Here is a 59,218-nt window from a genome sequence, read left to right as displayed (position 1 = left end):
CAAGTAGTTATTTTGCTACTTTCACATTAAGAAATCCTCACAGTGTTGCATAATATCCATGTAGGTTTGTAGAATTGTTTATCTCGATAAGTATGTTATATGCATGTTGTTGTTTACCTATGTTTATATCATTCTACATGTTTGACCTAGTTTTGGGTACCTTTATCTTCGAGGTGTATATAAAGGCATCATTGTTCACAATTCATATTAACAATACAATATTTTGTACACATGCACGGCAGTAATGCACACCAGTATTAAAGTAGAAGATAAATCTATTAGTTTGTGCAAATGTATGGAACGCAGATCTAGTCATATTAGAGTTCTGTTTAAATGAATGTTTTGATTAAGTAAACTTCATGTTAAATTAGAACAGGTTTAGGAAATTGTTCCACATACATGTCTTTTGAATTACATATGTTGTGATGTTAAATACATACAAATATGTCATGGGTAACCAGTAAGTTCGGGTCAGCTAGACATGTGATGTTCACTTTACTATACAAGTTATACAGGTAGTTCACTGCTCAAGATAATTCTTAACGAAACTTGTGGTTAGTGAGACACATATTATTGTACAATTTATTATAAAATTGTGTTCAGAGAAGATATTTGTACATTGTAAATATTACTTAATGTGTTCTTGTTTTATGTTACAGATTGTTCCTACCACCTTTTTATTGGTAAATAAATACCATAAACCAACTGGAATTTTCGTCTTGTCCTACTTGGTCACATAAATAAAAATAATAATAATAAATAATTAGTTCTTGATAAATCAAATGTAAAATGCATATTCACAAAGGTGAAGAGATAGAGAAATCAAATTAATTTTAGAGTAGATGCAAACAGTTAATATACAATGCCTTTGTGATGAATTTTAAGACTTCAGTTGAAAAGCCAAAATAATTGAAATATTAAACGTGCACAAATATATCAATGAAATTAAGAAGTTGAATTTCATGAGAGCTAAATCGAAAGAACTGAATTAAAAAAAATGTATATATACATATTATATATATAAGTGTAAAAGTTAATTTCTTTGTGCTTTCTATATCGATATTTCTTCACTAAGGGCAGTTATGTTAGTTTAAGAGTTGTTGTAAAATGTGCTTTATAAATAATAATTAATTTCATTACAACATGTATTGGTAACAATCCTCTGTTAAAACTGATCTTTAAATAACTGTATCTCACTTCTATTCTCAATGACCGTGTAGTGTAGGGCAGCGCCGCGAGAATTCCATCGGCATCGAAAGCAAGTTTTTGACTTGCCTAAATAGCCGAGCGGTCTAGCGCGCTGTTCCTGCACTGCTAGGAGACAGAGAAATGTTTGTTTTTACAGTACAGTCAAAGAATTTGTAATAGTGCCAATAGATTTTTAAGAAAATGATGCTCAAACCTTAATATAAAAGACATAATTTATTTAATTGTTGAAAAAATTCATAGTTTATTTTTGAAATTAAAATTTGTTGTATACGTGTTAATGATGTAATAGATCAGTTATAGACTAATTATTCATATGTTGTGCCAATAGGTTGAAAAAAATATATGATGATCATTTTGCCAATTGTTTGCAAAGATAGTTCATAGTTTATTTTTTCTGATTAATAATTGACTTATTTTGTTATTTTTACCTGTAATAGTTCATTTATTAATGAGATAAATATATTAAAATTGCCTTTGATTTTTCTTATTTGAGGTAGATTTGATTGAAGCCTGAGGTGGATTTTGATGAAATCATCCATAGATCAGTCAGTTAGGGAACTCAACAAAACTTTTTTTTTATCAACACCATAAAATGAGAACAGACTCAAGTTAAAATTTCAGAGTACATGTATTAATTGTAAATAATTATTTAGGAAAGAAAAAAGTGTTTTCACATTGGTACAATACAGTACAAACAACAATCAAAATCTTAAATTTTAACTTCAGTCTGTTCTCAGTTTAATGTCAAGAAATCCATTTGCTTCTTCAGCACTTTATCCCTTGCAATCAGGAAATATATGTAATGGAAGAAACAAGAACTCAATTTGGTTGAAGTTGTATTCAAAATGCAAACAAAACAAGACGAACAATGTAATTATCTTTTCAATGTTAATGCTTAAATTCAAGTAGCCAGAACAAAGAGAAGAGTATAAAACAAGAATATTCATATTGACAGTGCACAGGGAATGGACATTTAAACACGCATTCAAGGAATAGTTGAATATACCGGTACTGTACATATTCATCCTGACAATATCATCATCAAGTATAAAGTATACACATATATTTACATTTGCAAATGTTTTCCGTTATATAACACTACTGAAAGCAAGCGTTGTAATAACTATAAATACAGGTACCGGGTCAAGAGGTCATAGATGTTCGGATAGATTAACGTACGACATAAATTCTCAGTGACATCATAAAGGGTCGACGCGCATTCAGTGGATTACATACATGCCGTTGGGTTTGAAAAATAATGCATTTCACACGTTAAAAGTCACAATCAGGCAAATTTAAAGTATGAATAAGTCACAAATGTAAATATAAGTAACAAGGTATCATTTTTTGAGTTTTATTGGGATGTAAAACAGGTTCGCACTTGATCAAATCTTCATGATCACATGACCAACCCGTTTTACAATCTAATAAATCTAAAAAAAAAAAATGATGCCTTATTTCTTAAATAAATTAAAGAATGAGAAATTGCATTCAGATACCGAGATAATCAAGTCAACAAAGACACTTCACAATCTGAAATAAAATAAACCAGTCACTTCTTACTGCATCGTCTCTTTGGCTTAAATTCTGGCATTTGGCTGCTATCGGGACAGTACCATTTCCCCATAGGTAGGTTTGAATTTGTCAGCTGCAGACATGATAGATGGAACCATTTAAATAGACAATTGCGGTTGTCACAGGCCACCATTGTGTCAGTTTCTCCTTTCCTACAGAAACAGAAAAGTGTGTCAGATTCCTGCAGTTCAACCAAGGATGCTGGAGTAAACTTCCTTGAAAAAAAAAAAACTCCCAACAAGTTCAGGCATAACTGCCAATGAGTGAAAGTCAGTTGCCTTGGTCTTCATTTCCTCCCACAGTTCATTATCTGGTTCGACTCCTCCCATGTGAATATCTTTTTCTGTCCATACGACAAAGACTGCGTACTCATTTTCACATACAAAAATCTTTGTTTGTATCTGATAGTAGTTTTGATGGTTTCTTTTAAGTCGACGTCCATCTGGTGTATCCTCCAAGCAATATTTTCCTCCAGTGTAGAGACTCAGGGATGTTTGTGCCCTGAGGGTATGTCGTGATCCTGCAAGTTCAAGGACACTGAAAAAACAAGTCTGTTTATGCTTCAAAACTTTCTCTTGGAAGTTCATTCTTTCTTTGTTACTCTATAATTGATAAGAATTTGAGGTTGGAACTTCAACAACAGATTATTTGTGAGCTGAAGGTCTGTAATAGTTTTGACGAAAGGTCATTGTATCAAGTTCAAGGTCACAGGCAGAGTGTTAAATTCATATCAGGTCTATAATTTTCAAATAGAAACATTAGATGTCCACATTTGCTTAAGAACAGAAAATGTATATTTAGTGAAAATCAAGGTTATTTTGGCAAGTCTATGATCACATTTAGAAATTTGTATAGAGAAAATTAAAAAAAAAAAAAAACAACATTGCAGAGGTGGTAGTAGGAGTCTGTACTTCCTGTTATCTCTTTAAGATTCACACAGTCCATAGAAGATAAAACATATAATATATATATTATATGAATGCTTCCTGATATATAGAGGATATCTATATTGTGTTATTTGATATTGGCTTTATCCAACGAGTTAAAATGGTGTATATATTTGCGAGGCTTTCCAAACGAATATACACCATTTCAATGAGTTCTATTTATCTCATATGACTTTCATTTAAACAAAATTTTAAGACTTCAACCCTGGCATAGCATACTAACTAGACATTGATTCCTTAAATAACTACTGTGTTTTACAAGCTCATACACATTATTTACATGTCTACCGTTTGTAATGTTCTGAATTTGTTTTTACAGATATCACAGAATATGTTGAGCTAAGAGAACCAGACGAATCACCACCTGGCAGGTTTACATATTTTCTTCACTTGGAATAGTTCATCAGTTAAAAAGCCATAAAGTAAATGCATATAGTACATTTAATTGTTTTTGAGAATAATTAAAATTAATCAAGGTAAAGCAAGATTAAATTTGAAAACACATAATTATTATTTCAAAAAGTAGACACATTTTTGTCATGATGGAATAAAATAAGATAAATAAAGTACAAACATTCTCTATAGATGTAATGTATGATAATTTGTTTTCTTTACCAAGATTACAGACACAAGAAGAAAAGATAAGAGAAACAAGAAATCAGAGTGGTAAGCAATATTCTCTTATTTTATTAGTTTTTACCTCACATGAGGCGTCCGTTTTTCTAGCCGTCTGTATGTAAACTTCTCATGTTTTGACTTGTTCTCCAGAACCACAGGGCCAATTTCAACCAAACTTGGCAGAAAGTGTCTTTTGGTAAAAGGGATTCAAGTTTGTTCAAATGAAGGGCCACACCCTTATAATTATTCAAGGGGAGATAATTGTGAAATAGTGAAAATTTGGTGACATGCTTCTAAAGAACTCACATTGCCATGAAAGATAAAACTTATGGGGAAACATCCTCAGGTTGTGTAGAATCAAATCATGACCCCCTTGGGTGGGGGGGGGACAATTGACGATCAAAGGTTAACATAGATAAATATAGGAAAATTCTTAACAAATCTTCTTCTCAAAAATAGCATAGCCATGTTTAATATACAATTGATTACCACTTTTGAGGTCAACATGGTGAAATAAGGACCAGATACCTGGCCCACGAGGTCATCGAGTGGGCCAGGTCGAGGGTCAGGTCGAGAGTCCTTATTTCACCATGTTGAACTCAAAATGGGGTAATCAATTTTTTTATTATACCGATATATATTGTAAAGAATGAATCTCGAACCGTTATCAATTCTTTCTTTGATCGGGATCGGGATTCGGTATACTCCGTTGTTTACATTGCGACTGCAAGTCGTGTAAGTTTTTGCATCATGATTTACTGATTAAAACAATATTTAGTTGAAAGCGACATACATTGTTATAATTAACGATCACTTTTTCTCTACACAGTCAAAATGTAACACAGATTTTAACTCTTAAAAAGCCGCTTCTTCATTCCATTGAACTAAATTGTAACGATATTTTGAAATGAGTAAACCGTTAAAGTTAACGATAAAATTTTACCGTATTCTGTATGGTTATGTAAAACAGACCATGCACAATATTAAAAACATGTTGTTTTTCCTCGAGTAATTATTATTTTACGCATAAACTTCATTCAGAAAGGAATTTTAATTAAAAGGTCATTACTAAGCCGTCATTAATTATAATGACCGGGTCATTATATCCCACGTGCAAAGTTTCCTAGGTCATAATTGCTGTAAACAGTATCTTTTGGAGTCATTATTGAGTTTTAAAGTTTTCTTATCAGCCAATCAAATTCTAGTATTATCAATAGAGGTATAATAATCATATTTATATGGAAGCATCCTCAGGTAGTGTAGATTCAAATTTGTTCAGATAATGACCCCAAGGGGTTCTGAGGGGCCACATGGTCGATCAAATATTTACATAGAAATATACAATAAAATTTGTTTAAAATCTTCCCAAGAATAGTATAGCCATGATTGATCATTATTTATATGAGAGCATCCTCAGGTAGTGAAGATTGAAGTTTTTTTTTCAAAACATTACCCCTGGGGGTATGGCGGACCCACAATGGCAAATCAATGTTTTATATAGAAATATATAGGAAAATTCATTAAAAATCTTCTTCACAAGAATATCAAAGCCATTAATGATTATATTTATATTGATTCATCCTCAGATAGTGTCAATTCAAATTTCCTAGTCACAGTGCTAAGGTGAGCGATATGGCCCATGGGCCTCTTGTTGCTACTTGAAAACACACAGTAGTCTATTTTATAGAGTGTTATAGTATAACAGCTCTATCAAACACTTTATTGTAATAACCTATGATTTAGGATTTGTAAGAATGTAGTTTTTAACATGATTATTCTTTTGTAAATTACAAAGTTTGCACACTGGATTGTAAACACAATGTTATTGAATGTCAGGTTTTAAATGATTTCATGTTAACATCTATAAAAATCTGAACAAGAAATATTCGCGATGTTGATTCTCCCGCAAAACTAGCGAAAATTTCCCGCACACGAAAAAGTTTGTTTGCAATTACAGTATGTAGCACACTACTTTATATAGTGTCTGCATTATAACGTGTGAGTAGAGTACGTTTCTCTGGTTGTAAGAAATCATTGTAATAGTTATTGTTAACCTAATTAATTTAACGTTAAGATGATTCAGAGACCGTTAATTTCTGACAGTAGGCCAGTGGTGAACTGTACAGACAAGTTGTTAGAGTTCTTGTTGAACACATTGTAGCTGATTCTAAAAAAAAATCATTTTAATACAAATTTGAAATGCAGTTGTACAGCTTAACTCGGTTTTAATGAAGTCACTGGGACCTATGAAATTTCTTTGCTATATCTATAATTCATTATATCCGTATAAGAAATTCATGAAATCTTTATAGTTGATCTAAGATGACTTCACTATATGTATCTGTAAATTCGCAATATCCGTGTTCGTTCTAAACGAGTTTTGCTGTACGTAGGTATTTCGAAACACCGATATCTCAAACACCATGGATACTGTAGATTGACAAATAGTCACGACAGGTTTGAATTATACATGTTTGGTGTTTGCAATTTATTATTTTTTTCACGAAATTAAACTGATTGTGAATGCTATTATTGGATTTAGAAACATCTAAATTTTATATAAAATTCAAATTAATTTTTCTTGCAGCCTGAAATTAAAACCATCGCTAATGGTAGTTTTTTTGAGAAATTCTGAAATTTTAGCATTTTGGAATTAAAAAGACTTGTAGTATATCAAAGTGATATATTTAAATCCCAACTACTTATTTATTAATTATATACCCTTGATCTCTAGCATCCTTTGAAACCGTATAAGCAGAATTTTCATCAAATTTATATTTTGGCATTATTAAATCCTTTTATAATCATTCCATACAAATAATATTCATGGTGTAATCTGTTGAGATATGAGTGGCAGACAGAAAATTCAATAAAGTGTTACCTTCAATGCTATAAATTTCTAGAAAATCTTATCATTAGAATGAGACACAGTTATTTAGACTGATATTCCAAAAAAAAAAAATTATGGGTAAGAAATAAATTCGTTATCCAGGTTCAATCAAGGGTGTACAGTGATTTACCCAGGGTTGTAACATTCCATAAACCTTTCGGCCTCAGGGTGTATGGAATAAAACTTGGGTGAAAAATACCCCTATACACCCTTGGTTGGACCTTGATAACTAATAATGATCACAAAAATAACCTACAAACAACATAAATCTGAGAACAGGCTGTGACACTGAGACCCTCGGATTCAGGTACCTAGGTAGGAGTAAGCATCCCCTGTTGACCGGTAAAACTCACCGTCATTATCCCTACGTCATTATACAGTAGATGAGACATATCATTACACCTAATGATTAGGTTATATGATAACCATAAAATTTACAAAACTCTGACTAAAGCTGAACACGACTCGTAAATAGAGAAAAGCCATTATTGTAAGTTTCTTTGGCATCTTACTTTCCTGCATTATGAGTTTTTTTTTTTCACTATGGAAAACTGTATAGCATGCGCCCATCTACACCTATGGCTACTTGCTACTTAAAAGTAACTTAGTCAGCCACTTTATATAAAGATCCTCAGATATAGCAAAAGTCCAATCGAATATGGCGGACACATTCCTTAACCATTGTGTTCAGCTTTAAAGATGTTAGTTATTCCCCTGCAATAGAGTTGGAGGATATAATTATGCAATTGTTTGGTGGTTTTTAGCTCTATTGGTTAGAGACCAGAAGAGATTATGCGATAGTAATGCGTCCGGCGTCCATCTAGCTGTCTGTTTGTCTAGCTGTCTGCAAAAACTTTAACCTTGCCCATAACTTTTGATTTAGTGGAAATGACTTTCCTATTTCACATGTGTATTCCTTGTGACAAGACCTTTCTTTGGGTATCACCAATTTTGACCTTGGACTTTGACCAACTTTTTACACAAATATTGCAAACATTTACTTTGGCCATATCTTAAGAACAGTATATACCAGGACATTTTTACTTGACATGTATATTTTTTGTAAAAAGACCTTGGATACCAGCAACTTTCATCTTTTGACCTTGGAGATTTCCGTACATATGAAAAAAACTTTGACCTTGGTCATAACTTTAGAACAGTAAGGACTAGTTCTTTCATACTTCACAAATGTAATCCTTATTATTAAAAATAAATTTACTGCTGCACACTACCGATGCGTTTGTGATCTGTTTTATATCTCGATCAAAATGTAATCCTTGTGAGAAAACTTTTCATTGGATACCAAGAACCTTGACCATTTGCCCTGGAGTTTGACCTACTTGTAAAAAGCCAACCTTGACCATAACTTTTAACGGTACTTTTTCCTGTATAATATTACAACTTATATATTTTAATAGCATTTCACACAAAAATTAATTAAAAGTCTTATTTCATTTAAAAGATATTAAAACTTTAAATTTTTTGGCGGGTCTGATTGACACATTAGCACGGGCCAATTTCAACCAAACTTGCCACAAAGCATCCTTGGGTGAAGGGAATTCAAGTTTGTTCAAATGAAGGGCCACGCTCTCATTCTAGGGGAGATAACTGGGAATTAATGAAAATTTGGTGGGATGTTTTAAAAATCTTCTCAAGAACCACTGTACCAGGAAAGATGAAAGTTAAAGGGAAGCATCCTCAGGTAGTGTAGATTCAAATTTGTTCAAATCATGACCCCCAGAGGTAGGGAGGGACCAAATGGCCGATCAAAGTTTTACATAGAAATATATAGGAATATATAGGAAAATCCCATGACGAAATTGTTTACCTATAGTCTGTTTTTACCCTATGTGATGTTCAATACGTCACATTATACTTGGTTCAGAATCACATAGGGTAAAAACAGACTATAGGAACTCTTTTATTCGAGGAGGTAAACAATTTCGTCACGGGAGCCATATTTTGAACTGAGATTTCAGTGAATATTTTTATGTTGGGATTTACATGCCTAAACGGTAAGCAATGTAGAAATAATAGTGACAGAGAGTCAAATAAACAACTAACTGACTTAATTGAAGCGAACGGCAGTGTGGTCAAGGTGAATAATTCTTGCTATAGTCGACCGAATTTGGGACTTAATTTCCAGACATGAATTATTAATAGTCGTCCAGGGATTCTGCGACGGCGTCAGTCCAAATATCTAGCCTAGCAGAATCTCAACAGGGATTATATCGACTCCTCTACCAAAATTGTGAAATTCAAGGCCCCAGGGTCAGGGGTTCTAGTGCTAGGATGGGGCTACATGTATATAGATTATATAGTGAAAATGCAAATTATTTCTTTGAATTTCTTCTTTTCTGCTCCTGTGCATTAAATAAACTAATCTAGTGCATAGTTACGTTGAAAATGACAAACTCTTCCAAAATTGTGAATTTCATGGTCCCAGGGTCAGGGGTGCTGAGTCGGGGTTTTATATTAGTTGGTGGTAGCTTGTATTGCAATATTAATAGGAATATTTAAAGTATACATATATATATATATATATATATATATATATATATATATATATATATATATATATATATAAAAAGCACTTTGAAACCAAAACACTGTATATCCTAAATGTCGGATCTATCAAGTAGATACAAGGATATTTATATAAATGATAAAAATGACCAACGACACGAACAATAAAAATTTGTCAAATTTTATTTCTTTGTCCCTATTCAGGAAAGAAAAAAGTTAAAAAGTCATAAGAACAAAGGAAAAATAGAAACAAATAACAACTAGCACTACTACTAAGCTACTAAACAAGATATTTACATACTTAATAAATTACATTTGAATTTTTTTAATGATACAAATATATTTCCAAGAAATTAATTTTTTTTAAATCATTCCGGTTCATAATTTTATAGATCGGGCCTCGTTAATGCTTTACAAATTGAACGAATTAATTATGTAATTAATTACGACAATCAGTAAATAAAATTTTTCAAAATTTTGAAAATGGCCCCATTTACTCAATAAAGTAATCCTGAAAAATGGGATGGGGTATTTAAACATAAAGTGAATTATGATCCATTATAAATTTTGAAATAATCCGGGTAAAAAATAATTAACAAAGGCGAAAGCAATACATAGCCATGTGGGTTGTACGAGAGTTGGTGAATTTCAAATTGACTCTAGAGTTTCACATTAAATTGAGAGAATAATCTTGTTTAATGATACGTCAGGAACATTAAGGCCCATTTACGTTCATTCTGGTGAAAATTTAGTTTTTATACCATTAGGGCGGATGACTAATATGTGCATGAAATTTTCTTTGTTTTTCTTGAGCATCTGAAATATTGGGTTGATATACAAAAGATACCACACTGTCAACCTTTATTTGTGACCCTCAAGGTTGAAATGTTCCCCAACGGGTTCATTATTTTTTGCTATCATAATTTATATACGGTGGTTAATGAAACTCCTGCGGAATAAGCAATTTCAAATATACTGTTTGGAAAACTTTGCAACTGATGAGATAAATGCAGTTGTGAAATAATAATTTCAGGACAAATTCGGTAGTATTTTGTATCTGCGGCCTGTAACGGGGCTGTTAAAACTGTCTGTGTCAGTACTGTGCTTAAAAGAAGACATCTTCAAGCATTTTAAAGCCCCCGTTGGTAATATTGTCCAGTCTGGTTCTACTACCATGTCCTTCAGGTTAAAAGCAATAATTTATATATTAAAGGTCTGCCATTCGTTGTTTGAATGGAGTAATTTAGGTTCTTTTCATTTGATACCGCTAAGGTTCTTAAACAAGGATGTATTTGGTTACCAGACAACGCCTACAGCTTAAGGAACTTTCTCCTTGTAGCTAATAGAGTTTTGCTGTCATTCCTGCCATCTCATCATAGCTGTTTGTACGGTGCGGGCATTGTAGCCTCTCTTGCATGTACACTTAAGAGACCACTTTGCTCCTCGATATAAGGCAGGGGACGAACCCTGCCTAATTCTGCACACTAAAGAGTTCTTATGCACTCCCTTAAAAGTGTGTGGGGGATGAAGCTAGATATCATAAGATATAGGTGGGAGTCTGTGGGTTTGGTGTGGAGATTTTATTCGATATTCACCATCAATCATAGATTAGTATCTAGGAATACGTTTTTGAATTAGATATATATTTTAAATTTTTGATCGACAAAAAATGTGTTGGAAACGTTAATGAAAGCCTACAAGGCTCTCGCGACATTCCACCCACTTCATCTCTATATCGTCAATCTAAACGCAACCAGCTATGGGGCCTAAAAGGTTTGAAGTAACAAGTTGCGTTGAAAACAAAAATTAAGACATTGGCATAAGACGGTGCCATTTTCGTACCCATAAGTGCCATTAACCTGCAGGTAATGTTCTCCATTAAACATGAAGTTGTTGAAATTGAGAATATAAACAAAGAGCTTAAAGGGACATCTGTAGAAGGAATTTGTATGGATGTAACATCCCAGCTCTATCCAAATTTTAATATTGGTGTAAAGGATTTGATGTTAGTCACAATGGTATACTTGGTCTTATGTAGTCCGTTGTCCTTGTAGGATGGCAAATTCTCTACGTGTGGACGGAGATGTAAATCAAAAATTAGAAATTTTCTATCCAATTGCGCTGACATGGGGCGACCTGGCATGCCTTCTTTGTGTATTTTAGGAAGCAGATAGAATTGTCCTGGTCTAATTTTTATATAAATTTAAACATATCAAGAATTTGGTAATGGCAATGGAGAATTCTTTTTTTCTTATAGAAACGTTCGTCTGAGAGTTGTCTTTGTATCCTCCGCCATGTAAGTCTCTTTATCCATTACTACAACTGTAGATTTTTGCTTTCTATTACAATGTCATATTTTTTAATGATTGTAAGGCATTCTCTTCCTTATCAAAATGTACGGGAGTCTTATATACATTGAAAGGAAATTCTCTATGTCTGACTCAACGGCGTCAATATAATATATAGCAAGTTCCCAGTCAACTAGGGTTTATAGAGTAGATCTTGTAAATCTGGCTTGGAAGAGTCGTATTTATATCTTTTATATAAACTAGTATGCTTATTTTTTCTTTTTTTTCGTTACCTCATTGGCGTGGGGCAATACTTTGTATTTTATAAAGTGATTCATATGGAAGAGGAGCATAAATTGAGCAAAAATCAGACGTCATTTGTATGAGTCCGTTCCTAGCTTGTCTTAATGCGTTAAAGCGTATTAACTCTGACCTTACCAGTTGTTCCATAGGCTTGGATTCACTATCCTGAGAAATATATTTTTTTGAATATGTTGATTTTGTTAGGAAAATTATAGGTGTCTATAATATTATGGGCTTCATGTAATGACCTGGGACATTATATCTTATGAGGGATGATTTAATTCCGTTAATCTCACTCTCCAATTGTCCTAACTTGTGGATATCCCAAGAAAAAAGTGACATCAATATTTAGAACATCTTTTTTAATAACATTCAATTCCTGAAAGCGTTTGGAGATTGGCCCTATGTTAGGTGTAACATTTATCTGAAAGCCTTTCGGTAGCATGTTACATTCTAATTGTAGGTCTGTAAAATTGTGAAATTTTTCAGTTTTTATCGATTTTATGGTAGTTCTTTCTTTAGAAGTTTAAATGTTGGGTTATCTTTAATAGCCATATTTGAAAGGAAATTACAATTGCCAAAATGATAAGACTACTTTTAAGTTTTTAGTCGTATGAAGTCACAAGATAGCAACGAACGATTGTTCTGTATTTTAAAGGAATTTGTAGATAACTCGTGCACGAATTCAAAAATTTTCAAAACAAACGGTACGTGAGTAAAATCGAAAGGGAAAAGTGGGGTAGAACTTATTTGCAAAGGTTGGAATCAAAATAAATAGTAAAAAACGTCAAATAATGAAAGACATTACCAAAAATTTTTGATAAGAACAAGAATATAAATAAAGAAATATGGATATACTTCTTGGATCTGTGAAGATACATTGGCGAAAAAGGATATAAAAAGCACTAAAAAACCAACAACACTGTATATCCTAAATGTCGGATCTATCAAGTAATATACAAGATCACGGATGGAAATTTATATAAAGCACTAAAAATGACCAACGACACGAACAATAAAAATTGTCAAATTTTCGGGCGCCCTGTCCCTTCCTCAGGACAAAGAAAAAAGTTAAAAAGTCATAAGAACAAAGGAAAAATAGAAACAAAAACAACTAGCACTACTACTAAGCTACTAAACACTAGATATTTACATACTTAATAAATTACATGTTGAATTCGAAATTTTTAAGAACAACAATAAAGAAAGAAATCCGGACCGCTATGAAATGCGTCCGGTCTATCAGGTATACTCGGGTGAAGTGCGATTTACATAATTGAACGAATTAATTATGCTAATAAATTACGACAATCAGTAAATCGTACATTGTTTCATTCTCTCAAAATGGCGTAACTTTACTTAATAAAGAATAATCAAAGAAAAATAAGATGGCAGGGATATTTAAACATATGAATTATGATCCATTATAAATTTTGAAATAATACCGGGAAAAAATAATTAACAAAGGCGAAAGCAATACATAGCCATGTGGGTTGTACGAGAGTTGGTGACGCAAATTGACTGTAAGTTTATAAATTGAGAGAATAATTCTTGTTTAGTATCGTCAGGAATTGGGTCTAGTTTACGTTCATTCTGGTGAAGTCATTTAGTTTGTTAATACCATTAGGGCGGAATGACTTCAATCTGTGCATCCAGAAATTTTCTTTGCTTTTTCTCTGAATCTGTCCATCTTGGGTTATGGTCAATCACCACTACTGTACATATCCTCCCATTTGTGACCCTCAAGGTTGAAATGTTCCCCAACGGGTTCATTGAGTAAGGGTGGTCCTAATGGTCGAACGGTGGTTATTGACTCTCCTGCGGAAATCTCCTGTTTCACCAATATACTGTTTGGAGCAAACTTTGCAACTGATGAGATAAATGCAGTTGTCAATATGACAGGACAAATTCCCTAGTATTTTGTATCTGCGGCTCTGTAACGGGGCTGTTAAAACTGTCTGTGTCAGTACTGTGCTTACAAAGAAGACATCTTCTGTCAAAGTTTTAAAGCCCCCGTTTAATGGGTTGTCCAGTCTGGTTCTTACTAAATGTCCTTCAGGTTCCTTGGGCGTCTGTATGCAGCCAAAAATTTTCCTTCTGCCATTCGTTTGTTTGAATGGAGAATTGGTAGGTTCTTTTGAAGGATACCGCTAAGGTTCTTAAGGACGGGATGGTATGTGGTTACCAAGGGACCCTACCGCTATTGTCTTTCTCCTTGTAGCGTAATAGGTTTTGCCTGTCATGTCCTGCCATCTCATCAATAGCTGTTTGTACGGTGCGGGCATTGTAGCCTCTTTTGCATAAGTGGGACTTAAGAAGACCACTTTGCTCCTGATATAAGGCAGGGGACGAACAATGCAGTCGAATTCTGGTGGCTAGAAGGCACTCCCTTAAAAGTGTGTGGGGGATGACAGCTTCAAGGGCATAAGATATAGGTGGGAGTCTGTGGGTTTGGTGTGGAAAAAAATTCGATTTCACCATCAATCAGGGTAGATGTAGTATCTAGGAATACGTTTTTCGAATTAGATACGTCTACTGTAAATTTGATCGACTGATGAAAGGTGTTGGCAAACGTAATGAATGCCTCGAGGCTCTCGCGACATTCCACCCACTTCATCTCTATATCGTCAATGAAACGCAACCAGCTATGGGGCCTAAAAGGTGCTTGAAGTAACAAGTATGCGTTCCAGTTGCCCATGAAGACATTGGCATAAGACGGTGCCATTTTCGTACCCATAGCAGTGCCATTAACCTGCAGGTAATGTTCTCCATTAAACATGAAGTTGTTGAACTTGAGAACATGTTCAAGGAGCTTAGCAAGGGACTCTGTAGAAGGAATTTGTATGGATGTACTATCCCAGACTTCTCTACAGGCTTCGATACCCTCATCGTGCGGAATATTGGTGTACAAGGATGTGACGTCCATAGTCACGAGGAGGGTATGATCTGGGAGGCCAGTAGAGGGCGTCTTGTTAATGTAGTCCGTGGTGTCCTTGAGATAGGATGGCAAATTCTCTACGTGTGGACGGAGATGTAAATCAATAAATTCAGAAATTTTCTCCGTGGGGTGTCCAATTGCGCTGACTATAAAAACCTGGCATGCCTTCTTTGTGTATTTTAGGAAGCAGATAGAATTGTCCTGGTCTACAATCAATAGGATTTAAGGTCTCATAGACGTTGATACCAATCTCATTTTTCTCAAACATATCGTCAAGAGATTTGGTAATGGCGGTGGAGAATTCTTTAGTGGGGTCAGAGTCCAGTTTCTTATAGAAACGTTCGTCTGAGAGTTGTCTTTGGGCCTCCGCCATGTAAGTCTCTTTATCCATTACTACAACTGTAGAACCTTTGTCTGCTTTCTTGATTACAATGTCATCCCGATTTTTTAATGATTGTAAGGCAGATCTCTCTTCCTTACTCAAATTGTCGGGAGTCTTGTCTGGCATTGAAAGGAGCTTCTCTATGTCTGACTCAACGGCGTCAATATACGACTCAAGCGCGCCGCACTTGCCCGGTGCAGGTTCCCAGTCACTCTTGGGTTTATAGAGTTTGTGTTCCTCTAGATCTTGTAAATCTGGCTTGGAAGAGTCGTATGAATTTACTTCGGAGTCTTTTCTAGAGAAGTGCTCCTTCAAACGAAGTCTCCGGAAGAATGCTCGGGTGTCCTCTCTGACTTGTTTTTCGTCGACCTCATGTGGCGTGGGGCAGAAATTTAGTCCCTTGGAAAGAAGTGAGGTCTCCGATTCGGAGAGAGGAGCACTAGATGTATTGAGCACTGGGCAGACGTCAGGAGTTTGTATGAGTCCGTTCCTCGCGATTGTCTTAATGCGTTTGAAGCGTCTCGAGCGGGGTTTGCGTGTCTTGTTAACTCTGACCTCTGACCAGTTGTTCCTAGACTGTGGAACACTGTCGCGGAGAAATTTCTTTTTTTGAGTCTTGTTGACTTTATTTGTTAGGGCCATATTATAGGTGTCTATAATATTATGGGCTTCATCAAGATCGGCCTGGGACATGATATCGTTGAGGGATGATTCTAAACTTGATCTCACTCTCCAATTGTCCTAACTTGTGGATATCCCAAGAAAGACAGAGTGACATCAATTGTTTAGAACATCTCCTTGTAATAACATCCCAGCGTTCCTGAAAGCGTTTGGAGATTGGCCCTATGTTAGGTGTAACATTTATCTGAAAGCCTTTCGGTATAATGTTACATTCTAAGTAGGTCTGTAAATTGGAGATCCGGTGTTCAGTTTTTATCGATTTTTGGTGTTCTTTCTTTAGAAGTTTAAATGTTGGGTTAAATAGCCATATTTGAAAGGAAATTACAATTGCCAAAATGATAAGACTACTTTTAAGTTTTTAGTCGTATGAAGTCGAAAGATTCAACGAACGATTGTTCTGTATTTTAAAGGAATTTGTAGATAACTCGTGCACGAATTCAAAAATTTTCAAAACAAACGGTACGTGAGTAAAATCGAAAGGGAAAAGTGGGAAGAACTTATTTGCAAAGGTTGGAATCAAAATAAATAGTAAAAAACGTCAAATAATGAAAGACATTACCAAAAATAAATGATAAGAACAGAGAATATAAATAAAGAAATGATGGATATACGGGTGGATCTGTGAAGATACAGTTGGCGAAAAAGGATATAAAAAGCACTAAAAAACCAACAACACTGTATATCCTAAATGTCGGATCTATCAAGTAGATACAAGATCACGGATGGAAATTTATATAAAGCACTAAAAATGACCAACTACACGAACAATAAAAATTGTCAAATTTTTCTTTGAATTCCCTTCCTCAGGACAAAGAAAAAAGTTAAAAAGTCATAAGAACAAAGGAAAAATAGAAACAAAAACAACTAGCTTATGACTTTTTAACTTTTTTCTTTGTCCTGAGGAAGGGACAGGGCTCTTCCAAAATTTGACAATTTTTATTGTTCGTGTCGTTGGTCATTTTTAGTGCTTTATATATATATATATATATATATATATATATATATATATATATATATATATATATATATATATATATATATATATATATATATATATATATATATATATATATATATATATATATATATAATAAATTTCAGTTAAAAATAAAAATAAATTCAGTTTTCGTACTTTGAACCATTTAAATGATGAGAGTGGACTTTGAACCATTAAATGATGAGGGTGGAAACACGTACCAAATGTTTTTTATTTGTCAATATTTATTTCTTTGTTTATTGGAAAGTTTTGGTATGTAATTGTGTATAAAAACACGAAAAATGGTCTATATATTGACAGCCCCCCCCCCCTTTGACTACAATAAAGGCAAGGTAACAAAATTTCATTCTAATTTTTCTTAGCATAATACATACAAATATATTTCCTAGAATTTAATTTTTTTTATCATGCCGTGTTCATAATTTTCTAACCAGATCGGGCCTCGTTAATGTTTTGAAATATGCACTAAGGTATTAATCAACAACATGATGAAATAAAATTTCCAAAATTTTGAAATATGTGGCCCCAGGATCAGTGGTTCCTGTGGGGTGGGGTGCACAACTGATAAAGGGGAAATTATGCATATTCTCTTTTTACTCTGATTTACCTCTGGGTATTAAGTATAAGAAAAGTAAGCATGCTAAATGTATAGTTATGATAAGCAATGGTGTCTCTTTCAAGATTGTGAATTTCATGGTCTCTCAGGGAATCAAATTCAATATGTTGGAAAGTTATTAAATGATACTCAGATGAACAATAAGGCCTGTGGGCCTCTTGTTACGAAAATATAATATTTATAAAGTTACATCAATAATATTAAATGAAATCTATCTGACCGGTTTTTCATAAGAAATATTTTGACATACAAAAGATAGACATAAAACCATTTATTTTAACAAAAACGTCATTGTCAACAACGGCAATCCTCGGCTGATTCGCTACGCTCCGAGTGTGCGAGGTACGAGCCATCCCAATGCATTGTCAACGAACTTTTTTGGACAAGCCCTCATAATATTCCTGCTATCATAATTTATATACGAGGGGTTATCAAAAATACGTGAATAAGCAATAAAAAAGCCTTTACATGTGCTCAAAAGCTGAACTAAGTCTAGTTTATAAAGATCGGGATCGTAATGTGAAATAATAATTTCAGAACGACAACTCGGTCAAGTAGAACCGACGGCGACGCGGCGACTGACTTTGAAGATTTAGAATTGAGTATTAACAAGCATCAAAGTCACTGTTGAAAGTATGTATAAGACTACAAATCATTGTTGAAAGCAATAATTTAGGGGTACGGGTAATGAGTTGTTAGTAAACAAAGGAAATTATTTTTTTTCATTTGTTTACGAAAACATAAACAAGGAACAAGGAAGTGATTTTGTAAACTGGACAACGCCACAGTTAAGGAACCCTATCTACACTGTACACTAAAGAGTTCTGATTCTATTGAACAACGCCACAGTTTAAGGAACCCTCTCTACACTGTACACTAAAGAGTTCTAATTCTATTGAACAACGCCACAGTTAAGGAACCCTCTCTACACCGCACACTAAAGAGTTCTGATACATTGGTATGGCCTAAAAAAAAAAAAGTTTGTTTCCTGTAACCCGACCGACCCATTCAAATTACCCCCGGGTGGATTTTTTTTTCTGACAAATGGCAAAACTTCGTTTGATCAATCAGCTGATTCCATTTATTAAAAAAAGAAAAAAATGTTTTAGAAGCCAGTAATTAGCTTGTAGCTTAAATTGAGACATTTTAGATATCTCAACCTAGATTATATTTACCCTAGTTATTAAGAGTAATCATTATTTTCTGACGTTCGTTTTCTGCCGCTTGGCAGCCATTTTGGATGCCATGTTGGGTGTCCACTGTAAATATGACACCTAGTATATTCAGTCTGGGGATGTTTGACCATTCATAAGCAAAAGAAAAAAAAATTCCGACCTACCGACCCTTAATTTTTTGGGAATGTTACAGGAAACAAACATATTTTTTTTTTAAGCCTATTGTAAACTGGACAACGCCACAGTTAAGGAACCCTCTCTACACCACACACTAAAGAGTTCTGATACAGTGGTATAGTAAACTGGACAACGCCACAGTTAAAGGAACCTTCTCTACACTGCACACTAAACAGAACTAAAGACTTTAGTAGCAATGCCCAAGCAAGGGGGAGATAACTTTCCAGATTCACTCAGCCTCGTTTTGATTCCGTATCGGAAAAGAGCTTGAAAAGTACGGCTTGATAAACTACTTTCCCTCTTGTTTTCAAATGTTTTGATGACCTTTCTGTAAAGTTAGTATTGGCAACCCTGAATGTTTGAAGTATGGCATAATTAGTCGTTTTAAAAATAGATTGAAAAATTAAAAATTCTCTAATTTTCATATACGGACGAGTAATTTGTCAAAACATGCACAAGTAGCTCCCTCTGTTATACCACTACAAATACATATCACATGCAGGCAAGTATTCAACCGTTCTTGTTATACCACTACAAATACATATCACATGCAGGCAAGTATTCAACCGTTCTTGTTATACCACTACAAATACATATCACATACAGGCAAGTATTCAACCGTTCTTGTTACATGTGTTATACCACTACAAATACATATCACATGCAGGCAAGTATTCAACCGTTCTTGTTATACCACTACAAATACATATCACATACAGGCAAGTATTCAACCGTTCTTGTTATACCACTACAAATACATATCACATGCAGGCAAGTATTCAACCGTTCTTGTTACATGTGTTATACCACTACAAATACATATCACATGCAGGCAAGTATTCAACCGTTCTTGTTATACCACTACAAATACATATCACATACAGGCAAGTATTCAACTGTTCTTGTTATACCACTACAAATACATATCACATGCAGGCAAGTATTCAACCGTTCTTGTTATACCACTACAAATACATATCAAATGCAGGCAAGTATTCAACTGTTCTTGTTATACCACTACAAATACATATCACATGCAGGCAAGTATTCAACCGTTCTTGTTATACCACTACAAATACATATCACATGCAGGCAAGTATTCAACCGTTCTTGTTATACCACTACAAATACATATCACATACAGGCAAGTATTCAACCGTTCTTGTTATACCACTACAAATACATATCACATGTTCTTGTTCGCCACACAAATTTTTCTAAGGCCGACTGGAGAAAATTCGGATCGTTCATATCCAGTATGGCAGCCAACACGTGTGTAGAAAAAATGTAAACAATGTGAATTGAACGTCTGGCGTTCTGTTTTCTTCATTGTCAAGGTGATACAATGTTATATTCTTGTTTTTGAACTATGCTGAAGCATTTTAATCATGAAAGAATCTGGGGGGGGGGGGGGTTAAGGCGAGTCATATGCCCACACAGATTTTGTCGCTCTGTAAGCATTTTGGAAAGTTCATAGTTGTACGATTTACCTAAACATTTAAACTTTGTACAGCACTGTCCAAATGACAATATTTATATGTTTACAGTATTTTTAACGTGATGATTTTCATATTGCGTGTTAATTGTTCTGTCAAAAAATTATGTCTTCAGGTTTGGGAGATGGTACGCTTTACCTTTCCTTTTAACTGTTTTTGCATACAGAACAGTCATATTGCACTGGCTACCCATGATTGAATTTGTTTACATTTTAATCGTGTAATGTACAGTAGTCTTGAACTAAATGCATTTAAAATGTTATATACACATGTAGCTTGAAAACTAGTATATTATAGGAAAAACATTAATTGACCATAAATGAATTCATCATCTTATCTATTCATTTTGTTTTTGTGAAAAAATATGTTTATCTAATTTTTAACCTGAACTTTAAAAAATCGTGATTCGAACACTCGCGACAGGTAACTGGATGCTTCATCTCAGCCGCTATGACTACTGAGCTACGAAGTCGCACAGAAATTTCCCTTTAAATAGCAAATAGTTCTATATGTATAGCAAACGCACAACTGGACTTAGAGTTTTTGAGAATATGTTGCGAAATTTAAGTAGGTAAACTAACTTTTTTATATAGAGTGGGTCTTTGTACCATTTTTTTGAAAATGTTGAGAGATACATCCTTCCATACCCTTTGAATATTTGTTTACAAAAAAATGGTACGAAGACCCACTCTATATAAAAAGCACAGTTTTAACATCCATTTCTATCATTTTTACGGTTACTAAAGCGTATTACCATTTTGGCAGGTTAATTACAATCAATTTGTAAGTAATTTGATTCAAGTTTTATCTTTACTGTATGCATATGGTTATAAATAACTCCCAAATTTAATAAAAAGTGGAATTTGCAAGATTTTATTTAATTGATATTTTACTTGCCCTTGCGTAGGCATATGACTCGCCTAATCCACCCAGATTCTTTCATTCAAAGGCTATTTCATGTGCAAAAACGAAAGTAGGGTTCATCTCAAAGTGAACAAGAATAAATTTAAAGATTGACTTACTTTGGTGAAGAAAACAGTGAAAGTCAAATAAAAACTTCATTATTAATCATACTTTGATTTTTATTGATAACTTTATTACTTTAACCAACAACACGAATAATGAGACATAAGCTATTCTGTATAAATAAGGAAAACAAAGGAAGACAACTCTTGCATTTTACATTCTGTGTCATATTTTCTTCTGTGCCTCAAAAGTGGCACGAGAATAGTATGAAATTTCAGGTAAAATTAACCAACTGGTACCTAGGTTATTTTCTAAAATTGTTTTGATCAAGCATTCCTGTAGTATCTGCTTTTAATTTGCTGATGTACACTTTCCAATCATTTTCCTCGGAAAGATGGATAACTCTGTAAGAATTCTGCATTTTTTAAACAATCATAAAAAGCTATATTTTCACCTGATTTAAGAAATGATTGCTGATATGGAATTAGTGGGTCATACTTTACACAATGTACATAAAAAACTGACAATTTTTTGACTCCTTAAAAATTATTGGGCATTGCTACTAAAGAATTCTGAAAACAGTGGTATTGTAAACTGGGCAGTGATAGCAATGCCCAATAATTTTTAAGGAGTCCAAAAAATGTCAGTTTTTTTATATCCATTGTGTAAAGTATGACCCACTGATTCATTTCTCAAATCGGGTGAAAATTAAGCTTTTTATGAATGTTTAAAAAATGCAGAATTCTTACAGAGTTATCCATCTTTCTGTCAGAGGAAAATGATAAGAAAGTGTACATCGGCTAATAAAAAGCAGATAATACAGGAATGCTAGATTTAAGAATATAACCTTGGTACCAGTTAGTTAATTTTATCTGAAATATCTTAATATTCTTGTGCCACTGCTGAGACACAGAAGAAAATTTGACATGGTTTGTAAAATGCAAGAGTTGTCTTCCTTATTTATATAGAGTCTGTCATTATGCATCTGTTCTGTTGTTTTTATAGTGTGAAACCTAATTATATTATAACAATTGGCAGAGGCAGCTGAATCCCTTCAGTTAACTTTCTGAGGACCTGGCAGGTTCAATATATACAAATATATGATTAAGCAATATATACAAATAAATGTTAGACTACTTGTTATTAATCAATTATGTACATCAAAGTGATGCTGGCTCTGAAGCAATCAGCTTTTACATGTACAGCTCGGCTCTTCTACTTGCTAGCTCTTACAACATGGCTCTTCGAGTTACTGGCTCTAACAGCTCAGCTCTTATAACATCGTTTTTAACCGGCTCTTATAGCTCAGCTCTTACTGGCTCCCCCAGTAGCTTTCTTGGTAATAAATAATATCTAAAGCCAGGAAAGACTTATTCAGTCACGTCTAAAGCTTTAATATTTTTATTCTTTTAAAAAAAATATTACCTTCTTATTATCAATTGATAGCCACTTGTGTTCTCACTTCTGCTTCAACTTTGCAACTAATTTAAATCCACCACTTCACCTGTATTTATAATCCCTGTGCCAAATGACGCCACCTAGCTGAACATTACTATAAAACAAGACTTTTCCTGGATTGTCTCAATTTTTAAAGTAATAAACTTGTCATTAAAAGTCAAAGTATGATTATAAATGAAGTTTTTATCTGATTTTCAAAGAAACTATCCAAGATATTTTTTATCAAACTTCATATGCTGATAGATATTGATGAGAGCTATGCAACTGCATCAACATTTTTTGACCTTGACCTTTCCTTTGACCTTGACCTCACTTTTCTGAAATTAGTGTTTAGCTCAGTTTTAAACATACCACAAGATGGTGTTATCAAACTTCACATGTTGATACATACTGATGAGAGCTATTCAACTGCATCAACATTTTTGACCTTGACCTTTCCTTTGGCCTTGACCTTACTTATCTTAAATTAGTGTTTTGCTCAGTTTTAAAGATACCATTCGAGATATTTTTATCAAACTTCAGATGCTGTTACATATTGATGAGAGCAATTCAACTTCATTAACATTTTTGACCTTGACCTTTCCTTTGACCTTTGACCTCACTTTTCCTAAATCACTGTCAAATTTCACATGTTAATACATAATGATGTTAGCAATTCAACTGCATCAGCAATTTTGACTTTGACCTTTTATTTGACCTTGACCTCACTTTTATCAAATTGTGTTTAAGTCAGTTTAAATTGAAGAGATCAATCTAGATATTTTTATTAAACTTCATATCTTGATACATATTAATGAGAGATATGCATCTGCATCAACAATTTGACCTTGATGTTTCCTTTGACCTTTGACCTCACTTTTCCTAAATCACTGTCAAACTTCATATGCTGATACATACTGATGTAAGCAATTGAACTGCATCAACAATTTTGACCTTGACCTTTTATTTGACCTTGACCTCTCTTTATCAAATTGCGTTTTTAAAAAACAGTTTTAAAGAAACCATTTATAATATTTTTTCAACTTCATATGCTGACACTTACTGATGAGAGCTGTTCAACTGAATCTACAGTTTTTAGCTCGCCTGAGCTGAAAGCTCAAGTGAGCTTTTCTGATCACCCGTTGTCCGTCGTCCGTCTGTCTGTCTGTCCATCCGTCTGTAAACTTTTCACATTTTCAACTTCTTCTCAAGAACCACTGGACCAATTTTAACCAAACTTGGTACAAAGCATCCTTGGGTGAAGAGGAATTTAAATTGTTAAAACCAAGGCCCGAGACCCCTTTCAAGGGGAGATAATCAAGAAAATACAAAAATAGTGTGGGGTCATTAAAAAATCTTCTTCTCAAGAACCACTGGGCCAGAAAAGCTGAAACTTATATGAAAGCATCCTGGGGTAGTGTAAATTCTTAATTGTTCAAGTCATGACCCCCGGTGGTAGGGCGGGGCCACAATAGGGAATCCAAATTTTACATACAAATACAGGTGACTCTCGATGGCTCGAACTCCGATCTCTTGAAGTTCTCGATCTCTCGAAGTGAACCTCCGGTCCCGTTTTTTTCCTCTATATAACTAAGGAAATTTACTCCTGATCTCTAGAACTTCTATCTCTCGAAGTTCTCTATCTCTCGAACCAAAACCTGGGTCCTGTTACACATATTTCATTGAATTGTTAAGTTTTGTTTGCGCATGTATACACGCCGATCAAGCGTTAAATTGAGCCTGGACTTACCTGGAAAACAGTAAACGCCTGGGGCTCGCATGGAGGTGTTAATTGGGTGTTTACATAGATGACACTACACCCGTGGGTCGTCCGTGTGTTGATATAATTAATTGGTTATTATTGGTAAATTATCAAAGAATTCACAACAGTTACTTATTTTGACTTGAAACAGAGACGATAATTTTTAGAAAATAAATGTATAGACGTACGTTTCAATAATAACCAATAGACTATGAACTTTGATTAGAGTCTACATAATACCAGTATGGCAATTACTGCAAAGAAATATCTTTCTCAAAGACTGAATACCGATTAAGAAAAATCTGGTGAACACTGGAGAAGGACCCAATCAAGCCGCGGAATAGCCAAACTGGGTATCATGTTATCGTGAAATAAGAACAAATAAATATTGCAACTTCAGGAATTTGTTGTATTTATTCGAAATACGATCATTGTTGTTGGTATCAAGTATATTACCTGTAAAATACGATTGAAAACGTGCAATAACTTTATTTACATATACTTCCGGTATCTATAATAGTAGAACATCGATGATCGGAACTGAAAATTCCGGATTTTATTTACTTTCTATCTCTCGAACCCCTCGATCTCTCGAATTTAGTGTATATTTAAAGAAGTTTGTTCAAATCATGATCTAAAATGGCTGACCAAAGTTTTACATAGAAATTGCGGTCCCTTGAACTTCGAGAGATCGAGAGTCACCTGTATATGGGAAAAAACTAAAAATCTTCTTCTCAAGAACCACTGCGCCATAAAAGCTGAAACTTATGTGGAACATCCTTGGGTAGTGTAGATTCTAAATTGTTCAAATCATGACCCCCGAGGGTAGGGCGGGGTCACAATAGGGAATCCAAGTTTTACATAGAAATATATAGGGGAAAACTTTAAAAATCTTCTTCTCAAGAAGCACTGGGCCAGAAAAGCTGAAACTTACGTGGAAGCATCCTGGGGTAGTGTAGATTATAAATTGTCCAAATCATGACCCCTTTGGGTAGGGCGGGGCCACAATATGGAATCTAAGTTTTACATAGAAATATATAGGGAAAAAACTTTTAAAATCTTCTTCTCAAGAAGCACTGGGCCAGAAAAGTTGAAACTTATGTGGAAGGATCTTGGGGTAGTGTAGATTATAAATTGTCCAAATCATGACCCCTGGTGGTAGGGTGTGGTCACATTTTGTATTACAAAGGGGGGATATCTGTTAAAGAACAGCATGGCCAAAGTTTCTCAGGTGAGCGATGTGGCCCATGGACCTCTTGTTTGACCTTGGCATTTCCTTTGACTTTGACCTCACTTTAATGAAATTAGTGTCAAACTTCATATGCTTATACATACTAAATAAATGTAAGCACTTCAACTGCATCACTATTCAAGATATTTTGATCAAATTTCATACATGTATACAAATTTTCATGTTGCTTTACTAATATACCCTCGGCGGGGCATTCATGTCCTCTGGACATACTTCTAGTTACCTTTATATCTAACAGGTTTGTGACAATCAGAAAGTAAATTAAGAAATGTGTTACAGTTTTTAGAGTATCAGACAACTTTTATCAATGCATCATGAAACATTTCCATCAATAATCTAAATTAAGCCATACTTCATGTATAACATTAGTCTTTAAAGACATTGAAGCTATACAGAAATATTTACTCATGGTACTGAGTTTGTTTTGACAGGTCTCCCAGGATGTGCTGTTTGACTATGTAAAGCTAAAGAAGAGGAAGAAATCACGGTTTTAACAGGTTTCAAAAATCTTTAGATTTTTAGCTCATCTAAGCCGAAGGCTCAAGTGATTTTCTGATCACATTTTGTACGGTGTCCATCTGTCTGTCTGTAAACTTTTCACATTTTTGACTTCTCAAGAACCACAAAGCATCCTTGGGTGACGGGGATTTAAGTTTCTTCAAATGAAGGGCCATGCCCTCATTCAAGGGGAGATAATTTGGAATTAAGGAAAATTTGGTGGGATGTTTTAAAAATCTTCTTCTTAAGAACCACTGTGCCAGGAAAGATGAAACTTATGGGAAAACATCCTCAGGTAGTGAAGATTCAAGTTTGTTCAAATCAAGACCCCGGGTGGTAGGGCGGGGCCAAAATGGCCGACCAAAGTTTTACATAGAAATATATAAGAAAATTCTTTAAAAATCTTCTTCTCAAGAATAACAAAGCCATAATTCATCAGATTTATATGGAAGCATCCTCAGGTAGTGTAGATTCCAAATTCTTCAAATCATGACCCCCGGGGGTAGGGAAGGGCCACAATGGTCGACCAAAGTGTTACATAGAAATATATAGGAAAATTCTCATCTTTTTAAGAATAGCAAAGCCATGACTGGTCATGGGACTACTTTTGGATTTAAACTTTTCAATAATAAACCAATTTGTATTTTTTCCTAGCCATAGTGCTCAGGTGAGCGATGTGGCCCATGGGTCTCTTGTTTAATATAAGGGGTTGGTATTTTAAAGACTTGACAAAATCCAGGTCTACATATCCATGAGTGATCTAAAATATATCATTAAATAACAGTAGTTTTCAAGACATTGAAGCTATACAGAAATATATACTCATTGTACTTTGTTGATTTTGACAGGTCTCCCAGGATGTGCTGTTGAAGTATGTAAAGCTTAAGAAGAGGAAGAAATCACCATTTTGACAGGTTTGACTAATGCCTAAATTTAGTTTGTTTAGCTCACCTGAGCCGAAGGCTCAAGTGAGCTTTTCTGATCACATTTTGTCTGGCATCCGTCTGTCTGTAAACTTTTCACATTTTCGACTTCTTTTCAAGAACCACTGGGCCATTTTCAACCAAACTTGGCACACAGTAACTTTAGATAAAGGGGATTCAAATTTGTTCAAATGAAAGGCCAGGCTCTCTTCCAAGGAGAGATAATTATGAATAAGCGAAAAATTAATTGCATCTTTTAAAAATCATCTTCATCCATGGGCCTCTTGTTTAATATAAGGGGTTGGTATTTTAAAAAATTGACAAAATCCAGGTATACATTTCCATGAGTAATCTAAAATATATCATTCAATAACATTAGTTTTCAAGACATTGAAGCTATACAGAAATATATAATCATTGTACTGAGTTTATTTTGACAGGTCTCCCAGGATGTGCTGTTGAAGTATGTAAAGCTAAAGAAGAGGAAGAAATCACCATTTTGACAGGTTTAATTAATGCCTAAATTAAGTTTTTTGGCTCACCTGAGTCGAAAGCTCAAGTGAGCTTTTCTGATCACATTTTGTCTGGCATCCGTCTGTCTGTTAACTTTTCACATTTTTGACTTCTTCTGAAGAACCACTGGGCCAATTTCAACCTTGGGTGAAGGAGATTCAAATTTGTTCAAATAAAAAGCCAAGCCCTCTTCCAAGGGGAGATAATTATGAATTAGTGACAAATTAATTGCATCTTTTAAAAATCTTCTTCGCCAAAACCCTTGGGCCAGGAAAGATGAAACTCATGTTGAAGCATCCTCATGTAGAGTAGATTCAAATTTTTTCAAATCATGACCCCCAGGGGTAGGGCGAGGCCACAATTGACGATTAAAGGTTTACATAGGAATAAATACATTGGAAAATCAAATTTTTTAAAACTCTTCTTTTTAAGAACAATAAAGCCATGATTGGTCATATCTTTATGTAAGCATCCTTACTTAGTGTTGATTCAAGTTTGTTTAAGTCATTTATGTGAAGTAGGGGGTAGGTAGGGTGGGCCACAATTGGAAATTTATAAGTATCAAGGAATTTTTTTTCCCAAGAACAGAAATGCAATGTTTAATCATATAGATATGGAGGCATCCTCAGATAGTAGAAAGTCATACTTGTTCAAATGAGGGCTACCACGGTTAGGACTGGGTCACAATGGGGGGGGGGGGTCAAATGAATAAATAGGGAAAAATCATCTGCTCAAAAACAGAAAAATTGCATTTGTTGTATGGAAGCATCATCGGGTAGTTGGTAGTTTAAAATTTCAGACCCCCCCCCATCTAAATTTAAACTACTCAATACTGAACTGATTTCTCCAGTCCTTCGGATGATACCATATAAACCAAGGTCCCGTGTCACAGCAGGTGTGGCACGATAAAGATCTGTCCCTGCTCAAAGGCCGTAAGTGCCGAGCATAGGCTAAAATTTGCAGCCCTTCACCGGCAATGGTGACATCTCCATATCAGTGAAATATTCTGGAGAGGAACATTAAACAGTATACAATCAATCAATCAATCTTAGCCAGTGTGCTCAGATTAGCGATGTGGCCCATGGGCCTCTTGTTATAACTGTGTTAAAATACACAGTAATCATACCTATCTATCATGATCTATATATCTTAAAGTTACCATAGAACTTTCCTATTTAACATTTATTGTAATATTTATGAATTAGTAATGGTAGGAATGCAGTTTTTATCATGATTTTTCTTCTGTGAATTACAAAGTTTACACACAGAATTGTAAATACAATGTTATAGAATGTCAGGTTTTAAATGACTAAGACTAGTGTTAACATCTATAAGAATCTGAACAGTATGTCACAATTTATATGTGTTTTAATTATAACTATTGCTTTGTTAGACAGGTTTAATTGAGAACACTTGGAGGCTGCAGTGAATGAAGACAAAGCATTGAGAAGCAAGTGTCAAGGTATTTATGTTTATCTGGTAATTCTAATTTAAAATTGTTTAACACTATATAAATGGTGCCTGATTTGGAGGGTAACATTTGAAATTGACACCCCAAGGAAAACCATTGTCAACCGACGCGTCAGCGGAGGTTGAAATGATTTTCCGCTCAAAGGGTAAGTGCAATTTCAAAATGTGAACCCTCCAAATCAGGCACCATTTATTTTATTATACTGAATGTCTTATTGATTTAGGACGTCAGCGAAAAAAAACCGTCGATCGTCTTTACGCTCATGCATAGAAAGCTTTCACACTCACCGGTTCACTAATCTCCTTATTGTTTGTTTGATACTCGAATTAGAGTCATTTATCATATAAAGTTTCGTTATTTCTGGCTCGCAAGCATGTTTCCTACACTCGCAAACATGTATCGTCTGTCGTTTGTTGTTTTCAAGTAAGCTATATCGGATGCAAGCTTTTATTGACGTCAAGTTTTTTTTCTTCTTTCAAACGCGCAACTGAACGTTTTGTATACAATTCTACGTTGAATGTGCCATACGCGTTTTTATAATTTTCACGCATGTGGCATTACCGTTACTGTGAACTGTTACCCACTTTATTGAATACGTGTGTATGCTTTTAATTTTATCATGATTTTTCTATTGCTCAGGGTAATGAAAATGATTTCATGTTAACTCGTCTAAACCAACACTCAGATTAATTATAACTATTGTAGAGAACACTATGCTATGAATGAAGACAAAGCATTGTAGAAGCCAGTGTCAAGGTATTTATGTTTATCTGGTAATTCTATTTAATTGTTTAACACGGTATAAGTTCTTAAAACCAAAACATTTTACAATGAGTACATTTGTTATTTATAAACAGAGATGTGTTCCTGATGTAGATAACTATAACACAGTGTTGTAATTTACAGAGAGATCTCCCTGACTGAAATCAACACAGAATTATAAAGTCACAGGAAAAAGAAGTCTGGTGTCAGTCATGTATACAGCAGTATTACAGAAATCTGTCAGAGTGAGAGGTGTTAGTCAGTGTAAACACATTACCCTCGTGACATCAGACCGGGTCTGGATCAGTGATTATAATGGCAATTTAATCTTAACAAACACGAGAGGTGACATTCTAGATAGTGTGACGGATTTACTTAGACATGGTTCTGGAGTACATACTGTGACTCAAAATGGTGATGTGATTTATATAGACAGACATAGTAACATCATAAAACGATCTAAAGATAAAGTAAAGACCAGAGTGATACCATACACATCACCATGGGTACCATACTGTGTCTACAGCTCCCCCTCCACTGGAGACCTGCTGGTCGGGATGTATAGATATACTGATACAGATACAGGCCAGGTTAACCGTTACAATAACACAGGAGAACACATACAGACCATACAGCACGACTACACAGGTCAGGGACTGTATAGTAATCCTCTATACATCACAGAGAACCGCAATGGAGATGTTATTGTGTCTGACTTTCGTTATATTGGTGTTGGTGCTGTAGTGGTGACAGACAGAAGAGGGAGACATCGCTTCTCCTACACACGTACTCCATCAGGATCAAGACTACGACCATGGGGAATCTGTACTGACGCGCTGTCACACATCCTGCTGTGTGATGGTAACACCAACACAGTACATATCATTGATAAAGATGGTAACTACCTGACACAGTTAGATACAGTACAACACAGGATAGACTGGCCATCCTGCCTGAGTTATGATGACATCACCCGGTCTGTCTGGGTAGGATCATACCGCCACAACACCGTGAAGATCTACAGACTTATCTATGGAGGGGATAATCTGACTGGTAAGTAACACAGAAGTATTATTATATGTTTGTTTACAATGTTTAGTGTGTATAATATAGTATAGTCATTGTTTTATGTGTAATCATAGTGATAACTTTTAAGTGTAAATACATTACATGGTAAATTGAATTCTAACTTGTGTTATGTAACAAGAAATGTTTTTTAAAAAAGGATATTAATTGATAAGTTGTCAAATTAATAATGATTTGATTTTCATATTAGATTTAATGAGACATATTAGAGTTTTTTGAATGTATACTTAGTTGTTAACTTTGTTGTCTTTGAGAAACAATTCCTGAATTTGTACAGATTGTCTAATGATTTGTTAACTTGGTTAAATAACTCTCATTGATTCTGTCTTCTATTTGGGTTGACATGATATTTTTATATTCCTCTGCTAAATGGTTTGTAGGTTAAATTTATAGATCACTACAAATGTCAGGAAATGGAAAAATAATTGTACAATTGGGGTTCATGAGTGTTGGAGGGGGGGGGGGGTAATGTCATAGACCTTATCATTAGATAATATATACTTTGAATACATCATACAATGTGTTAAAACAAAGTTCAATCACAGTGACTACAAACATTTTGTACAGTATTGACAGTGAGATATAGACACCATTGATATTAACACAGCTCTGTCTAGGAATGTTGTGTATTTCTGTAGCAGGTGTTCAGTAAATCTACACTGTGTACTGGGGTGACATTTTACATGTATATTACATGGAGATTTTATGGTTAAAATGAAACCAATGCCAGAATTATAGAGTCATATCAGTGTAACCCGCCCCCCCCTCCCACCCCCAACTTCACCACACACACACACCCTCTCACCCTCTCCCTTCCTCACACACACAATTTTTGGGGGTAGGTTTGGGTGGGAAGGAGGTGTCACACGGTGTCTCACTTTATCATGCTATTTAATCTTTTTCTTTTAGTACTGTTTTAGTGAAAAAACCCTTTTTGTTCTGTATTTACACAATGCATTATGTTAAAAAGTGAATAATTCTCAGGAACAAAAATGAAAGAAAACAAGCAATTGTGATTTGATGTGGCCCCTGGGCCTCTTGTTAAAACTTCTTAAGGTTGATAAGATGACGCAGTTAGTTTTTAGCTCTACTGGTCAGAGACCAGAAGAGCTTATGCGATAGTAATGCGTCCGGCGTCCGTTCGTCTGTCTAGCTGTCCGTCTGTCTGTAAACAATTTTTCAAAATGCTACTCCTCCTACAGTTTTGGTCTGATTTCAATATAACTTGGCAGTTTTTGACAAGTAAATTCCATAATGCTACTCCTCCTACAGTTTTGGTCTGATTTGAATATAACTTGGCACACAAGTAGACTACACTAAGATACATAATTCTGTTTATTGGTTTTTGATTTCGGTATACATAATTCTGTTTTGGTCTGATTTCAATATAACTTGGCACACAAGTAGACTATACACAATTCTGTATATCATTTTTTGGTTTTTGATTTAGAATTTCTGAAATAAAAGGTGTTGCCATGGTATATGGTTTTTGATTTCGACCATAAAAATAGAAATTTCTGTGAAATTCCTTTAAAATGCTACTTCTCCTACAGTTTTAGTTTGATTTCAATATAACTTGGCACACAAGTAGACTACACTAAGATACACAATTCTGTATATCGTTTTTTTATTTCGATAAAAGGTGTTGCCGTGGTAACTAAAAATAGACATTTCTGTGAAATTCTTACGAAATGCTATCCTCTTACAGTTTTGGTCTGATTTCAATATAACTTGGCACACAAGTAGACTACACTAAGATACATAATTCTATATATCGGTTTTTGATTTCGATAAAAGGTGTTGCCATGGTAACTAAAAATAGACATTTCCCTGAAATTCTTACAAAATGCTACTCCTCTTACAGTTTTGGTCTGATTTCAATATAACTTGGCACACAAGTAGACTACACTAAGATACATAATTCTACATATCGGTTTTTGATTTAGGTGAACGTTGTTGCCATGGTTACTAAAAATAGAGATTTCTGTAAAATTGTTTCAAAATGCTACTCCTCCTAAAGTTTTGGTCTGATTTCAATATAACTTGGCACACAAGTAGACTGCACTACGATACATAATTCTATACATAGGGTTTGATTTCAATGAAGGATGTTGCCATGGTTACTAAAAATAGAAATTTCGGTGATTTTTTTTCAAAATGCTACTCCTCCTACAGTTTTAGTCTGATTTGAATATAACTTGGCACACAAGTAGATAACACTAAGATACATAATGCGGTGTATTGGTTTTTGATTTCAATGAACGGTGTTGCCGTGGTAACTAAAAATAGAAATTTCTGTAAAATTGTTTCAAAATGCTACTCCTCCTACAGTTTTGGTCTGATTTCAATATAACTTGGCACACAAGTAGACTACACTAAGATCCATAATTCTATGTATCTGTTTTTGATATCGATGAATGGTGTTGCCGTGGTTACTAAGAATAGAAATGTCTGTAAAATTGTTTCAAAATGCTTCTCCTCCTACAGTTTTAGTCTGATTTCGATATAACTTGGCACACAAGTAGACTACACTAAGAACATAAAGAGATTTTATCAAGGATCATTATTCTATTTATTGCTGTTGTTAAGTTTCAATTCCCAACTGCTTAAGTACTTTTCTCTTCCTTTGCTATAAGTACAAACCAGTAGAGCTTCAGTCTCGATAGAGACTTCTGGTTTATTAGCAGAATAGCTCACCTGAGCCGAAGGCTCAAGTGAGCTTTTCTGATCACATTTTATCCGGCGTCCATCTGTCTAGCTGTCCGTCCGACTGTAAACTTTTCACATTTTCAACTTCTTCGTAAGAACCACTGGGTCAATATTAACAAAGCTTGATACAAAGCATCCTTGAGTGATGGGGAATTCAAATTGTCAAAATGAAGGGCCAAGTCCCCTTACAAGGGGAGATAATCAAGAAAAGATGAAAATAGGGTGGGGTTATTAAAAATCTTCCTCTTAAGAACCACTTGGCCAGAAAAGTTGAAACTTATGTGGAAGCATCCTGGGGTAGTGTAGATTCTAAATTATTAAAACCATGACCCCCAGGGGTAGGATGGGGCCACAATAGGGAATCTAAGTTTTATATAGAAATATATAGGAAACATCTTTAAAAATCTTCTTCTCAAGAACCACTGGGCAGAAAACCTGACACTTATGTAGAAGCACCCTGGGGTAGTGTAGATTCTAAATTGTTAAAACCATGACCCGGGGAGGGGGACCACAATAGGGAATCCAAGTTTTACATTGAAATATGTAGGGAAAATCTTTAGAAATCTTCTTCTCAAGAACCAATGGCAAAGAAAAAATGAAACTTGTGTGGAAGTATCCTTGGGAAATGAAAATTCAAAACTATTAAAATTATGACCCCTGGGGATACTAAGGGCGGGGTCACAGTAGGGGATCCTAGTTTTACATAGAAATGCATACGAAAAATTCTCTAAAAATCATTTTCTCAAGAATCAACAGGCCATAAAAGCTGAAACTTGTGTTGAAGCATCATGGGGGTAGTGTTAATTCTAAATTGGCAAAATCATGACCCCCGGGGGTAGGGCGGGTGGTGCCACATTGACACAATAGGGAATCCACGTTTAACATAGAAATATATAGAAAAAAAAATTAGAAATTTTCTTTCCAAGAACCACTGAGCCAGTAAAGCTGAAATTTATACGGAAGCATTCTGGGTAGTGTTGATTCTACATTTTTAAAATCCTGACCCCGGGGAGGGGGAGGATATGGCCTCAATATGTATTACAAGGGGGGGGGGATTCTGGTTGAAAAAAGGCATCTCCAAAGTTACTCAGGTGACTCATGTCACCCATGGACCTCTTGTTTCATGTGTAAAAGACATAACTATTTTTCTGCTACAAAAGTAGTATTTTATTATCTATGTTTGTAAACTTTAAACAGAGGAATTAATTTTTTTTTGACAAAAAATGTTTAATTTTGTCACAACTGACCTCAAGTTGTGATGGGTTCTTTAAATTTGTATTAACAACCCAAAACAAATAATATTTTGGATGACCTTCTGTTCACCAAGAAATAACAAGATTCATAATAATTAACAATAAATTTATCTACATATGTACAATAAACATGAAAACGGCGAAAAGTTCAATCATGGTCATCACTGGACAGATTCACACTTCACACCACGTCGCAATGTATGGTCCACCATATTGTCCCTTCGGGTCCATCATATCCTAAAAGTAGCCTCACCACATACACCAATCCTCCCGTCCAGAACAAAAGCTTAATATACAATTTTGGTCACCTACAATTTTCATAGGGTTTTCTAATAAAATATTCAAAACACACATCTGTTCAATATACTAGATTTTACAAACAAATTACAGAAGAATATATTTTTGCCGTTTAACAAGTAAATGAATTAGAGCATATTAAATATATACATACTCGCTATATTGCTAACAGTTTTCCAAAGAAAATTGCTCTTTAAAGCGATCAACAAAAATATTACAAAGTGTAAAAACTTACTGAGCTGTGGCATTTTATACATAAAAATCATACTGTCGGCCCCCAGGTCTTGCTCTCAACACTGCTACAAAACATCCCTGAATCCCAAGATCACACAGCGGGGAACATAACACACCCAAGTTCACACAGCATGGGTAATATAAAAGGCACACCCACGATCACTCAGCATGGGTAAAGTATAACTCCCGGCGTCCAGACCTCATCTGACAAACACTAGCCAACACCCAGCAGTATAAATAACTGACCATACTACTCAAACGGGCTTGACGAGTATACGTTGATAAAAATAGAACAAGTACAACTCAGTGACCAATAGTGCGTAAACGAAATAAACGATAACTCCTAATGCCCAAATAAAGATAACTCTTACCAATACCTGTACAATAAGCTAATATTAATTATTAAACATTGACACAATGTCACTTGTGACAAATTTCAATCCTTGTTCATAGCCCATGACGTAAATCATACGACCAAAGCCATAATACCAGATAATACTCTGAGACTGATTTAGAAAGATAAGATATGAAAATAACAGATCTAGAGTATTGATACATATTTTTTTATCCTTGAACACCTGTAAAGTGCATTAAAACAAAATTCAAATTCTGCTTCATGTATTTGTTCTGATGTCCATTCTGAGAACATGACTGTTTTTGTTATAGATCCAAGCAGTGATGATATAAATAAAGTGAATGAGTTGAAGAAGTTTCTGAGAAAGGAGAAGACAACTGTTTCCCATGCTAGAGGAATACTTGTTGGATGTGCTGAGGCTGGAAAAACGACACTACTGAAGAGATTAAGAGGGCAACATCACAATATCAGCGAAATTACAGAGTCCACGAGGGGACTTGAACTCCATCAACATCTCTTTATTGTTAGAGATGGAATTCTGGAAGGTAAAAATAAATTCTGATACATATTCATAGCATAAATGACAGACAGGTCACTTTTTCATCAGAAGAAGCAAACTTTAGTTTTTAAAGCCCACCTAAGCTGAAAGCTAAAGTGAGCTTTTCTGATCATCCATTGTCCGTCATCCGTCCATATGTAATCTTTTTTATTTGGAGGTGTGAGCATCCCCTGCTGACCGATCACATCTGCTGTGTGCTCCTTGTCATGATCAGGAAATGTCAGAAAAATTCATCGTCAATTCAGTGTATAAATAATGGAGTAACAATTAGTATGAAAAACATCAGTCAGCATTTGTCTCCATGAAAAATTGTATTTGCTGACAAGGTCAAGGTAATGACCATAGAACTTATGAAATGATGACTTTAAACAGAGAGATTGAATTGTAAAAATTAAGGGCCATGTCCTCATACAAGGGGAGATAATCAATGAAAGACAAAAATAGGCTTCAGTCATTATAAAATCTTCCCAAGAACCATTGCGTCAGAAAAGCTGAAACTTACGTGGAAGCATCCTGGGGTAGTGTAAATTCTACATTTTTTAAATCATGACCTCCAGGGTGTAGGGTGGGGCCACAATAAGGAATCCAACTTTTGCATTGAAATATCTTTACATGTATATAGGAAATTCTTTTAAAATCTTCTTCAGAGCCACCTGAAAAGAAAGGCTGGAACTTATTTGGAAGTATCCTGATTCCTCTGGTAGTGCACATTCTAAATTGTTCAAATCATGACCCCGAGGGGTAGGTGGGGCAACAATAAGGAATCCAAGTTTTATATTGAAACAAATACTAGAAAAAATCTCCTTCTCAAGAACCACTTAGCCAAGAATGATGAAACTCATTAGGAATCATTCTTAAGTGGTGTACATTCAAGTTTGTTCAAATCATGACTCCTGAGGGTAGGCTGGGGCCAATATGGCTGATCAAAGTTTTACATAGGAGTATATAGAAAAAAAATTTAAGATATTTAAAAAAAAAACATCTTCTCAAGATTTGCAAAGCTATGATTGGTGTTGATAATATTGATGCATCTTCAGATGGTGTAAATTCAAGATTGTTCAAATCATAAGGCCAAAGGCTAGGGTGGGGCAAAGATGACGGATTAAAGTTTTACATAAAATAGAGGTAAAAAATCTTTACAAGAACAAAAATCTATGTTTAGTCATACTGACATGTAAGCATCTTCATGTAGTGATTATTTAAATTTGTTCAAATCATTGTAACCCTTGTTTTCCCCAAATATTAACAACAAAGATTTAAAGCTTAGGTTCTTTGAAGGATTTTATTAGCTCTTCTGAGCCAAAGGCTCAAAGAGCTAATGCTATGGCCATTTGTGCGGTGTGCGTAAACTTTTTAGAATATGGGCCATAACTCAAGAACCCCTTGGCCAATCAGTACCAAATTTGCTACAGGGTATCCTTGGCCCAAAGGCTACCATTTATACTAAAATAAGGGTTAGGACCCTTAAACAAGGGGAGATAATTAGGAAAACAAAACCAAAAGTACTGGTTGCTAAAAAATCTTCTTCTCCATAACCACTAGGCAGATTTTCACCAAACTTACAAACAAGGATCAGGATATGTCGAAAATTAAAATTTTCACGGGTAATTACCCTGGGGCAAAGGGCGTGGTCTCAAGGTCACTTCAAAGTTGACAAAAATTTACAATTAATAAAAACGTTGATATTTTGCTTACTATAAAGACTAGGATCATCAAATCTTGTAAGTTGATGCATCTCAGGACTTCACATCATGTTAATACAAAAGTAGGTCATGGTGACCTACTTTTTAAATTTTACGGGCTTTTGTTTTCAAATTGATTTTGAGGCATATTTTGGACACTTTAAAGCCTATGATCATCAAACTTTGTCAGTTGATGCATCTTGGGTCCTCAAACAATGTCAACTTAAAAGTAGGTCACCGTGACCTACTTTTTGAACTTCATGACTTATCCTTTTAAAAACATTAAATCCCATTATTTCAGACACTGGGAGGTTTAGAATCATCAAATCTAGTACTTTGATGCATCTTGGGACCTTAAAACATATTTATGAAAAAGCAGCTCACTGTGACCTACTTTTTGAATTTTGCCGACATTTGTTTTCAAATTGTTTAAAATCTTGTAAGTTGATGCATCTCAGGACTTCACATCATGTTAATACAAAAGTAGGTCACGGTGACCTACTTTTTAAATTTTAAGGGCTTTTGTTTTCAAATTAATTTTGAGGCATATTTTGGACACTTTAAGGCCTATGATCATCAAACTTTGTCAGTTGATGCATCTTGGGTCCTCAAACAATGTCAACTTAAAAGTAGGTCACCGTGACCTACTTTTTGAACTTCATGACTTATCCTTTTAAAAACATTAAATCCCATTATTTCAGACACTGGGAGGTTTAGAATCATCAAATCTAGTACTTTGATGCATCTTGGGACCTTAAAACATATTTATGAAAAAGCAGGTCACTGTGACCTACTTTTTGAATTTTGCCGACATTTGTTTTCAAATTGTTTAAATCGCATATTTTGATTACCTTCAGACCTACGATCATCAAACTTGGTCAGTAGATGCATCTTAGGTGTTTAAAAAATGTCAACCAAAATTTAGGTCACGATGACCTACTTTCGACATTTCATGGCTATATTTAAGTATCTTAGGTATTTATTGGCTTAGAATTATCAAACTTTGTGAATGGATACATCTTTGGTTTTCGGAGAGTGACGACGTAAAAGTAGGTCATGTTGACCTACTTTTGACATTTTATGGCTTTATTCAAGTATCTCAAGTACTTATTGGCTTAGAATCATCAAACTTTGTGAGTTGATGCATCTTGGGTTTTTGGAGAGTGACGACCAAAAAGTAGGTCATGGTGACCTACTTTTGACATTTTGTGGCTATAATTATGTATCTCTGGTACTTATTGACCTAAAATCATCAAACTTTGTCAGTTGATGCTTCTTGGGTTTTTGGAGATTGTCGACCAAAAAGTAGGTCACTTTTGACATTTTATGGCTATATTTAAGTATCTCAGGCACTTATTGGCTAAGAATCATCAAACTTTGTTAGTTGAGGCATCTTCGGTTTTCGGAGAATGTCAACCAAAAAGTAGGTCACGGTGACCTACTTTTGAATGTCTCAGGTACTTATTAGCTTAGAATCATAAAATTTTGTCAGTTTAGGCATCTTGGGTTCTTGGATAACGTCGACCAAAAAGTAGGTCACCGTGACCTACTTTTGACATTTGATGGCTATTTTAATTATTTTAGGTATTTATTCTGGTACTAATTGGCTTACAATCGTCAAACTTTTTCAGATGATGCATCTTGGGTTTTCAGAGAATGTTGACCAAAAGTAGGTCATGATGACCTACTTTTGAATATCTCAGGTACTTATTTAACTAGAATCATCAGTCTTTGTCAATTAATGTATCTTGAGTCCTCAGAAAATTTCAGTCAAAAGGTAGGTCACTGTGACCTACTTATGGTATTTTATAATTGGCTAAATATTATCAAACTTTGTAAGTTGATGCATTTTGGGTCTTATGATACTAATAGAGTTGGAGGCTTCTAATAGAAGTGATAGATTGTACAATTTATCAGAAGAGCGATTCAAGGCCCTTGGGCTTCTTGTTTAGATAAGCATTATATAACCCTGTAAGAAAAATGTTTAAAATCAGCACATGTTATATTGTAGGGTTAACCGTTATTGAACTTATATTGGTGAATATTGGCACGAGTTGGTTGTACAAATGCACGAGCTTGCGAGTGCTTTTCTACAGCCATTGAGTGCAAATATTCACCAATATAAATTCAATAACTCCTTTATTATTAACTTAAACATTTCCTGAAATTTTATCATTATTATTCAACTTAAAAAACTCAACTTAATGATTTTTTAGCTCACCTGAGTCGAAGGCTGAAGTGAGCTTTTCTGATCAAAATTTGTCCGTTGTCTGTCGTTGTCGGCGTTGTCGTCGTTAACTTTTCACGTTTTCATCTTCTCAAAAACCACTGGGCCAATTTCAACCAAACTTGCCACAAAGTAATCTTAGGTATGGGGGATTCAAGTTTGTTCAAATGAAGGGCCATGCCCTTTTCCAAGGGGAGATGATTATGAATTAGAGAAAAATTAATGGCATTTTTAAAAAATCTTCTTCTCAAGAACCACAGGGGCAGGAAAGATGAAACTCATGTGGAATCATCCTCAGGTTCTGTAGATTCAAATTTATTCAAATCATGACCCCCGGGGCTAGGGTGGGGCCAAAATGGCCGATCAAAGTTTTACATAGGAATAAATAGGAAAAATCTTTAAAAATCTTCTTCTCAAGAACCAATTCTTAGATTCAATTTTGTGTGAATCATGACCCCCAGGGATAGGGTGGGGTCAAACTGGCCGATCAAAGATTTCATAGGAGTGAATGGGAAAAATCTTTAAAAATCTTCTTCTCAAGAACCACTTGGCCAGGAAAGACGAAACTCATAAGGAATCATCCTCAGGTACTGTAGATTCAAGTATGTTCAAATCATGACCCCCAGGGGTAGGGTGGGGCCAAAATGGCTGACCCAAGTTTTACATAGGAATATATAGGAACAATCTTTAAAAACCTTCTTCTCAAGAACTACTGGGCCAGGAAAGATGGAACTCATGTGGAATCATCCTTAGGTAGTGTAGATTCAAGTTTGTGCAAATCATGACCACCAAGGCTAGGGTGGGGCCAAAATGGCCGACCCAAGTTTTACATAGGAATATATAGGAAAAATCTTTAAAAATCTTCTTCTCAAGAACCACTGGGCCAGGAAAGATGAAACTCATGTGGAATCATCCTCAGGTAGTGTAGATTCAAGTTTGTTCAAATCATGACCCCCTGGGGTAGGGTGGGGCCAAAATGGCCGATCAAAGTTTTACAGAGGAGTATATAGGAAAAATTTTCTTCTCAAGAACCACTGGGCCAGGAAAGATGAAACTCATGTGGAATCATCCTCAGGTAGTGTAGATTCAAATTTGTCCAAATCATGACCCCTGGGGGTAGGGTGGGGTCAAAATGGCCCACCAAAGTTTCTCATAGGAATATATAGGAAAAAGCTTTAAAAATCTTCTTCTCAAGAACCACTGGGCCAGGAAAGGAAACTCATGTGGACTCATCCTCAGGTAGTGTAGATTCAAGTTTGTTCAAATCATGACCCCTGGGGGTAGGGTGGGACCAAAATGGCCGATCAAAGTTTTACAGTGGAGTATATAGTAAAATATCTTCTTCTCAAGAACCACTGGCCAGGAAAGATGAAACTCATGTGGAATCATCCTCAGGTAGTGTAGATTCAAATTTCTTCAAATCATGACCCCTTAGGGTAGGGTGGGGCCAAAATGGCCCACCAAAGTTTCTCATAGGAATATATAGGAAAACCTTTTAAAATCTTCTTTTCAAGTACTTGAAAGCCATGATTAGTAATATTTATATGGAAATATCCTCAGGTAGTGTAGATTTCAAGTTGGTCCAAATCATGATTCCCTGAGGGGGTTTAAAATTCAAGCCCCTTCCCCCCAACCCCCCACCTTATAAAACTTTCAGTTCTGATCTGATATGTACTTTTTCCTAGCTGATGTGTTTAGGGGAGCGCTGTGGCCCATGGGCCTCTTGTTATATATTGGTATTCAAATTAACGCTTTTCCTGTAAGTCTTCAACAGTGTATCATTCCGATGACCCTGCCGAGCGTTATGATTTGCATATTTGGGCCTAAAACGTACTGAATTTTTAATCATTAATTTCATTTTTGTGTAAAAATAAACAGATCTAACCTACGTGCCACTTCATTTATTTAATTTGACTAGGAGAATTTGACCAGAAGATATTTTTTGGTTTACAACGAGGCGTTTGATAGCGAACGCTCGTATCCGGAATATTTCTGCATTCTCATATACGTAATACAAACTCAAAATTCAAAAAACCACCGAGATATTGTACGCTAGAATCCTCTGATTTTGTGTAGGGTTTTATTAGAGACTATTTATTAGCTATATAATATTAGATGCTGTCATGAGACAGTAATACCCGAACTAAGGTGTTTGCCTCTGAATAGAGTTAGACTCTCCTTGAAATTGAGCTCTACCAAGGAAAAAGTCAATGTAATTCAATAATTTACATAATACATGTATTCATCAATTTGAGCATAATATGCTCAGGTGACCATGTGACCCATTGGCCTCAATCTTATAGGTATTTCATATTCTTAATATTACCAGTGGAAAATTAAATAACAGAATTAAATTAATGATGTAAATTTTGTTTGATTGATTGTATATTGTTTAACATCCCTCTCGAGAATTTTTCACTCATATGGAGACGTCACCGTATGCCGGTGAAGGGCTTCAAATTTTGACCTTTACTCGGCACTCAGGGCCATTGAGCAGTGAGGGATCTTTATCGTGCCAACACCTGCTGCTGACACGGGGCCTCGGTTTTTAAGGTCTCATCCGAAGGACCGGCAACTTTCACTTCAAAGTGCCGAGCGCATGGCGAAGGAACAGTTGCTACCCATTTTTTATCGACTTAGGTCAGTTGCGGCCGAGATTCGAACTCAAGACCTCCCGTTCACGAAGCGAGCGCTCTACCGACTGAGCTACCGTGAACGGTAAATTTGGTTTGATAAAGGGGGGATATGAATTTTTGGCACATAATTGGAACTTTTTATATCTATTTTCTCATAAAGATCAACAACAAATAATATTATTCAAATTAGTGTAAAGCGTTTTTGATGAATTTTTCAAAATTTGCGAACTTTTTTTTTATACTTGATTAGGCAGAAACTCCTTGAAAGCTGCCATATACCCAATCAATTTAGTCAACCCCCACCCCTCTCCCATCAACACACACACACAAACACACCCTATTTGCCTGTCTTTGGAAATAGGCCTAGATGGCAAAGTTAAGATAAAACATCTTTTGTGAACTAGAGGTACTGTGAGCAATTAGCTCACTAAATGATACCCCCGCCTCCCATATGAATATAATGGCAGTGTCCATGTTTTGCTCTGGAAAATCAAAAATATATGTCAGATCAAAAAGTGAAATAAGAGGTGCACAATGTAATGGCAATATGTAATTAAGAATCTTTGAAAATTTCATTAAATTTCCTTCAGTGGTATGAGAGGAGTTGCAGATAAGAGATGGGTACCCCAAAGCGTAACAGACGGATGGACGGTCAGACGGAAATACCAATTACTATATTCCCTACCACTTTTCAAGCGGGGGGTATAATGATAATATTAAATTTGTTCTTGTACCATACATCTATCTGAACACCTGCATCACAATTGGCTTGCGTCATGCGTCACGTACCCAACTTAAGTTTTACCATTATCATTTTAGATTGCGCAGCACTGCACGTGCAGTGTGGTGTACACATCATTGCATGTATGTCAGTAGGAATTATTTCATTTTGTGTTTTAATTAGATTATATTTCATGAAGTTGACAGGACCTATGACAGTTGGTAAGTACAAGTTTTGGTATAGATTTGGGTAAAATAGTCTGAAATGCAAATGGTTAGGCTAAAGTTTAAAGGATCAAAGGTCATCTGATGCTACAATAGATGAATTTCACACTCTGAAGAGTATCGTCCGTTATCGATGTTCCATTCAGTTACAAGATCCAGAATTTTTTTTCCGAGAGGGAGGGGGGATTTCCAGACCAGAGTCTCCTAATGAACTGGAAATATTCACAATATGACTGCATTAAATTTAAATAAATAAACAAACAGGGGAAGGATTGAGTTGATATTTCTTTACGTCTTAAAGGTTGAAAACTCCTAAATTGAATTAATGTTGACCTCAAATCTGACTTGTCCTCATTATTTTTCAAGTGGTGGTGTCTCCATATGAGTGAAAAATTCCTGAGAGGGATGTTTATTATTGTTTGCAGCTAACTGTAAAGTTTCACTTACGTCACGATCTTTTTGTCAGATGCATCCAGCATAAACAATTCACGTGATTGATCAACTCAAATTATCAACATTGACACGGAAATAGTCTGTTGCACGAGCAACTAATCAGGGTTAAGAAGAAAGTTCCAGTCGTAAAGTTTGCGGTTAGGGGGCGTGTACAGTTTACCTTGAGTGCAGCTGTCAACTAGATCCTGACGTATGGTAAAACTTCACAGTTAGCTTCAAACGATAATAACAACAAACAAATGACGTAAAAACGTTAAGAAATTTGCAGTGGATTTTTTACCATCGTAAATCTTCTCAAGAACAGCAAGGTCGTTATTGTTCCCCGTTTTTGGAAAAGGGAAGGGACATTAAATCAGTCTCTCTGTCCATTTTATTGACAGTATGTGCATCTGTCACAATAAATTTAACCTTGGTCATAACTTTTAAATAATAATAGATAGGGCTTTCATATTTCAAATTTTTTAACCCAAGTGAGACCTTGACCTTAAAGTTTAACCTACTTTCCAAAAAATAACATTTTAAATTGACCATTTTGAAAGAGAGAAGATAGGACATTCAAATTATACGTGTATATTACATGTGAAAAGACTTTTCTAAATATATCATGACTTTTGACTCTGTGCCTTGACCTAGAAGTTTAACCTACTTTTCAAAAATATTATATTATATATATAATTTTTGATTCAAAAGAGATAGGACTTTCATATTTTATATGTACATTACCTGCAACAAAATGTTTCCGAGCATGCTATGATTTTTCCCCTTTGACCTAATTTTCAAAAATTGACCTATGATAGGGGTGCATATTTGACACACAATATGCTATAAATTATGGCATCCCGTTCACTAAAACTCAGAAAGCAGAGCACCACAAATCTTTGAATTTGCTTGTGTAATCTTGATATATGAAAACATTCTCATATAATGTAGATTCAAGTGTTTTATGCCACACCATTATCAGGAATACATGTATAGTTTTTGTCATGTCCGTCCACCACCCTTCCATCTGTCTCTCCATCAGGCTCAAAAAACTTTTTAGATATATTTATCAAAGTTCATATGTTGATGCATACTGATGTACATTTGTACATATCCAACTGCAGCAATATTTTTTGACTTTTGACTTTTTCTTTGACCTTCACTTAACTTTTTAGCTCACCTGATCCAAAGGCTCAAGTGAGCTTTTCTGATCACATTTTGTCCGGCGTCCGTCCATCCGTCCGTCTGTCCGTCCGTCTGTCTGTCCGTCTGTAAACTTTTCACATTTTCGACTTCTTCTCAAGAACCGCTAGGCCAATTTCAATCGAACTTGGCACAAAGTATCCTTGGGTAAAGAAGATTCAAGTTTGTTCAAATGAAGGGCCACGCCCTTTTCGAAGGGGAGATACATGTAATTATAATTAGAGAAAAATTAATGGCATTTTTAAAAAAGAACCACCGGGCCAGGGAAGATGGAACTCATGTGGAATCATCCTCAGGTAGTGTAGATTTAAGCTTTTAAAAAACATGACCCCCGGGGCTAGGAATATATAGGAATATATAGGAAAAAGCTTTAAAAATCTTCTTCTCAAGAACGACTGGGCCAGGAATGATTGAGCTCATATGGAATCATCCTCAGGTAGTGTAGATTCAAGTTTGTTCAAATCATGACTCCGGGGGCTAGGATGGGGCCAAACTGGCCGACCCAAGTTTTACATAGGAATATATAGGAAAAATCTTTAAAAATCTTCTTCTCAAGAACCACTGGGCCAGGAAAGATGAAACTCATGTGGAATCATCCTCAGGTAGTGTAGATTCAAGTTTGTTCAAATCATGACCCCTGGAGGTAGGGTGGGGCCAAAATGGCCGATCAAAGTTTTATATAGGAATATATAGGAAAAATCTTTAAAAATCTTCTTCTCAAGAACCTTTGGGTCAGGAAAGATAAAACTCATGTGGAATCATCCTCAGGTAGTGTAGATTCAAGTTTGTTAAAATCATGACCCCGGGGGTAGGGTGGGGCCAAAATGGCCGATCAAAGTTTTACATAGGAATATATAGAAAAAATCTTTTAAAATCTTCTTCTCAAGTACCACTGGGCCAGGAAAGATGAAACTCATGTGGGATCATCCTCAGGTAGTGTATATTCAAGTTTGTTCAAATCATGACCCCTGGAGGTAGGGTGGGGCCAAAATGGCCGATCAAAGTTTTACATAGGAACATATAGGGAAACCTTTTAAAATCTTTTCAAGTATTTCAAAGCCAGGCTTCGTTATATTTATAGGGAATCATCCTTAGGTAGTGTAGATTCAAGTTTGTTCAAATCATGACCCCCCGGGGGGGGGGGTGTAAAATTCAAGTGCCCCTCCCCCAAAGTTAACTTTCAGTTCTGATCTGATCTGTGTTTTTTCCTAGCCAATTGCTCAGGTGAGCGATGTGGCCCCTGGGCCTCTTGTTTTTCAAGTCATGGCCTCAAAGGCTAGGGTCAGACCACAATTAAGGATCAAAGTCTTATTTACAAATAAAAGGAAACAAATCTTCAAAATTCCTCTTTTCAAGAACAGCAAGAGCATGATTAATATGGAAAAATTCTCAAGAGGTGTAGATTCAAGTTTTTAGCTCACCTGAGCTGAGTAGATTTTAAATTGTTTAAATCATGACCCCCGGGGATATGGCGGGGCCACAATGGGGAATCAAAGTTTTACATAGAAATATATGAGGAAATTCTTTAAAAATCCTCTTCTCAAGAACCACTGGGCCAGAAAAGCTGAAACTTATGTGGAAGCATCCTGGGGCAGTGAAAATTCTAAATTGTTAGAATCATGACCCCCGGGGGTAGGGCGGGGCCACACTGTGGAATCAAAGTTTTACATAGAAATATATAGGAAAAATCTTTGAAAATCTTCTAAAACCACTGGGCCAGAAAAGCTGAAACTGATGTGGAAGCATCCTGGGGTAGTGTAGATTCTAAATTGTTCTAATCATGACCCCTGGGGTAGGGCGGGGCCACAATGGGGAATCAAAGTTTTACAATGTTGAATCAAAGCATCCTATGGTAGTGTAGATTTCAAATTGTTTAAATTATGATAATTTGGGTAGGGTGGGGTCACAATATGTATTACAAGGGGAAATCTGGTAAAGAACGGAATGGTCAAAGCTTCTCAGGTGAGCGATGTGGCCCAAGGGCCTCTTGTTACAAATCATGACCACCTGGGTTAGGGAGGGGCCAATTTTTCCTGCCCCTTTTTGCCATCCACATGAAAATGCAAAATTAATTTTGAAACCATTTTACACATACACAAAACAAACCAATCATTTTCCAAATGATCATGGTTTAAAGCTAATGCATAAAACATAAGGGAAGTTTTTGAAAGCAGGGTGATTGAACATATCAAATAAATTAGAAAACAAAACAAATTTCTACCCCAATTTGACCCCCAGGCAAAATGAAAATTCAGAAACCTTATTGCACTTCTACTTGACACCACCAACCATCTCTTAAAAGATGACTAGGCTACTGAGTCAAATGTAAGAGGAGTTCAGGGAAGATGGGGTTTTTACATAAAAAAATCATTTCTGACCTCCATTAGACCCCCCCCCGGGGCAAAATCGAAATTCAAAAACCTTATTGCACATCTACATGACACCACCAACCATATCCAAAATGATTATTAGACTGATGAGTAAAATGTAGGAGGAGTTAATGGAAAACGGGTTTTTTTTGCATTAAAACACGTCATTTTTTTACCTCCAATAGATCCCCGGGGCAAAATCAACACTCCAAAACCTTACTGCAAATCTACATGACACCACCATCCATCTCTTAAAAGCTGATTAGGCTAGTGAGTAAAATGTAAGAGGAGTTTCAGGGAAAACGGGGCTTTTGCATACAAAAACGTCATTTTTCGACCCCCATTTGACCCCCCGGGGCAAAATCGAAATTCGAAAACCTTATTGCACATCTACATGACACCACCAACCATCTCCAAAATGATTATTAGACTGATGAGTAAAATGTAGGAGGAGTTCGTGGAAAACGGGAATTTTTGCATTAAAAAAGTCATTTTTTTACCCCCATTAGAACCCAGGGCAAAATCAACACTCCAAAACCTTACAGCACATCTACATGACACCACCAACCATCTCCCAAAAGCTGATTAGGCTACTGTGTAAAATGTAAGAGGAGTTAAGGAAAGAAAATTGTGACAGACGGATGGACGGACATGAGTAACAACAATATACCAGAACTTTCTTTAGAAAATACGGGTAAAAAAACAAATATTTAATATGTTAATTGAAAGTCATACACTAGTATCTGGTCTTTACATATTACACTTTAATTTGATTGCACATTATTTAAAAAAAAATGTTTTTTTTTATAAAACTAGAAAGTCTGCTATTGCAAGCAATGGCGAATATCGCTCTGAACTGGACAAGACTTTTTTCATCAGTAAAACAATACCCATTAGCTAACCTTGGACAGCCATCAACTCGTATTAGTCCTTTCAGTACTTTGATTTAAAAATCAGAGCAAATTGCACTTGTACGTACGTGCATGCATATACATGAAGACCATAACTTCTTGTAGGAGTCCATTATGCCTATCTATGTTATAAATCCAATCCTATTTGGTTGAAAAACAAAGGAGTTATAGCCATTTAAAGTTAATCAGACTGCTGTCCACATGCATGCATGTGTTTTCATGATTATTGTTATATATCATATTGTAGGAAATCCTAAAGCATGAATATGTTTTTAATTTCAAAGTATTTTGTCAAAAAGCAAAAAAGTTTTTTAGATTTTTATTTCAGCCAATGGGAGCAAAGCGAATGTGCATGCATGTGAGTTCGTTCTTATTTGACAGTGTCATATTTTCTACTCTCTTAATTTATCCTTGTATAAAGTAATTGAATGTATTTAAATACATTTAAAAAAAAGGTCATGTATTTTCAATTACTTTTCAATTACATTTTAATTACTTTTTTCAAAATAAAAGGTTATAAAAAGTTTATATACTGGTACACAGTTTTTCTACTGGTGGAAATATACTACCTATTCCCACTTTTTGAAAATCTCAATTCTACCTATTCCCATTTGAAAGTAACAATAGATGGTTTAGATAGTTAATCTGTTTTTACAGTAATTATAGACTAACTACATCCCCTTTAAGATTTACATTTGCATGTATTCTATACATTTTAAGATAGAAAATATTGAATAAATTTGTGAGAAATATTAATTTATTTTATTCAAAAACATTGATTCAAGAAAGTAACAAACTTCTTGTCATACACCATGCTGGTGTAGCATGGGCTTGTGTTTGTACAATTATTAAAAGTCTCATTGTGTTTAGTTTGTTTATACAGTGTGTCACACTGCCCAAGTCATTATAGGTAAAGGTCTAAATTGGTCCAGGTGTGAACCCTTGTCATATCCAAGAACAAAAACACCGAATAAAAATTCACAATAGAAAAAAACCTTTTTTTTTTTTACAAAAAAATCTTTCTTTTTCTTTTTTTTTTTTTAAATAAAACTCAAGTATTGAAATGTATTTAATTACATTTGTCAAAGTAATTGAAAGTAATTAATTACATTTGAAAAAATCAAAGTAATTGTAATTGCAAGTAATTGACAAAATTATCAATGTATTTGAAAGTAATTAATTACATTTCAAAGTAATTGACCCCAATCCTGCGTTCCATACATCTACACAACATGCCTATTAACCCTAAAAAGGTTTTAGCTCAATTGAATGGACTGTTTCCTAGAACTAGAAACTTGGACAACATCAACTCGTATCAGTCCTTTCAGCACTTTGATTTAAAAATCAAAATTAAAAATTTTTCACTTTTCCATGTTTCCATGGAAACTATTGACAATTTGCATTTTGTAAATCCAGTGAGCCTTGAATACCTTACACAGAATAGAAAAGTATCAATTGTAATCGTATATTGTGCATTCATTTCCATCCCAGTAAGACTTCAGAAAAGCCAAGTATAATTCCAAGGTTTTTTTTTTACTACATATCAATTTCTTCTTTTGCAGAGGCTGATGATGACTCACCATTGAAGACATTTATCAGGATAAACACTGCAGATTTGAAACCAGACCCGGGCAGTGCAACTGACATCTCCGATACAAATGAACAAGAAGACAATTTGGAGCAAGGAAGTACTGATAAAAACACTGAAGTAGTTTTATATAGCAGAGAAGAAATGAAAGAAGAGAACGTTGTGAGGTCCATTTCTCCATCTGAAGGCAAAGAAGAACGGAATACAGTTGAGACAATGGCCAGTGTTCTCTCCTCAGAAACACAAGAAATGGTGAAGGATGAAATTTTTCAGAAAATCCTGTCTGAAAAAGAAAAATTCCCGACCGTTAGCTTGCTGGATTTTGCTGGCCAGTTAGCATATTATGCATGTCACCAAATTTACGTAACACCAAAGGCCTTCTTCATCCTTGTACTGGACATGACTAAGGAGTTTGAAGATGTTATTGATAAAGAGAAAGATAATCAAGAAGGATCAATCTTTTCCATTTGGACTTACAGAGGTAAGACACCTATAAAATGTCAGATGTTTTGAGGTAGTTATCAGTATTAAGTTTACGCATCCATTTGTGGTTTTGTTCATCGACAATACACATTTATCATTTTGTTTGTTCAAAGAAACATAAGGCCATCTTTAACAATTGTTTGGTTGCCCTAGGTCTCCTGGCCGATGGGCTTAAAATACCCTAGCTTACCTGAGCCGAAGACTCAAGTGAGCTTTTCTGATCAAAATTTGTCTGTTGTCTGTCGTTGTTGTTGTAATAGTCGTAGTAAACTTTTCACATTATCATCTTCTACTCAAGAACCACTGGACCAATGAAAAATGCCACGAAGGGGAAATCAAGTTTATTCAAATAAAAGGCCGTAACCTCTTCCAATGGGAAATAATTATAATTATTATAAGTGAAAAAATAATGGCATATTTTAAAAATCTTTTCAAGAATCATGGGGCCAGAAAAGATGAAACTAATGTGGATGCATCCTCGGATAGTGTTATGTCAAGTTTGTTTACAACATGACCCCGGGGGAAGGGTTGGGTCACAATTGTGTATCAAAGTTTAACATGGAAATACATAGGAAAGATTTTTGAAAAATTTTCAAGAACCACTTGGCCAAGAAATTTGAAAGTTATGTAGAAGTATCCTCTAAAAGTGAAGGTTCATGTTTGTTCATATCATGACTCCTTTGGGTAGAGTGTGGCCCCAGTTGGGCATCAAAATTTCACATAGGAATATAGGGAAAATCTTGAAAAAGAGATTGGGGGTTTACAATGGCGTATCAAAGTTTTACAGAGGAATACATAGGAAAATTCTTTAAGAATGTTCTTTTTTTCCAAGAACCGCGGGGCAAGGAATCATGAAACTGACATGTAGAAACATTCTTTGGAAATCCTCTAATATTGTAGATTCAAGTTACCGTATAGCGGGTTTTATTGGCGGGTGTAAAATTTGGCGTTTTGCCTACTCAAAGGTATGGGAATATTTTTGGCGTAATTTATTTTAACGTGACATCTTTGTAGATAGACACTTAAAAGAATCCTGACTATTTTAGCGATTACAATTTTAGCGGATCATCAGCAAAATGCCAAAATAAGCCAAAATTAGCACCCCGCTAAAATAACCCCCTATACGGTAATTCAAATCATGACCCTGGGTGAAGGATGGGGCCACAATGAGGTATCAAAGATTAACATCGGAATACTAAGGAAAAATCTAGATAAATCTTCTTCTCTAGAACAGCATAGTCATGATTGTTTAAATACATGTAGTTATATGGAGGCATCCTCTGATAATGTAGATTCAAATTTGTTCAAATCATGACCCTTGGGGATAAGATGTTTGCACATTGGGGGATGAAAGTTTAACTTATGAATACATATAAGGAATTCAAAAAAAAATCTTTTTTTCTCAAGAACAGTTAAGCCATGATTGGACATATTTATATGGAAGCATGCCCTCATAATGTAGATTTAATTTTGTTCAGATCATGACCCATGGGGCAAGGGAGGGGCTATAATGGGGGACTAAGCAGGCTTACATAGACAAAAATCATCAGAAAGTCTCCTTCTCAAGAACATCAATGTTTTACGTAGGAAAACATGGGAAAATCGTTTTAATTCTTCACAAGAACAACAAAGCCCTGATTTGATCATGAATAAGAAAAGTATCAAAAACGATAATGTAGATTTAAATTTGTTAGCCCCCGACATGAATATGGCCGGGGCATATAGTGTTTGTCATGTCCGTCTTCCGTCCTTCCGTCACACTTTGCGTTTAGCTCTGTTCAAAGCTAAGTTTCAAAGAAACCATCCAAGATATTTTCATCAAACTTCATATGCTGATAGATTTTGATGAGAGCCATGCAACTGCATCAATATTTTTTTACTTGACCTTTCCTTTGACCTTGACCTCACTTTTCTTTAATTAATGTTTAGCTCAGTTTTAAACATACCATTCAAGATGGTGTTTTCAAACTTCACATGTTGATACATACTGATGAGAGCTAGTCAACTGCATCAACATTTGACCTTTCCTTTACCTTGATCTCACTTATCTTTATTTAGTGTTTCGCTCAGTTTTAAAGATACCATTCAAGATATTTTTATCAAACTTCATATATGAAGTTACACATTGATGAGAGCAATACAACCGCATCAACTTTTTTGACCTTAACCTTTCCTTTGACCTCACTTTTCCTAAATAACTGTCAAACTACATATGTTGATACATATCGATGTAAGCAATTCAACTGCATCAACAATTTTGACCTTGACCTTTTATTTGACCTTGACCCCAATTATATCAAATAGTGTTAAAGGCAGTTTTAATTAAAAAACATCATTTCTAGATATCTTTATCGAACTTCATATGTTGATACATATTGATGAGAGATATGCAACTGCATCAATAGTTTTGACCTCGGCATTTCCTTGACCTTGACCGCACTTTGATGAAATTAATGTCAAACTTCATATGCTCATACATACTAATGTAAGCAATTCAACTGCATTACTATTCAAGATATTCTGATCAAATCATGTACACTAATACAAATTTTCATGTTGGTTTACTACAGTCCCTGAAACGTTCTACTTTGAGTTTCACACCTGAACGGTGAAGAAACACTGAAAGAACGGTGACTGAACGCAGAGAGAACGATGATTGATCGATGTGCGAATGCTGAACGCAACGTGGTGAACAGTGAGTGAACGCAGAAAGCAAACGGAGCGCGAACGTGAGCGCAAAATGAACGGTGAACGCAAGATGAACGATTTATTCAAAATGCCTCTGATCTTTTCCTTGCATTGAGATTATTTTATTATTCTATTATTCTAATTCTAGGTGGTTAAATATAAATAAACAATAAAGATAATAAATAAATAAATTAATTAATTAATTAAATTTTTTTCTGTACCCATATGTACCTATGTTTTAAATCGATATTTTTATAAAAAATTTTAATTGCCGTAAAACATGTGTATTTGTTACCGAACGTGTGTAGATTAATTATAAAATTAATATATTTATATAGTAAATATGCTTATTCTTTTCACTTATAAAATAGTGTAGACTTCTGAAGATAAAACTACTACTTATAGAATGGATTAATTACATTGTACGCGGTTGAAACAACCATACATGTATTTCCGTGCCTGAGTAAAATAACGGATTTCTGTTTTAATTCGCAAATGTCTGTTGACGTATTGCATAAAAACTCTCATTTGTTTAAAATTCTAATGCAAAATATTCCATATTTGTGTGTCTTTTGTATTCTTTCATGACGATTATCTTAGCTAAATTCTACATGTGTCTGAAAACATTTCCCGGCCGTGATTATACTCGGTCATTAGATGATGGAAAGAGGCATTCAAATTATTTGTAATAAAATTTTCAAAACTAAATAAGTAATGTGCTGTCATAGTTTTTATTGAACAGAGAAATGTACGAGAGAGAGAAAGAAAGAGAGATAGTATTTATATTTATCTGTTTATATTATCTAACATCTAATTAAGATACAAGTTTGAGTATAAGGACCCCATTGGAAATAAGCCACTGGCTTTCATGGGTTATCCTTGGTATACTAATGTAAATAAATATATATATATATAAATTTATGTCTTTCAAAAACTGATCGATTCCGATATTTTATATTTATTCTATTGTTTAGTGCCAACTTTTATATTTATCATAAAATTATTTTGTCAATATTGCATTGTAACAATGTATCTGTGGTATACCAAATAAATATCTATCTAGAGAGAGAGAGATACCCACTCAAATCTCAGATATCTGTTGTATCAAATAAAAATTCTTATTATTTTTCCTAAATATTGCAAGCAGTAAAGGTAATCAATTTTTTTTAGATTAACAGATCCATTTAACAGTAAACATTGGCTTTTATTTTCCATCATCAAGTTCACACGGTTCACAGGAAGTCCACGTGCTAGTAACGTACTTGTCCTGTCAATCAAAATCATTCGACACAGTGGAGATGTGGAAATCGCGTTTCACCGAACATGCTGAAGGCAAAGAGTCACTTAATATTTCCAAGGAGTTTTAATATTTTTCCCTATCATTTCTAGATCTGATTTTTGCATTCCTGCAGAAAAAATAAATAAAGAATGGGAATATATACTTGGAAGTATTAAGTTTTAAATTGAATTTGAAACATATTCCCTGCCAATTTAAAATACTTCTGTCGGCATAAGTGTATTCTGAAATACTATTGTTTAATGACTGTTTGATGTTGGTTTTAAGACTTATTTTCTTGTGTTCCAATACACATTAAATATTAATTAAAATATACTGAAAATACTCACTAAGAATTTTATTTCGGGAGAAAAGGCACCGGGGAGGGGGGGGGGTGTCTTAATTATAATGAATGGCAAACATAAATTTAAACATATGTTTAGGTACCTTCTCTAATAATAGACTATTTTAATCAGTTGGTCTTTTCTAAAATTTGATATCACACTATCAATTTAATTAGCTCTAAAGATATTTAATTAACTGAATATTTGCAGTACTGTTCATTATTATCAGACCTTCATGTAGTTTAAAAATACGGGTTATTGTAGAAATATTTTTTGTGTATTCTTTTCTTGAAAAAGACTTGGATTAATTATTATACATCCATTAATGATTTGTCGTCATAAAAATTACAACAAATTGAGGCCGTGCATGAAGCATTTGTACATTGCCATTTTTGAAAATTAATATTTTAGCATCGTTCTACATACATGAAGGTATTTAATGTATTATTTTACAGGGAAATTTCATGAAATAATTAACAGCTTAGTTATAATAATAGAAATATAACTATCATAGATAATTTTTGCAATGAAATAATTATTCTTCAATTATGATATCAAAGTTATTTAATTAAAAAACGTAATCCTTACCATCAAAAAGATAAGTCCTTTCACTTCAGAGTTCCGATTGACAATTAAGACTGAACGATAAGTGAACGGTGAACGCAAAGTAAACGGAACGAAGAGCGAATTGTGAACGTTTTATGAATGGTGAACGCAAGCGCATGGTGAACGCAATACTGTGTACGAAGAGGGAATGGTGATCGCACGCTGAACGAACGGAAAAATGAGAAAGTAGAACGTTTCAGGGACTGTAATATACCCTCGGCGGGGCATTCATGTCCTATGGACATATGTCTAGTTATTAACAGCTTTGGTTTATTTTTGAAATAACAACTAGTGAAATTTATTTTTTCTGATATTAAAATTAATCAGTTCGTACTAATGGAGTTCAATAATCAGATGGAGTTATTTCGTTGGGGATATTGATCTCCCATGGGGTTGTCAGTTGTGGTGGGCATCTGTTCATTTCTGTGGATGTGACAAATAACTTTTCAGTCAGTAGCCAGGAATGATGAATCAGTTTTCAGAGGGTGTTGCCATTGAAATTGACTTAACTTCTCTTTATACGCTGTTTGCCTTAACAAGTACACAACACTGTAATACATTTTTCTACAAAATCAGTTTTCATGAAAAACAGAAGGAAGAAGATATGTAAAAAAAAAATTCAGAATTTAAATATTGCACATTTTAGAGTTCATATTTTATTTAATAACTATTAAAAGGTTATCAAAATATGAAATCATATAATTCTGCTGGACTATTGTAAAACCAAAAACAAAACTATAGATTGAAATTCTTTTACTTTTTCATGTTTTAAACACAAAGCAGTATAAGAGCTACACACTTTCCAGAGACTCCGACCTGTTTGGTTTTATTAGGATGCTTTGTTGTTCTTTTAGTTTACAAAATTGTGTTTTCTTTTAGACTACCTGAAGTTTTGGATTACCTCAATCAAGACATTTGGAGGCAAAAAAGCACCACTGTTTCTTGTTGCCACACACACGGAGAAAAAATCTACAGATGTAAGTATTCAGGCTAATTGAAATGTGAATCACAAAAAATAACTGATACCAACCTATTTGATAATGCACAATTACAGTTAAAATTCAGAAATACAAAAGAACCAATAATTAATTGACAGTTAATCGTATTACACAATCATGTATTTTGTATTACATCCAGAGTGTCATATAAATTGTAATCAACAATGGATACCAGATTTACATGGTGCAATTGACGTCAGTTTGAACTGTGCACCACATTTTAGGATATCCGATTCTGAGCCAGGAAGGATAACTCCAAAAATTAATATTTAATTTGAAATGCATCAACATGAAACTTTTCATGCAAGAATTTTTATTTTATTCATCTTTATAAGATTAAAGGGTTTTGGAAGTCTTAGAAAAAGTCTTATAAAAGTTGACAATTGTACTCTATAAATGGAAAAAAAATTAATACTGTTTTAGAGAATGGGATTTTCTTGAATCTAGCCTTTGATACCAATGCTTATCAGCATGATATGAAATAAGAAATGATTTGTAGTGTCTTGCAATGATAGCAAAAGCCTTTACACTATGTATTATAGAATACATGACGGAATTGGAAGACAAAATATACCTAATAAGTATAAAACTTATGACAGTTTCTCTGAATGCCTCAGGATACCTATCATTTTTTAACCTAAAAAATATATTTGTTTAATAATTTGCAATTAGAAAATGCATTGCCGATATTCCAATTCGCTTTTTCTTCAAAAACATTGGAGATTTGTCAATTTTCCCTATTGAATCTGATTAACTTTAATTTTTAACTTTAAAGAAATACTGTGGATAAATGCACATAACTTTGTGGATTCAGAAGTACTTTTATGAGTATTTTTTATATGCAGCTAGGATAAGGCTGCCCGTAAAATTTCAAACTGTTCAAACCGTAGTTACTTCTCTGAACTACATAGATATGACGTCATAATAGAATTTATCCCGCTTCAGACAAATTTGTCGATTAATATAAAAGAATATATTTTTCCGTATTACATTTTCCATATTACGTCTCCGTAATTTTCTCGGGCACGCGATTCCGTTCGAAGCGTTGTTATTGTAAATAAAAATGGCGGCTAAGAAACGGTTTTCGTAGGTAGTTCAGTTAAATTTCTTGTTACCATAACGATATTTTATGTTGATTGTTATTGGATTAAAACTGAATATTTTCATAATATGCACAAATTTTCTTTTAATATTGAGAAGGTCTCACACACAGAAACCTTGTCACCGCGCTTTCGCCCAATACGGATTTCCATTTCACACCCTGTATGAATCCGTATTAGGTCACTAACTGACTGTGTAACTAATAATATTTTACATTCAGTGTAATTTTCTTTATGAAATCCATTAGAAATCAACGACGTTCAAATTTCTATAACACACACGAAACCTTGTCACCGCGCGTTAGAATACACAGTAGGAACTACATGCATTTTCAATATTTAGGAACAACAAAATGTATATTGTTTTGACTTAATTTCATTTAAAAACTACCCTTTTAAAATTAACATAAAATCACAACAAATGTGCATTAAAATTTAATTTGTAATTTTTTTCCTCGCAATGTTTATTTGCGTTATTTAACTTTCCAAAGCACAAACGACTTTCCAACGTCAAGAATGGCTATTACATTTATTAAGCACACCAATACTGAAGGGCGCTAAATTCACATTAAACATGATCGAAATAAACAATTATGATAAAGGAAAATTAGAGATGTAAATATAAGCATTGAATTCATATTTTGGGATGTCTTCGGTCCTATAACACACCTGGCCGTGCCGACAAATTATCATACCGTGCATTAGCTCTGTATTCAATTTGTCGGCACGGCCAGGTGTGTTATAGGACCGAAGACATCCCAAAATATGAATTCAATGCTTAAATGACGTCAAGTCACTGCATACTTGAGCAGGCATGACAGGCAAAGTGTCATAC

At 34.7% G+C, this 59,218-nt stretch overlaps 1 protein-coding gene and 1 long non-coding RNA gene across 9 annotated transcripts; one reads left to right on the top strand and one right to left on the bottom strand.

Moving 5' to 3' along the window:
- The first annotated feature begins 3,967 nt into the window (after positions 1-3,967).
- On the top strand, positions 3,968-57,434 carry LOC134238751 (uncharacterized). 8 transcript variants are annotated; one of them, XM_062720874.1, is made up of 11 exons: positions 3,968-4,102; positions 4,351-4,397; positions 18,508-18,603; positions 26,667-26,732; positions 27,582-27,647; positions 28,097-28,162; positions 29,567-29,631; positions 30,547-31,455; positions 36,648-36,881; positions 50,863-51,369; positions 57,165-57,434. In XM_062720874.1, the coding sequence occupies exons 8-11, from the start codon at positions 30,615-30,617 to the stop codon at positions 57,281-57,283; spliced, it is 1,701 nt and encodes a 566-aa protein (XP_062576858.1). In that variant the 5' UTR covers positions 3,968-4,102; positions 4,351-4,397; positions 18,508-18,603; positions 26,667-26,732; positions 27,582-27,647; positions 28,097-28,162; positions 29,567-29,631; positions 30,547-30,614; the 3' UTR covers positions 57,284-57,434. The 8 variants fall into 8 exon arrangements, with proteins under 8 accessions (XP_062576858.1, XP_062576856.1, XP_062576859.1 ...); XM_062720872.1 differs by having other exon boundaries at positions 29,563-29,631; XM_062720873.1 differs by having other exon boundaries at positions 4,007-4,153; positions 29,563-29,631.
- On the bottom strand, positions 35,542-36,282 carry LOC134238752 (uncharacterized). The gene is made up of 2 exons (XR_009986073.1): positions 35,983-36,282; positions 35,542-35,758 (listed from the first exon to the last, which is right to left on the bottom strand). It is a non-coding gene; the product is annotated as an uncharacterized LOC134238752 (long non-coding RNA).
- Positions 57,435-59,218: the final 1,784 nt, after the last annotated feature.

This window comes from Saccostrea cucullata, unplaced genomic scaffold, assembly GCF_032062105.1.
Source record: "Saccostrea cucullata isolate Sc308-1 unplaced genomic scaffold, CSIRO_AGI_Scuc_v1 ctg11914, whole genome shotgun sequence".
Lineage (NCBI taxonomy): Eukaryota > Metazoa > Mollusca > Bivalvia > Ostreida > Ostreidae > Saccostrea > Saccostrea cuccullata.
Note: the sequence above shows the minus strand (reverse complement) of the source record. Positions and strands in the feature narration are given on the sequence as shown.

What these genes read in the sequence shown, in the direction of transcription:
- LOC134238751 (XM_062720878.1), top strand. Translation starts at nt 30,615, where the DNA reads ATGTATACAGCAGTATTACAGAAATCTGTCAGAGTGAGAGGTGTTAGT. An exon ending in TGGAGGGGATAATCTGACTG is followed by an intron (nt 31,456 to 36,647) that starts GTAAGTAACACA and finishes TTTTTGTTATAG; the next exon opens with ATCCAAGCAGTGATGATATA. An exon ending in TTCCATTTGGACTTACAGAG is followed by an intron (nt 51,370 to 57,164) that starts GTAAGACACCTA and finishes GTTTTCTTTTAG; the next exon opens with ACTACCTGAAGTTTTGGATT.